The sequence below is a fragment of the Syngnathus typhle genome, linkage group LG3 (genome assembly GCF_033458585.1).
Source record: "Syngnathus typhle isolate RoL2023-S1 ecotype Sweden linkage group LG3, RoL_Styp_1.0, whole genome shotgun sequence".
Lineage (NCBI taxonomy): Eukaryota > Metazoa > Chordata > Actinopteri > Syngnathiformes > Syngnathidae > Syngnathus > Syngnathus typhle.
Window position 1 is genome coordinate 15,715,217 of NC_083740.1, and position 72,089 is coordinate 15,787,305.

Here is a 72,089-nt window from a genome sequence, read left to right on the forward strand (position 1 = left end):
TGCACGGGGGCGTATTTTACATGGAAAATCACGGTATGTAATGATGTCAAAATGGGTTGTGGCTCCGGGTGCTTTCTTTTCATTGGGGGGCGGTCCCAAATGGCTCTTTGAATAAAAAAGGTTGCCGACCCCTGAGCTTGAAGAATCGATGAAAGAATACATCTAAACAAAGTAATAAAGAAATCAAAACGGCAACACGCTGACGGATATCTGAAAATCAGAGCAGAGCTTTAACTCACCTGATAACAGAGGTGAGGAAACGGGAAACAATTAAAGTCGGCCTTAAAACCTTTAAAAGTTAAGATTAGTCGCAAACAGGTGGTGCATCAATGTCCTTGAGCATCCAGCATTGTTTGAAAAAAAGAACGGTCGCTAGTTTCAATCCCTGCTATTTGTACAAATTATTTTCAAAATTTTTTTACAACAAACTAGAGAAACTCCCCTTCATTTTCAGTGGGATCAGTGTTGTTGGTTTCCCTTTTTTTGCTAGTCCATCATAGTCTAGAGTAAAATTTTTTGTGGCAATTTTTAAGATAGAGCTGAGGTGTTAACATACGTAGATTTATGATGGGGCTTTGTTTATGTTCACGTGGCTGAACGTCTGCTCACGTCGGTCGAGCCAAATTGTCCACTCTTTTTTAAACACCTGGCACTCAGTGTCCGCCTTTCTTTTCCTTGGGCCACTCATTTTAATGGAAGGATTCCAGGGGAAGGTTTGTGGGTGACTTTAGCGTAAAACTGTATCTGAAAGCTCAGCGCGTGAATTACGAGAATGCTGACGTCACAGCCCACACTCGGAATTCTGCGCTGATAGGAATAGAGCGCCGGGTCTGTACTACTGAGTACTTGTGAGTGTGCACTGAGCTTTCTGACACGGCTTCCGTGAGTAAATGCGCGGGCGGGCGTTTCCCCATCTACTGGGGAAATGCAGTCATTCCAGGGAAAATCACAAAAAAAAAGTTTAATAATACAATACAATACAATACTAATGCGCCCAGAATTATCTGACCAAAGTGACACGAAAGCTATCATCATTCTTGAAACAGGCCCACAACGAGTCAGGGCTCCCTCCCCTCTTACCCCTAAACCCTAAGCATTGACTGTTAAAGCTTATGGCCATGAGCAGATAATATTTCAATGCCCACAGTTGATCATAAGTACCAGAACGGTCCAGGCATAAGAGTGAGTGACACTGCGCGAGTGACACTGCAACATGACCACCCCCAACTAATGCACCCAGAATCATCTGACCAAAGCGACACCGAAGCTGTCATCATTCATGAAACAGGGCCACAACGAGTCAGGGCTCCCTCCCTTCTTACCCCTGAACCCCAAGCATTGACTGTTAATGCGCATGGCCCTGAACAGATAAGTATTTCACTGCCCACAGTCAATCATAACCACCAGAACAGTCCAGGCATAAGCGCGAGTGAGACTGCCGCCACTGATCTGTGTGTGACTCAAAGGTGGTCCCAAAGAACCGCCGCTGGACAGCATATGTATCGTCTCCTGAGGTCAGTAAACCAGTTAATGTTGTCCTGTGGGTGGTCAAGAAGCAAACACCCATGTGGGTGTTTAGGTCTGGTGACCATTCAAAACAGAGGCTAGTGTAATGGGAAGGGGATTAGGACCCAGTGGAACATTTGTAGGTAGGCACATCAGCTACAATCGACACAATATAATGTGCGGTGTAATGACGTACTTCCGCTCACTGCTTTGAATCACGGCTGCAGGGCGTGGAAACCCAGACAGAACCCCAGACGCTGAGCATAAAGAGAGTGTCAAAGTTTTACACCACTTATGACCTCCATGACACCAGGGTAAAAGTTACACAATATGATAAATTTATGGATATATGCCATTGATGATGGAAGAGTCACTGGTGTAAAATAATTAATTGTCAAAGGATTGGTTACTGTTTTTACAGATAACACTTAGGCAAACCTCACACAAGCAAATATAATTTTGAAAGAAAGCAACTCACAGGAAATCTGTTGGGTAGAGAAGAAAGAGGGCAGCAGTTAATCAGTGTTTGGATTTCAGAAGTGGTGATATTATATAATCTTTCTACTTACTTTGGTGCTTGTATTCCTCCCACCATTCCTCCGGCTATGACTTCTCCATTTGCTCCAGCTTCTGAGGAGGCCTTTCGAATTAGCTTGTACTGCATTTCAGCAGCAGCGGCACTTGAGTAGGACAGTGATTTTCCAAGAGGTGGGGGGTGTGGGGAGTGGGAAGGGTGTTTTTTAGAAGATGATGTCAAACCCAAAGGGATATCACTGGAGTATGCTCGGTGTGGGTAGGAATGTTGGGGCAGGTGAGGAGCAATGAAACGAGAAGGGTGGGCGCTTGATGAATGGTGGTGATGATGGTGAGAATGATGATGATTGTGACGATGATGATGGGAACGACGTTGGTGGTGATGGTGTGGTGGATGTTGAGCAGCGGAAGGAGGTGGCACAAAAGATTGGCAGAAAGGCAATGGGTGATTGCTTTGCTGTGGTTCCACCAACAGATGCTCTCTCTCTGGAGGAGAGGAGCATGTGGAAGTGGCTGACCGATGCGGTAGGGGGTTATGATGCTTGGGAGACTGGCAATGCATTTCAGCATCTCTCAGTTTTGAAGAATGAAAGGAGGAGATGTAGCCACCTTCCGCTGGAGAGCAGGGTCTTCTGGATGAAACCTCAGAAATGTTCAATCTTGATGGCGCCCCTTTGTCAAAACCATCTTTTGCAGCCATTAAGCTGTCCCATGACAGATTTCCGTTATGAGCTCGGTGGGGAGGTGGAGGACTCTGATTAGCTAAGCTTTTGAAGCTGCTTGAGGTAGTGGTTGTTTCAGAGACCTGGGCACTACATGCTAAGGTTTGCATGGAACCAGAGGATTGTGAAGCAACTCCTGACAGGACGACAGAGTCGGAAAATAAGGGGTAGGAGCGTCGAGAATAGTCAGAGATTCGGCTTTCTCCACTCTCTTTTCTCTCCTCTCCAGGTACTCCCCCCCCTCTGTCAGAGGTGTCACTCTGGTCCAAGCTAGGTTGTGAGCAAAAACCAGGTTGATGGATGGATTGAATGAGGGATGAGGTTGAGGAGGAATCCCTACTGATAACATCCCTCTTTCCTCGACTTAACTGAAAGACAAAAGAAGAGAAAGAACAGGATGGTGAAGAAGAAGTCATTTGTATGTCAGTTTTATATAATGTAATGACATTTGGTTGTTCATTTAAAAACGTTGGACGTCTGTCCGTCCGTCCGTCCATCCATCCATCCATCCATCCATCCATCCATCCATCCATCCATCCATCCATCCATCCATCCATCCATCCATCCATCTATCCCCACTCATTATCCCACCCACCCCACTTATCGTCCCACTCAATCAACCCCAAAACACCCACCAACATTAGATACGTATGGCCAATGGCTACAGCCAAGTAGAAATGGCAGAAAAAGACTGAGCAAAGCGGTACCTTTTGGTCTATTTCCATTTATATTTCTACTGTATGACTTTTGGGTTATGTAATGCGCGAGGCACATTTGAGCGGTTCATGGAGAATCTGTTTGGAGACTGTCGCTATCACTCTATATCAGGGGTGGCCAACCAGTAAGAGACTAAAAGCCACATTTTTCATTCATTTTTCATCATACACATGAGCACACATGAACCCCCCCCCCCCCCCCCCCACACACACACACACAAACACACACACACACACCTCTGCTCAGCCAAATTTATTGTGTGACATTATTATGTCACGCACCAACATGATAATGACAAATTGACTCCTACAGTACTAAAACGACAGACCAAAGACCACATTTTCAACAATGAACGTTTGACCAAAATACCATATTGAACTCAAGCGAAGCAAATACACACGAAAAATAAACACAAATGTTGATATGAACGTAAAAGAGCCGCATGCGGGTTGGCCACCGCTGCTCTATATGTATCTCAATAATTTGTTATGTCTTGCTTGCTGCAGCACTATTTGGACAGATTGGAGGCGATTCTATACTGCCTGGGAACCTAGGGATTAAAGATAAAGCTCTCCAAATGTAACTTTTCAGAGACGTGTAAAGTACTTGGTTCACGTTTTGGCAGACGGCGTTTTTACGGATCCAGGTGGCAGTGGTACAGGATTGTAAACAACCTGATAAGATGGTAGATCTTAGATCATTCTGGGGCTTTCTTTCCAACTATCAACGGTTTATCACTGGGTTTTCTAATATGGCTTGCCCTTTGGATTGTTTGGTAGCAAAACGTTTTCCCTCAGGTAGTAAGGGAAAACTCCAAGGAAGCTTTTAGCAGACTCCTGTGATGCAGAGTGTGAAGTTTTCTAAGGCTTAAATAAACTCTGATAACAACCACTATCCTTGCCTATGCAGATTTCCAGAGGCAATTTGTTTTGGAAATAGACGCAAGCTACTATATTACAAGAGCACGGGTTTAAATTGAGACCCATTGCTCTTTTAAGTAGGAGTTTGAAACCAGTATGGCTAACTACAACTCCATGAAGTTGGAGCTGGTTGCACTTAAATGGGCAGTTATTGGAAAATTTTGAGTATTTACTTGGTAATATATGTACAGTATTGACAGCTAAGAATCTGTTAAGCCATTTCGAAACCACAAAACTCGGTGCCGCACAACATAGATGGGCCTCTGAACTAGCCTTGTTTGACCTAACCCTTAAGAACCATCCAGGTTCTGAAAATGTAAATGAAGATGCATTATCCCACCTTCAATTACCTGCTGGGGACCTTTCAATGGAGGCAGAGGAGGTGGTTAGTGTACAAACTGATAATAAGCGGACTACCTGGACTGGCTGGACCTGACCTCTCAGAGTTGCAATCTCAGGACCCTCTTATTTTTTTCATATAGGGAGGATAGGAGAATGCTGTTGGAATTATTGTGCAAATGTTATCAGAAAAGATAGATAGACAGATACCTTCCCAAGGGGAAAATTCCTAGTTTCCAGCAGTATCCATACCCCAGAGCGGGTATATGAAAGAATGAATAAAAGAGAGGATAACAGTACTATATTGAAGATATAAGTGTAATGAATGTGTTGTGCACCAGAACACACAGTACACTGTACAGTGCAACCAGTTAAAAGTGCATCACATAAAATGAATAATAATAATACCCAGTGCAGTATCAATTTATCCTTAGTCCCAAGACACACTTTGTGTAACTTCTTAAAGAAAGATAACATTGTTGCCCATCAGTATTGCCACACGCACGCACCCCCAAACACATACATAGTCAAGACATGCACACACGAACATCTCCATTTCCGGTATTGTGAGACTCTTAAATTAAGCTAAAGTTAAAGTCCCAATGATCATCACACACACATCTGGGTGTGGTGAAATTTGTCCTCTGCATTTAACCCATCCCCGTGTGATTTTGATCCATCCCCTGGGGGAGAGGGGAGCAGTGAGCTGCAGCGGTGCTGCACTCGGGAATCATTTGGTGATCTAACGCCCCAATTCCAACCTTTAATGCTGAGTGCCAAGCAGGGAGGCAATGGGTCCCATTTTTATAGTCTTTGGTATGACCCGGCCGGGGCTTGAACCCACAACCTTCCAGTCTCAGGGCGGACACTCTACCACTAGCGCACTGAGCTAGCTTAAAGGTTGAATCCAATAAAAGGCAGCACAGGGGAAGTGGAACTTTGAAAGACCTTGGAACAGCTTCATTTTCCATTCTTGCACAAGAAGAAAATCTGGCTCTGGTTGTGTTCTTGGTTTCCTGTCTCTTTCTGATGCTTGTCTTATTATAACTTAAAGGGACGGTAAAGCAAGTCAACATCGGTAATTGTGATAGGACTGTATTAAAAATGATGTCAGTAATGCAATTCCCCTTCGGATAGGTGGCAGAGGTGGTACCCCATACATAGATTTCAGGGAAAATGTAAGTCTAATGAACTAAATTGAATTGAATTTCAATTGAATATACAATGACATGAACAATTCATCTTACTTAGTTTAATCTAAATCTAAGATATAAGTGGGGTGGGGGGATACAGATTCTTAACAGCAGCCCCGTTACAATAAGTCCCCCCCTCTCATTTTAAAACGATGAGCCCTGGACATCAACTGACCTTTTATGTATATGTCTGTGTCAGCTATGAACAGGTTTCACCCTTCCCAAGCAAAATAACGGGGGTAAAAATTCTACCCGGACCCTTTTTATAATTAGTCCACCCCTGCCATCTCAAAACGGTAAGCCCTATGCATCAACTGACCTTCTGTTTCTTCCTGGGAGTGTTTTCAGCTAGTGTGGCAAATATGAACAGGTTACCCACCTACTGAGCAAAGTTAGAGGCGGGTATGGGTTCTAACAGAGCCCTGTTAGAATGTCAACCCGTTAGAATAAGTCCCCTCCCTCCCATTGTAAAATGATGAGCCCTAGCCATCGAACGACTTTTTGTGTGTCTTCTTGGGGGCGTTGTCAGCTCTTGTGGCAAATATGAACAGGTTTCCCTACTTCCCAAGCAGAGTAACAGGGGGGTACAAATTCCAACAGGAGTGTATGTGTCCATTACCTGGCTTGCATAAGCATTGGTAAGTGGAATGTGGTTCTTTCCAGGACTGCAAGAAGGTCTGTATTTATACATGGTTGGAGTAGGAGGTGTTTTGTTAAGTAGATCGTAATCTGCAGAGACATTGAAGAAAAACACTGGTTGTTAAAAATTACAATGGAGTCAAGAAAAATCAAAATGTTTTAGATAAAAATTGCATTTTTTTAGTATTAGGACAACAGGTCAGATTTGCTTTAACGAGGGAGATGGTATTCATATCATCCTCAGGGGCATAGCCAAAAATATTTTAGTGGATTGTCCAGTGTGACACAACACCTCATTAGGGGTGGCCAAGGATAGCTGTGCTTGTTTCTTCATCATAGTAACTATCTACAGGCAGTGTTTAATCAAATACAATTCACACATATCCAGAGTAATACCTAACATACTCATAACCAAGGAAGAATAAATCTAAGAAAAAAAAGCAACATTTTGGTGAACTTGTGATGTGATTTAGGGAGTTTCGAGTTTTTAATATTTTTTTCGAGTCTTGATTGTTCTTGAAGGATTTGCGGTTGTCATTTTGGGCTTTTCTTTTTGGGTAGATATGGAGCCGCAGCCTGCGAGCACACCGGGGCACTAGTCAACACAAAACGGTTACAGCCCTGATTGATCACAGCCATTATCTTCCATGCTGGCCTCATGTTGTTGTTGTTTTCTTGTTGTTTCTTGTTCTTGTTGTTTTCTTTTTAAATTCAGACATCTCTCGAAGAAGCATGATTTTCATTTCTTTGGTCTCTATTGTCAGCCTTTAGCTTTTTCATCAAGGCTGGAAGTCCTTCGTCACCAAGGAAGCCAGACCCTATTTTTTTCAGCTTTCGGAACACTTGTAGCACTGTGAGGTTAAAAGAGAGCCATCCAAGAAAGATGAAAGCCATATCTTCTGACGCCAAGACACAAGACACGCCATTTGCGGCACCTGTCTATTGTGTAGCCCGCGAGGGAGGTACCATGGGAGCATGGCAGCTCGCCAGTTCCTGTGTGTCATATGGAGATAGTCTGATCCATTGTGTTGCAGGTCCAGCCTAGGAGATCCATTGTTGTTTTTTAAGCTGGGCTAGTGTCTATTCTGCGCTCACAGACCAGATTTTAGTGCGCTCACAGGCCTGTGACTCTATATCCCATATGTGTTCTTCTATCAATAGCACGGCGCCTGCCAGTGAGTGTAGACATAATACAAACAGATTACAGTAACAATTAGGGGTGTAACGATACATCGATACATATCGATTAATCGATATAATGCTCTACGATTTATTGGCATCGATGCTAAAGGTAAACATCGATTTATATCGCCGTGTTTGACCTCGGACATTAGACGCGACTTTATTTTGAAATCCAGTTCATTGTTGCTTGCTTCCTCTTTCCGGGAGCAGTGCGCCCGGCGTTGTTGTGTTGTGAGCAGAGCACGCACGTGAAAGGGGAGGCGACAACTAGTACGCGGCTCCTGGGCTGGTGCTATGGCTAGTGTCCAAAAAGACGAGGAAATTTGCTCCCCTTTAGGCTTCAAGTCATTCGTTTGGAAGCACTTTGGATTCCAAAGAAAAGATGGCTCAACGGACAAGACAGTTTGTAAATCCTGCCATGCGGTGATCAAATATTCAGGGAGCACAAATCTCGCCGCACATTTAAAGAAAAAACACGACATCAAAGTTCAGTGTTAAAGTAAGCAATTTGTATACTACAATACTCATGTAATTTCCTAAATAAAGAGTTTGCAGTACCTTGTTGATTTTGCGTATGAATTGTTATAAATCAGGATATTGTTCTATATTTTTTATTAAAAAAAAAAAAATCGATCGTAGAGCACTATATCGCGATATATCGTGAATGAATCGCAGCAGGCTTTAAGATATCGGCAAATATCGTATCGTAGTTCTTTATATCGATATTATATCGTATCGTGACAAAACCCGCGATTTACACCCCTAGTAACAATAACTCACAGTACATTTCATCTTAATGACGTTTCATGTTGACACTTGTATTGTTGTAGCAATGAACTCTGTTTTTTGAGGGGCTTCAGATTTGCTTGATTACTTGATTCTTGATTACTTCGTTTGTTATTCCAGTATTCAACACCTGCCACTGAATGCCACTGTGGCTTTGTAGTGTGCTGTTTATCAGTATATGCTCAAACATCAACATCCCTCTGTTAATTTTTTATTCATTTGTTTTGAATGTTGAAGTTCAAGGTCTCCCTCCACGGTCTGTTATCATGTGAATTATTACCGTTTTTTTCCGTGTATAGTGCGCAAAATTTAACTAATTTATTGTCCTAAAATCTGGGGTGCGCATTATACATGGGTACAAAAAAAATTTTTTTTTTTTTTTTTTTTTTTTTTTTTTTTTTAATGAAAGTCATGGTACAACAAAACCAACAACAGGACTGACCGACAAAGTCGTGGAACAAAAAGACAGGGTGACATTAACAAAGACAGGAACAGAAACCAGACATCATGACAGTAACACATGCAATGATTCGACGGTGAGCGAGGGGCAGACAGGACTTAAATACAAAACACGTTACATCGATTGAGGTGACACAGGAAGAGAGGGGCGACGCGAACAGAAACTATGGCAACCTAGACACATAGCAAAACTGGGGACGAGACATGACAAATCTCCCTCGAAATAAAACTTGAAATCACCTTTCTTCTTGTTTGTTGTCTATCGCGCATCGCATTCAGCCATCCTGCCCAACACACTTATAGTAAAATTCATAATTGACGACACATCGTTTGATGCGATGGTGCAATCCTTGATGGTGTGTTATTGTCAAATATTGTGTTTTTTAATCTCCATCGCGGACCGGACGTCATACGGAGGCCGCCATTACAGATGCGCAGAACGGATGCGCAAGACACGTCAGCTATATAAAGAGCGAGAGTTGTTTTCTTCCTATTAGTTTCAATTCACAGTTTAATTAGCAGTTTCAAACAGCAAATAACAAAATGCGTACTACAGGTAATATTTTATTTCACAACACTTTGCCTTGTTCCTTTCGTCTCGGCTCTGTCACAATAATGCGACCAGCGCGGTGCAGTTGGGCGGTCGGCGGCGCGCTACGGTTGAGCGTTCTCTCTCGCGCTCTCTCTCTGGCTCTCTCTCGCTCTCGCACACACGCGCACACGGGCACACGCGCGCACACGCGCACACACGCAAACCGGATATCATACGGAGGCCGCCATTACAGATGCGCAGAACGGATGCGCAAGACACGTCAGCTATATAAAGAGCGAGAGTTCAGTTCTCTACCTAAATCCGTATTACAGGTAATATTTTATTTCACAACACTTTGCCTTGTTCCTTTCTTCTCTGCTGTTCACTTCAAACACGCTCCATACGACCGCAATGCTCTCGTATCAGACGCTTGCTCGATCACCTGCTCGTTTGATGTCTGTCACAATGTACCCTACACAAATCCGAAACATTTGTTGCGGCTCCGAGTCACGACGGACGAGGGGCAAGTTTTGGTTTCCAAGGGTGTTTTTATTCCTCTTCAACGTCTCTCCCATACAGAGCCGCCTTTTTCACGTCCGCACGCCTTTTTCACATGCGCGCACGGAGCGCGGTGGTGCGTTTACGGGCAGTCGGAGAAATCAACGCCAACAAAAAAAATTACATCCAGCCTAGTTAAGACCATACCAAAGACTATAAAAATGGGACCCATTGACTCCCTGCGTGTGTGACGATCATTGGGACTTAAATAAATAAATAAATAAATAAATTAAAAAAAATCATAAAAATTGGGTGCGTATTATACATGGGTACAAGCTTTTTTCCAGCATCAGCATGCCATTTTTAGGGTGCGTATTATACATGGGGGCGCACTATACACGGAAAAAAATGGTATGATAATATAATAATAATTATATATATAATTATGAATTAGTGTACTGCTTGTTTTTTTTCTCTTTCCGCTCTTAAAAGACCATTGACTATTATCGGGTCTTAGCTTCTAGGTCAGGGGTGTCAAACTCATTTCACATTGTGGGCCACATACGGCGTCGGTAGATGTCAATTTGGCCAGACCATTAAAATTATACCATACTCTGCTATAAATAATCAAAATATCATGTCTTTCCTTTTTCTTTGGGTGTAAAGAAGCACAAGAACATTAGGAAAATGTTGAAATTTAATGAACATTCCTTTTACAAAACATTAAAAGCATTACATTAACATAACATAAAACATTAACACTAATGCACTCTAAGATTAAACGGGATTTATAAAGAAAGGAATTTTTAAATCATATACACATGTGCATATAACATTCAAATGTAATACCTGCCGACACCTTACAAACTAAGGAGAGTGCTATTAAATGTGTAAAGAAGAAAGTATTCACATGTCCTGTAAATGTGGTAAACTTCATACTTGAACCACACAAGCACATACAATATATACTGAACATTCATGGAGTTGCATGAACAGTAGAATTCCACCATACATTTTTGTAGTAAAGTTGCTGACTAACATTGAATTGCACATTTTTTTAATCACCACAGTAAGGATTCATCTTCACAGAGCTGTATTTTTTCAATGCAAATGGTATCTAAGGCAGCATTTTAAAGGCGTTAGTCTGGACTTGTTTTTGTTCCTGATACTTGACATCTTTTGGCCTACAAGTGCATCAATACCAAGTGCCATGTCCTGACTAGGTTAAACTTTCAGAATGTCATTTACCGTTTTTTTCCGTGTATAATGCGTGAAATTTAACTAATTTATTGTCCTAAAATCTGGGGTGCGCATTATACATGGGTACAATTTTTTTTTAATTATTTATTTATTTATTTATTTATTCTTAAGAAAATCATGGTACAACAAAACCAACAACAGGACTGACCGACAAAGACGTGGAACAAAAAGACAGGGTGACATTACCAAAGACAGGAACAGAAACCAAACAGACATCATGACAGTAACACATGCAATGATCCGACGGTGAGCGAGGGGCAGACAGGACTTAAATACAAAACACGTTACATTGATTGAGGTGACACAGGAAGGGAGGGGCGACGCGAACAGAAACTATGGCAACCTAGACACATAGCAAAACTGGGGACGAGACATGACAAATCTCCCTCGAAATAAAACTTGAAATCACCTTTCTTCTTGTTTGTTGTCAATCGCGCATCGCATTCAGCCATCCTGCCCAACACACTTAGTCAGTAAAATTCATAATTGACGACACATCGTTTGATGCGATGGTGCAATCCTTGATGGTGTGTTATTGTCAAATATTGTTTGTTTTTTAATCTCCATCGCGGACCGGACGTCATACGGCGGCAGTATGACTGCGCATGCGCACTGTTACTGCTATATTTCGTTTCTTTTCATTTTCTGTGTATTTTCATTATTATTACCGTTGAGTGCCACCAGGGGGCGCTATAGTGTAAGTGAGCTTTGTAAGAAGAAGTAGAGGTTAATTTCCTCAGAAGAAGCGATCTCTCGAGAGATCGAAAGATGCGTGACTGAAGCGTGGTCACAAAGCTAACTTGTAAAGAAAGATAAGAAACAATAAGAAGAAGAAGAAGACGACTGAAACTAATTCCTCTCTCGGTACTCAGCCAACGAGGTATTGTTTGTATGTTGTATTTGTCAGAATCGTTTTATGTGTTAAATGTCTTTCTTTAAGCTAATTGTTGTTTGTTTTGTGCTTTTAGTTTTCACGGTGTGTTTATGAGTCTGAACAAGCTGGATTCAATAAATCCATCAGTTGAGAAAGCCACTTGTGTCTGTTGGTACCTGGAGGAGTTACAGTGAAAACTCGACTGATCTGCGCGAGTGGAGGCGAGGCGGCATGATCAGATGAGCAGCAGTCTTGCCACAGCGTGATCGGCACGTGCACGGAGCGGGCGCGCGCACGAGACCAAAGCGGGATTTGAAGACCAACACTTTAAGATAAGGCCATAAGAAATGCGGACATTCATAAGTTAAGAGTTTGTCTGAAAAAAGGAAAACAAAACGCAAGTTTAAGGTTGATTAATCAAACTGTGATTTAAAGTAACGTTTTGCTATTCCTAATTTTTGTTTATTAAGCCACATTGTAAGGTCTAAAGCACTTAAGTTTAAGCATCAGTAGGCTACATTTGTTTTACACTGGCCTATTTGTGCCAAGAATGAGAAATGTGTTTCATGTGAACAGTCTAAATGTGAATAACTCTTATTTGAATACGTTTTTGGTATATTTAAGTTGAAAGAGTTAAGTTACTTTCACATTACTGTATAAAGATTCAGTATTACATTTTTATTTTATTCTGCCTTTATATTTCAAATGCCGACTGTCTAGGGGTGACTTTTAGTTTACATAAACATTTTTCCTGTTTAGTGACAAGTGACAGACGTTAAAATGACTGATCCAAATACACCATTAATTAGTACAGAACCCCAAAGTCAGTCTGAAGAAACCCAAGGTCAGGGGTCACCAAACTACGGCCCGCGGGCCGGATACGGCCCGCGGGACCGTTTAATCCGGCCCGCCAACCCTGAACAAATTGTATTATTAAACTTTTTTTTTTTGCTCATTTTGCCTGCAATGACTGCGTTTCCCCAGTAGATGGGGAAGCGCTCGCCTGCGCATTTACTACCGGAAGCCGTGTCAGAAAGCTCGGTGCACACTCACAAGTGCGTGTACGGACATGGCGCACTCGCGCTCTATTTGTATCAGTCCCGAATTTAGAGCGTGGGCTGTGACGACAGCATTCTTGTAATTTGCGCGCTGAGCTTTCAGATGCAGTTTTGCGCTAAAGCCACCCACAAACCTTCCCCTGGAATCCTTCCGTTAAAATGTCGCCCAAGTAAAGCAGGGTGAACACAGTGCCGAGCGTTTAAAAGAGAGTGGCCAATTTGGCTCGACGTACGCGACGTGACGTTCAGCCACATGAACGTCAACATCTACCCGTCAAAGATCGAGGTAAACGGACCAACACCTCGGATCTCGCCTAAGAATTGCCACAACAAATTTTACTCCAGACTATGACGCACTATCAAACTTTAACAAACAAGACAGCGGTGTCTACAAGCCTACTGGAACCTACAAAAGGATTATAAGGAAGGAACACAAGAACTTTAAGAGACTGCTCATATGTGTCAGAGAGGTTCTGCTCTGACAACTGAGCTGAACTTTTATCTGTTAAGATTGTGCATGGCACAACATAAAGTTAATGTTCCATGGTTTTTTTTTCTATGAAGAACCCAGAGAGAGTTATTTAGTTATTATTTATTTCCTGTTTTTTCTGTGAAGAACTCAGAGAGGGTTATTTAGTTATTATTTATTTCATTAATAGTGTTATTATTTGTTTCCTGACTTTTTTTTCTGTAAAGAACCTGGAAAGGGTTATTAAATAGCCGTTATTTGGTTATGTGTGGCTTTCTGGAAAACAATAAATTTTTTAAGCTCCCCTACGATCGTCACACTTTTTCTGTTACAAACTGACACCGGCCCGCCATCAGAGAAGGGAAAGGTTATGTGGCCCTCACAGGAAAAAGTTTGGGGACCCCTGCCCAAGGTACTGATCCTAGTGAGCAGCAAGAATCAGTACAACTTAGAAGAAGTCAGAGAGTGAAAACACTCACAGAAAAGGGAAGAGAAATGCAGGATGAGAAGATTAAAGGACTCCAGCAAAGATTTAACTACAACTACGAAAAGTGGAGAACACATGCAAAGGCATCCAAAGTACCCCTCTCTCAACCAGGACCCTCAAATAAAGACATTCTTGAAGATATAACTGGTGATGTTAGAGGTCTTTGTGCAGATGTCACAAAAGTTTATGATGAGTTACGCAAGCTCACCCCACCGGATCAAGAGACACGTCGCAGAGCAGATCTGTGTGTGGAGATCTCAGGTTTCCTTGTGAATAAAGCAACTTGCCGATTGGAAGGAAGAGAGGAACAAGATTGGCCGGAAGCAGGCTCCCTCTTTCAGTAGGGAGCAGTAAGTCAAGCTCCTTCAACATAACTAAGAACTCATCTGAGCATTCACATAGATCCTCTGTAAAACATCAAGAAGCTGCAGCAGAAGCAGCAGCGAGTCAAGCTGTTCTAAAAATATTAGAAGAACAACAAATGGAACAGCAAGAGATAGAAAGACTAGAAGTTGAAGTCAGGAAAAGAGCAGTGGAACAAGAAACACTAATTAGACAAAAGCGCTTAGAAAGAGAGGCTGAAGAAATTAGACTAAGAATGCAGAGAGAAGCAGATGAAGCAAAGTTTAAGGCTCAACAAGAAGAAGAGTATGCAGCTCTGCAGAGAACACTTGATGAAAAGAAAAGAAAGGTACAGCACCTGGAAAAGGTCAAAGATCTCAAGGCAGCACAAGCAAGGATGCAGGTTTATGACCAAATGAGTGTAGCAGAAGTGCAAAGGGTCGATGTAACAAAGATTAATACAGAAATTAGAGACGTTGAACATGTAGGCTTTCCATCTCTGCTTGAACAAGTCTCACCCCAAGCTGCAGGCACTCCTAAAGGTGATGGTACATCAGATTTAGTTAAAGTGCTAGCAAGTGCACTAAGTGCTAGTCGTATCCCTGTTCCGGAACCTACTGTGTTTTCTGGGGATCCCTTAAGTTACAGTGACTGGAAACTGTCATTTCAAACACTGATAGACCAAAAGAATATCCCTAACAAGGAGAAAATATTCTACCTTCGAAGATATGTGAGTGGACCGGCTAAGAGAGCGGTTGAAGGATACTTCCTGCTTGGAACTGAATCCGCACATGCTGCTGCATGGAAGATTCTGGATGAAAGATATGGAAATCCATTCACAATAGCAAAAGCTTTTAGAGACAAACTGCATGCATGGCCCAAAATGACCTCAAGGGACAGTTTCGAACTAAGGGACTTTGCAGATTTCTTGCGCAGTTGTGAAGCTGCAACAGCTCACATTAAGTCATTAGAGATCTTGAATGACTGCAATGAGAACCGAAAGATTCTTTCCAAACTTCCAGACTGGCTTGCTGCTAGTTGGAACCGCAAGGTTGTTGAAATTGAAGAACAAACAAATCAGTTTCCCACTTTCAGCCAGTTTGTTGAGTTTTTAACGAGAGAAGCCAAGATTGCTTGTAATCCTGTTACATCTTTACAGTCACTAAAACAATGTGAGTTTAACAAATCAGACAAACTGAAATTTACCAAACAGAAAGAAATTGGAGTTAAAACACTGATGACGACTTCACAAGAAAAAACACAACTGGTATGTGTGTTCTGCAAGAAACCCAAGCACAGTTTACACAAATGCAGAAGTTTTCTTGAAAAGGCTGTGTCAGACAGAATCAGCTTCATTAAGTCGGAAAGGCTATGTTTTGGTTGTCTCAAACCAGGCCATCTTTCAAAGAGCTGTACCAACCGCAATATTTGTGAAAGGTGCAGTAAAGAGCATCCTACCTGTCTTCATGAAGATAGAGTTAAGGACAAAGAAGAACAAAAGCAACCACTAGCTAAGCCAAATCCAAGTAACGAAAGATCAAGTCAAAGCGACCGAGCTCAAGAACAAGTTACAGCCATGGCTACAACTAACCGAGTAGCGAGTCAAGAAAATAACACACTGACTGCTGCAATCATTCCTGTGTGGCTTTCATCTTCTACAAAACACAAAGAAGTTCTTGTATATGCCTTACTGGATTCGCAAAGCGATACAACCTTTGTTCTCAGTGAAGTTGCAAAGTTGCTAGATACAAACCAAGAACCGGTTAAAGTAGAACTGTCTACCATGTCTTCCCAGACTACAGTTGTTCAGTCTAACAGACTGCAAGATCTTAAAGTTCGTGGTCTTAACTCAAGCAAAGGAATCACTTTACCTCCTACATACACACGAGAATTCATTCCAGCCAACAAAGCTCACATTCCAACTAATGAGACAGCTAAAGCTTGGCCACATTTAGAACACCTTCAACCAGAAATCGCACCTTTGCAAGATTGCGAGGTAGGATTGTTGATCGGATACAACTGCTCACAAGCTCTTCTTCCAAGAGAGATTGTGTCAGGCAAGGAAGGTGAGCCATACGCTCAGCGCACTGATCTTGGTTGGAGTATAGTGGGACAAACCAATCCCTGCCTGAACTATGGAGATGCGATTGGTATTAGTCATCGTATTATTGTCAAGAAGGTCATCCCAGAGCTTAAGCCCTCTCTAAAGCTTCAGAACAAGGTCCACTATGTCAATAGGACAACAGTAAAGGACGTCACCCCTTCGGACGTTATCAAAGCACTTGAAGGAGACTTCTCTGAAAGAGCCCTTGATGGCAACCCTGTGCCACATGAAGAACTTGAAGAGGAGAAAGACATCAAAAGATCTCTCAGGAAAAAGACAGCGCACCTGAAACCAACCAGACTCCAAAAAGACCTCATGAAACCATCCCAGAAGGTCCATGAGGAGCCGAAACCCTCTGAGGACCAGGAAAAAAGGAAACCTCCCAAGGAAGTGTTGGAGATCCCTCAGAAAAAACAAGTTGACGAATCTTTGGGAGAAGACAAAGTCATCAAGACACCCCTCAGAAAAGAGAGAAAGTTTCTGAAACCAAGAGAGGACAAAGACATCCAGAAACCTTCTCAAGAAGATGAAAGTAAACCTTCTGAGATGAAAGAGGAGAAGAAACCTCCCAAGGAGGAAAAACCTGAAGATGTCATTTCCAGGGAACCTGAGAAGCCCTCCAAGCAAAAACCAAAGGAACCCTCCAAAGACGTTATGAAACCGTCCAAAAAAGAACCGGAGAAGCTCTCAAAAGTTGTCAAGGTGACCACCAGAGAAGATACAATCGACACTTCCAAAGTGGTCAAAGAAGTCAAGAAGACTCCAAAAGAAAACCCTGCACCGAAAGCGGATGTTTCCAAGAAACCTTTCAGGTTCCTGAGAGTCACCAAAAAGCAAACAGCGCCAGTTCTCAAAAAAGAACACGTCAACGTGACAAAAGAAAAAGTTCCCAAGGTGAAAGCCAAACCAGAACCTTTAGGAAAAGAAAATGAAGTGAAAAAACCTCAGAAAGAAGTCAAGAAAGAAGACACAGAGGTTAAAGTAACTTCAAAGGAAGTCACAAAGCCGCAGAAACAAGACAAGGAGGTCAAAGTACCTCCTAAGGAAGCCAAGAAACCTCCAAAGAAACTCAAAGAACTTCCAAGCCACGAGAAGGAAGTCAGGAAACCAAAGAAAGAAGAGAAGTCGGTCAAAGAAGAGACTAAGGATGAGTTGAAAGTAAAAGAGGACAAGGGTGTCCTTAGCAAACCTCCTACAGAACAAAAGCTTGAAGAAGCTGAAAAACCAACCAGCGAGAAGCTTCCCAGAAAAATAAGAACCATCAAAGAAGCGCAAGAGAAACCACCAAAGGAAGGCAAAGAAGACAAGAGGCGTCCTCGGGAAGATGTCGACAAAGCTCTCAAAAGGGAACGTCTCAAAGAAGTTGAGAAACCCATCAAAGAAGCAAACATGTCTTCAGTGGTCCTTCAAGAAACTAAGAAACCACTTGAAGGTGGTTCCGAAGTCAAAGACAAGAGAACGTCTTTAAAAAGATTTTTCAAAATCCATAAAGTCACAGAAGCAAAGAAAGTTACCAAAGATGAGAAAGAAGGCTAAACACCTCCTGAAAAAGTGCTGTTCTTCAGGAGAACTTCCAAAGAAGCTCTCAAAAAGACACACAGAGAACTTAAAAATGAAACTGAAGTCAAAAGGCCTCCTGAAGAGGAAAAGGAAATCAAGAAACATCTTAAAGAGGATCTTCAGAAACAAGAAACACGAGATTCCAAGACAACCATTACAAAGACAGAAGTGAACTGCACACAGAAGGAATCTGAGGGAACCGGCAACAAAGTGAGAACGGTTCGACTTTTGGTTAGTGAAAGGACATATGACAAACACAGTAAACTTGTGACTAAAACAGTCTCATTAGAACGACCTATTCATAAAGTTATTGTTTTGCTAGAAGCTGACTAAGGGCTTGTGTGTATTTTCATGTTCAGTTTGTCAGCCTGAATGTAATTCATAGGAATCCCACAGCAAGAGTTGTGAGATTGGTGGGAGTGTTACTGCTATATTTCGTTTCTTTTCATTTTCTGTGTATTTTCATTATTATTATCGTTGAGTGCCACCAGGGGGCGCTATAGTGTAAGTGAGCTTTGTAAGAAGAAGTAGAGGTTAATTTCCTCAGAAGAAGCGATCTCTCGAGAGATCGAAAGATGCGTGACTGAAGCGTGGTCACAAAGCTAACTTGTAAAGAAAGATAAGAAACAATAAGAAGAAGAAGACGACTGAAACTAATTCCTCTCTCGGTACTCAGCCAACGAGATATTGTTTGTATGTTGTATTTGTCAGAATCGTTTTATGTGTTAAATGTCTTTCTTTAAGCTAATTGTTGTTTGTTTTGTGCTTTTAGTTTTCACGGTGTGTTTATGAGTCTGAACAAGCTGGATTCAATAAATCCATCAGTTGAGAAAGCCACTTGTGTCTGTTGGTACCTGGAGGAGTTACACGCACTATGGATCCGATGCGCAGAACGGATGCGCAAGACACGTCAGCTATATAAAGAGCGAGAGTTGTTTTCTTCCTATTAGTTTCAATTCACAGTTTAATTAGCAGTTTCAATCAGCAAATAACAAAATGCGTATTACAGGTAATACACACAACACTTTGCCTTGTTCCTTTCGTCTCTGCTGTTCACTTCAAACACGCTCCATACGAACGCAATGCTCTCGTATCAGACGCTTGCTCGATCACCTGCTCGTTTGCTGTCACAATGTACCCTACACAAATCCAAAACATTTGTTGCGGCTCCGAGTCACGACGAGGGGCAAGTTTTAGTTTCCAAGGGTGTTTTTATTCCTCTTCAACGTCTCTCCCATACAGACCCGCCTTTTTCACGTCCGCACGCCTTTTTCACATGTGCGCACTGATCGCGGTGGTGCCTTTACGGGCAGTCGGAGAAATCAACGCCAACAAAAAAAATTACATCCAGCCTAGTTAAGACCATACCATCATTGGGACTTAAAAAATAAATAAATAAATAAATAAAAAACATAAAAATTGGGTGCGTATTATACATGGGTACAGGCTTTTTTCCAGCATCAACATGCCATTTTTAGGGTGCGTATTATACATGGGGGCGCATTATACACGGAAAAAAACGGTATTTAGGTAATTTGTGTTGTTCGGTACCTTCTCTAATAATGTGGTTTAGGAGAGTCCATATCCCCTTTATTATTTTTGTTATCCTCTAATTTACCGTTTTTTTCCGTGTATAGTGCGCCCCCATGTATAATGCGCACCCTAAAAATGGCATGCTGATGCTGGAAAAAAGCCTGTACCCATGTATAATACGCACCCAATTTTTATGAATTTTTAAAAAAAATTATTTTATTTTTTTTTAAGTCCCAATGATCGTCACACACGCAGGGAGGCAATGGGTCCCATTTTTATAGTCTTTGGTATGGTCTTAACTACGCTGGATGTAATTTTTTTTGTTGGCGTGGATTTCTCCGACTGCCCGTAAACGCACCACCGCGCTCCGTGCGCGCACGGGAAAGACGCGTGCGGACGTGAAAAAGGCGGCTCTGTATGGGAGAGACGTTGAAGAGGAATAAAAACACCCTTGGAAACCAAAACTTGCCCCTCGTCGTGACTCGGAGCCGCAACAAATGTTTCGGATTTGTGTAGGGTACATTGTGACAGACAGCAAACGAGCAGGTGATCGAGCAAGCGTCTGATACGAGAGCATTGCGGTCGCATGGAGCGTGTTTGAAGTGAACAGCAGAGAAGAAAGGAACAAGGCAAAGTGTTGTGAAATAAAATATTACCTGTAATACGGATTTAGGTAGAGAACTGAACTCTCGCTCTTTATATAGCTGACGTGTCTTGCGCATCCGTTCTGCGCATCTGTAATGGCGGCCTCCGTATAATATCCGGTTTGCGTGTGTGCGCGTGTGCGTGTTAGCGCGTGTGTGCGAGAGCGAGAGAGAGCGAGAGAGAGAGTGCGAGAGAGAACGCTCAACCATAGCGCGCCGCCGACCGCCCAACTGCACCGCGCTGGTCGCATTATTGTGACAGAGCCGTCGCTGAAATTTAGAAGATATTTTTAAAGTCCTGATGTACTTTCTAAAATTTAAGTGGACCTCAGTGCGCACTGCGCAGGGAGCTTAATTTGGTGCGGTCGCGCAACCAACCGCTTCCAAGGGTGTTTTTATTCCTCTTCAACGTCTCTCCCATACAGAGCCACCTTTTTCACGTCCGCACGCGTCTTTCCCGTGCGCGCACGGAGCGCGGTGGTGCGTTTACGGGCAGTCGGAGAAATCAACGCCAACAAAAAAAATTACATCCAGCCTAGTTAAGACCATACCAAAGACTATAAAAATGGGACCCATTGCCTCCCTGCGTGTGTGACGATCATTGGGACTTAAAAAAAAAAAAAAAAAAAAAAAATTAAAAAAAAAATAATAAAATTTTTTTTGTACCCATGTATAATGCGCACCCCAGATTTTAGGACAATGAATTAGTTAAATTTTGCGCACTATACACGGAAAAAAACGGTATTCTTATAATATTCTTTCTTACTTAATCTTATAATATTAGTTAATTTATTCTTATATCTCTTATATTTATCTTCAGCGCCTTCTGTTCTCTGTTTTATGAAGTTCCTATAGAGTACATTTTTCTTTTTACAGGCATTTCTTAAGCCTTTCGTCAACCATGGACTGTTCTTATATTTAGTTTTTTATTATATTCCTTGATTGGACAATGCTTATTATATAATGAAGTGAATATAGTCATCAATTTATGGTATGCATTATTTACATCTTTTTCTTTATATATTGCATCTCAGTTCTGTTCCATGAAGTGAATATAGTCATCAATTTATGGTATGCATTATTTACATCTTTTTCTTTATATATTGCATCTCAGTTCTGTTCCATTAATTCATGTTTTAGAGTAGCAATTGTCTCATCTGTCCTAATTCTTCTTTGTTGTTTATACACGCCAATTTCAGATTTGAAATTATTGTCATATACTGTAAACACTGGAAGGTGGTCAGTAATAAATATCAGTAATTAATAACCCGCTTGTTGTCCTGTTTTCTATTATATTGCTGAATATGTTATCTATCAGAGTAGCATTCTGTGATGTTACTCTCGTGGGTCTAGTGATTGTAGGAAAGAGACTCAGGCTATGCATTAAATTTAAAAAATCATCAGTATTTTGTTGCTTATTTGAATATAATAGATCAATGTTATAAGTTCAAAGTCAAAGTCTGCTTTATTGTCAATCTCTTCACATGCCAAGACACACAAAGAAATCGAAATTCCGTTTCCACTATCCCACGGTGACAAGACATAGTACACGACCTACATACAAGCAAACAACACAAAATAAAAACAAGAAGGCACAAACAATGAATAATAAGAGTGATGAATAAATAATAAATAAACAATAACACAATAAATAAGAGGAGCAAAACGGAGCAAGTGTGCACACAGCAGACAGTCAGAATATAGCGCATAATCCCCGCAAATAAAAATATTTTTGTTGCTTTTTTGTATAATCACACTTTCTATCCATTCTGTGAATGTCTCAATGCTAGAACCAGGAGTTCTATAGACACAGCTTATAATAATGTATTTTTTCTTTTCAACAAAAATCTGTATCGTGAGACATTCAAGAAGATTGTCCACCACCTGTGTCATAGCCTTTACAATCTTGAATTTCATATTCAAATCAACATAGATTGCAACACCACCCCCACCTTTACTCTGTCTGTTGTTATATATGAATTCATAGCCTTCCATCTCAAAGTGCATTCCCTTCTCAGTCGTAATCCAGGTCTCAGAAATAGTTATTATATTAAATGGGTGTTTGAATGTGTTTAAGTAATCCCGAAAGCTACTGAAATTTTTATATAGACTCCGGCTATTGAAATGGATAATAGATAGCTTATCTTTTGTTAAGATGTCCGTGTTGTACTGATCATTGCTGTAATAATGTGTTGTTTGTGGTGGAGAAGAAATTATTGTCTGGGTCGATGTCCTGATCCTGAGTGCTCCTTTCACTGTAATCAAACGTTAGTTGGAGTTGTTCATGTTCTTGTATCCACTGTTACATGTCCATTGTTGCTTGATGTAGGTCGAGTAGTGTCCCTGAGCATTATGTTTGTGTTTTGTGTTGTTACCTCCATTCAGTGCCAAGCCCACTCCAATTGATTTTCTATGGAGGACACGTATTCGAGCTTTTCCAGTTCCTCAATACAACCTCACCATCAGTATCTTGGCCTCTTCTGGTGATCCATTAAGCTTGATGTATATCTTGCAATTTCTGGTCCATGTACTCTGTATTTTTTTCATTTTTCTCAAGTGACATGCTTTCTTTGCAATATCCACATTGGTCTTTGTCAAATGTTCATTTATGTAGATGTCTGTACCTTTTGAGCAACTTACCCTGCTTTAGAAGTGCAAGTTTGTGCTTCCTGTTGACAAATTTCAGAATGACTGCTGGCTTGTCATAACTGTTTCTTCTGGGCAGTGGATGACATCCTTTAGTTTGCAGAAACTCAGCTACCTGCATGTTGCTCACAGCCATCGTTACTTGTTGTCACTGCCCTTGCATAAGATATAGGTTTAATTGCTATTCACGTGATGACAATGTCATTTATTCTTGTATATTGCTCAATGTCCGCTACCCGACTTTCAAGGTAGGCAAGCCGCTTGTCCTTCTCAGCATTGAGCATACGGAGCGTCTTTACCTCTTCCACCAGTGCCAAGATGTCTTTCTGCTGCATCCTTACAGCAGAAACTTCTTCCGAAAGGAAGTCAAGTAACCTTTTTATGTCCTCGACCTCCTCCGTGGACATGGTTAGTTTTTTTTTCGGCCCCATATTGCTCACGTTGGTTGCAGCTATCTCTTTGACAGCTCAATCAGCTGTTCCCCGGTAAATCAGCTGTTAGCAGTCTGCTAACAAACTCGCGGGTTCACCATAGTTCATTATAGAAAATCCGTGTCGAGCACAGAAGTCCAATAATAAAACACCGCTCGGGTTCAGATCGGGGGAACCGTTCCTCCCAATCACGCCCTTCCAGGTCTCACTGTCATTGCCCACGTGAGACCCAGTAGAACGATGGAGTCCCCAGAAGGAGCGCTCTCCAGCACTTCCTCCAGGGACCCCAAGAAGGATGGGTACTCTGAGCTGCCGTTTGGTGCATAGACACAAACAACAGTCAGGACCCGTCCCCCCCACCCGAAGGCGGAGGGAGACTACGCTCTCGTTCACCGGGGTAAACCCCAATTTGCAGGCGCCCAGCCGGGGGGCAATAAGTATACCTGGTCGACGCCTCTCACGGTGGGCAACTCTAGAGTGGAAGAGAGTCCAGCCCCTCTCGAGAGGGCTTGTACCGGAACTGTGTGTGGAGGCAAGTCCGACTATGTCTAGTTGGAACTTTTCTGCTTCGCACACCAGCTCAGGCTCCTTTCCAGCCAGAGAGGTGACATTCCATCTCCCAAGAGCCAGCTTCTGCAGCCAGGGATCGGACCAGGCCCCATGGGTAAAGGCCCGGCCACCAGACGCTCGCCTTCAAGCCCCGCCTCCAGGCCTGGCTCCAGAGGGGGGCCTGGTGACCCGCGTCCGGGCGAAGGAAAAAGAAATCCATTTATGTTTTTCTTCATAAGGGGCTTGTGTGAGCCGCGCTTTGTCTGATAGCGGTAGCAGTTTGCATTATTTCATTGCAATGTTTTTCCTTATTCAGATTTGTTTCAAGACTACAGTTAGACTTCACTTTGATGGTTGCAGTTATTGCAGTTTTGTTGTATTATCACAGTAGATTGGTTTATTTACATTTCAAAAACCATGCTTTCTCTCTCGAATATATTGTTATTAGAGATGCACCGATCCGACTTTTTCAGTTTCGATACCGATACCGATGCCGTGGCTTTGCGTATCGGTCGATACCCGATACCGATCCGATATTATGGTTGACTTAACAAGCTACATAACTCTACATGTGGAACAGAAAAGACCAAAGGCAATGGCATCAGGCAGACTACACAGTTCTTTGCTCTAAATTAGGGGTGTCCAAACTAACGGTCCAGTTTTTATTGGCCCGCAGCAAATTCTGAAAACATAATTGAATTTGGCCCGCACAAGAAGCTTGAGCTCAGCTTCTCAGTTTCCACACTAGATGGAGCCCGCCACACAAAGCGTTTGACGTCCCATTAACACCCCCCCGGAAGAGAAGCGAACACGCAGCGTTTGACATCCGATTAGCCTTCCCCCCCCCCCCCCCCAATTCGGGAGAGAAGCGAACGCGCAGCCTTTGACGTCCCATTAGCAACCCGAAGAGAAGCGAACGCGCAGGGTTTGACGTCCGCTTAGCAACCCGGGGAAGAGAAGCGAACGTTCGCGCCATGTTTGCGTTTGTTTAGAAAACTCTCGTGGCATGCGGCACACGTGCTGCTGACGTATGACGTAGCCCGCGTCCCGATAGATTAAGTAAAGTATCGGCTCACAGATCGGCTGCATTTTCCGATACCCGATCCATCTATTTTGTTGATGTCGGGGCCGATATCCGATCCAGATATCGGATCGGTGCATCTCTAATTGTTATAATCATTTGTTTCAGATGTACTGTAATTATTTTCTGTATAAAAATTATATTTGGTGTTCAAAAAGTATTTTTTCAAACTTGAGTAAAAAAGTATTTTTTCAAACTTGAGTCTTGAAAAAGAGGGGGTCCTCTTATAATCGGGCCGTCTTATATTCGGGCCAATACGGTAATTGTCTCTGGCCCCTTACCTGCGGGAGGCAATGATGAGCAGATCATTCTCGCTTAATCGGTGGATGGCTATTTTTAGCAAGAATGCGGCATTGCAGTTTGTAGATAACTGGTTCTCCTTCTGGAGCCGCCCCGACCTGCTGAGGATGGAAAGCCTTCATCTTAACCGTGAAGGCGCCATCTCTTTAGGGAACATAGATGACTTTTTGAGCCATTCATGACAGTCCACTTTATAGCAGGCCGGGACATGGGTGGCCACCTGTCAGGTTGCGTTGGAGTCTGTTAAGTTGAAGTTAACTAGCGCTAGGCTAAACTTCCATCATGCAAATAGTTCTTTGTGTAGACTAGAGTGTCACAGTTTGAATAAAGCTACAACATATACTCACACACTTTCTACTGAGGTTGTAAACAAATCTAGTTCCTCCTCCCTTACTGGTCTCACTGATAGGATGGTGCTCATTCCTAATAACAGTACGTGTGTACCAAATATTACCTATCAAATCTCTACGGTCGTCTCCTCTTGCCGTGTTAATAATCATTTCAAATGTAATGCCAGGCCCAGAAAATGCAATCTCACTCTTAAATCATCTAAAAATCCTCAGATGGGTACGAACTCTGATCAACCTATTAGACTCAAAAGAAAATTAGATCACTACCCATAAAAGCGCTACTAGTTAATGACCTCATTAGAGACCATAATCTTAACATGATTGGTCTTTGCAAGACCTGGATAAAACCTAAAATATTGCTGCCATTTGATGAGGCCTCGCCTCCAAACTTTGCGAGCTTGCATGTTAGAGACTTAGACTTAGACAGACTTTATTGTCATTTTGTAAACACTTGGTGCACACAAAACGAAATTTCGTTGCATACGGCTCCCAACAATGAAATGATATTTCGGCTGAATAAAAAGTGACATTTCTATCTAAATATCTATATAAATATGAAATAAGACAAGTATAAAGCGCAGCAGTGATAAAGTATGTACCCAGTGCAGGAAACGAAAAAAAAACAGTATTTCCAAAGTGTGCAGAGGAATGCTAAGTTGACTGTTCAACAGTCTGACGACAGTAGGGAAAAAACTGTTGCAGAACCTGGTGGACCTGCAGTGGATGCTGCGAAACCTCTTCCCAGAGGGTAGCAGGGAGAACATTCCTTGGTGGGGGTGTGATGGGTCACTGATAATATTTCGGGCTCGTGACACGCAGCGCTGGGATGACAATTCCTGAATGGAGGGAAGAGGAGCCCCGATGATCCTCTTTGCTGTCCTCACCACTCTCCTTACGTTCTTCCAATCGGAGGCGCTGCAACCCCGACACCACACCGAGAGACAGCTTGTCAGAATGCTCTCTATGGTGCTTCGGTAGAACGTCCTCATGATGGGTGGGGGCAGGTGGGCTCTCCTCATCCTCCGCAGGAAGTACAAGCGCTTCTGTGCCCTCTTGACCAGTGTCGTGGTGTTCCCAGTCCAGGTGAGGTCTGTGATGTGGAACCCCAGGAATTTAGTGCTGCTGACCACCTCCACAGCTGAGCTGTTGATGATCAGTGGAGCGTGGTGAGGCTGGTTCTTCCTGAAGTCGACGATAACCTCCTTCGTCTTCTCCACATTCAGGATCAGGCCATTGTCTCTGCACCAGCCCACCAACTGCTCCACCTCCTCTCTGTAGTCCAGGTCGTCGTTGTCACTGATGAGGTCCACCGCCGTTGTGTCGTCTGCAAACTTCACGATGTGATTGGTGGTGAACCTGGGGACGCAGTCGTGTGTCATCAGGGTGCTCAGGACGCAGCCCTGAGGGGAGCCTGTGCTGAGGGTGATGACATCTGAGGTGTTCTGTCCGACCCGGACTGACTGAGGTCTGTTGGTGAGGAAGTCTAGCAGCCAGTTCCGAAGGGGGGTGCTGAAGCCCAGGCATTCCAGTTTTCCCACCAGATGCTGTGGAATGATGGTGTTAAACGCTGAACTGAAGTCCAGGAACAGCAACCTGGGTGTTCCTCTCCTCCAGGTGAGCCAGGCTCAAGTGAAGAACGGAGGAGATGGCATCCTCAGTGGAGCGGTTCTTCCGGTAGGCAAACTGCAACGGGTCGAGTGTTGGGGGGAGTCTGGAGACGATGTGTTCTTTGAGCAGCCTTTCGAAGCACTTCATCATGATGGGAGTCAGTGCCACAGGTCTGTAGTCATTAAATGAGGTGATTTGAGGTTTCTTCGGCACCGGAATGATGGAGGCAGCCTTGAAGCACTCGTCTCAGAGTCTTCAACACGTCGGCTGAGTCAAGGCAGAGTGCCTCCTCTTCCTGATGGGGAACAGATTTAACTGCCGGAGTGCTGTTCAGTGCCTCAAACCGCCCAAAGAAGTTATTTAGACCATTCAGGAAGACAGCAACAACCTCACCCACCGGGGGGGAGGGCAAGTTGTAGTCAGTAATCGCCCGTATGCCTTGCCACATGCTCCTGGTGTTATTGGCGTTGCGGAAAAAATCCTGAATTTTTCGACTGTGGCTTCGCTTCGCTAACCTGATGGCACGGTTTAAGTTGGCTCTCGCTGTCCTCAGCGCCTCCTTGTCGCCAGACTTGAAGGCTGCGTTTCGTGCTCGCAGCGTATGACGTACCTCCACAGTCATCCAGGGTCGTTGGTTGGCTCGGGTGATGATGTTCTTAGTGGTGCTGACGTCCTCGGTGCATTTGTTGATGTAGGCTGACACAGTCATGGCGTACTCATCAATGTCGATCTGATTGTCATAAGTTGCTGCTGATCTGAACATGTCCCAGTCAGAGCACTCAAAGCAGTCCTGGAGCGCCTCCATGGCCCCCTCAGACGACACCCTCACCTGCTTCACTGTAGGTTTAGCCCTGATCAGCAGGGGCCTGTAAACAGGGATTAGCATTGCAGATAGGTGGTCTGAAGAGCCGAGGTGGGGGCGGGGGGCTGCTCTGAATGCATCTATTATATTGGTGTAAACCAGTGCTTCTCAATTTTTTCTGTTACGCCCCCCCTTAGCAAGAAGAAAACTATTCGCGCCCCCCCCCTCCCCACCGTGACTATCCTAACTTGTCTTGTAAGTCGTAAAATGTTGCACTGTCGCAAACGTCACAGAAGTAACAATGAGAGCGCCACTGTCCCCTGCTGGGAAGATGCGCAATTACACTTTATTCTAGTACTGCAAAAAAAAAAAGCCTGTTCCCCAGGGTCACACGCGCCCCCCCAGGTATAGCACGGCGCCCCCCAAGGGGGGCGCGCCCCACTATTTGAGAAGCACTGGTGTAAACCAAGTCCAGAGTGTTCTCTCCCCGAGTTGGAAAATCCACGTGTTGGTAAAAATGAGGGAGAATAGTCTTCATTTTAGCTTGGTTGAAGTCCCCAGCAATGATGAAAACACCCTGTGTCTTCGTAAAAAGGGTCGGCGGAATGTAGCCCTTATCACTGATTCTGATCTCAGACTTAGCCCTCGCCTCAACGCATTAAAACTTGTGAAGTTCTTGCTATCCGATCCACAGCCTTGCTGTCGTTTTATCTCGCTGTTACCATCCACCCAGCACTTACTCTGGCTTCCTGGATGAATGTTCAGAATTCGTGGCTGACTTGGTGACCCATGCAAATAATATTGTAGTTGTGGTAGATTTTAATATTCATATGAATTTACCATCAGAGCAACTTACTGTGGCATTTCAGACAATAATTGTTATGTTTGGTTTCACGCAGGCAATGCAGGGAGCAACGCATAAAAATGGAAATACTTTAGATTTGGTATCATCCCTACTGTTATGTCCGATCACTACTTTATAAAATTTGAAGTTTTTGGTTCTCTGTCAACAACAGGAACGTAAAAAGTTCCTGTATTTTTAACTTCGCAACTGCGACTGCGCTCACTGAGTTACTGCCTCTGACACCTGCCGCATTTCCCTCTTATATTGGCTCAATTGATAATCTCACAAATTACCGTATTTTTCGCACTAAAGGCGCACTGGATTATAAAGCGCACCGTCATTGAATTTTTTATTTTAGAAATTATTTCATATATAGGGCGCACCGGATTAAAAGGCACATAAAATAGAAGCTATACTGCAACAAACTGAGGTTTACTAGGGTTGCGGTATGCATCCACTAGCCAATAACCAATGAGCCCTCTGAGAACAATCGCGTTTCTCAAACAATCTCCTATAAAATGATCAGAACTGACTAAAGTTTGATCTAACACTGGTACTGCTTACCTATGTTTCCCTTCCATATCGATCCGTAAATTTACTCAAAACATTAACAAAGCAGCCTATTTTGACATGAAATAGCCTTGTGCGTAAAGCAGCTATTATTATAGCATTAGCCACCCGCAAACTCCCATGAGCCTCAGCTCGTAGACCCCCATGAGCCTCAGCAAAGTGTAAACAATCGCGTTTCTCAAACGATCTCCTATAAAATGATCGGAACAGACTAAAGTTCGATCTAACACATTGGTACTGCTTACCTATGTTTCCCTTCCATATAAATCCGTAAATTTACTCAAAACATTAACGGGGCAGCCTATTTTGAAATGAAATAGCCTCGCGGGTACAACAGCCATTCGGTGACGTAATGTTGGGAAGCGATGCGACCTTGTAATTTACTAGTCGTACTAAAACGTACTGAAACATTTTGGCAGAGCACTGTGTACAACCAAAATGGATCAACAAATTCATCAATTGATCCATATAAGGCGCTCTGCATTATAAGGCGCACTGTGTTTTTTTGAGTAAAATGTAAGTTTTTAAGTGCGCCTAATAGTGCGGAAAATACGGTATATAAGAAAAAATGTTATCAAACCATCTGTGTCACTCCAAATCATTAAATCTATCGATCGTCCTTTGTCAACAATGGGTGCGCACAGCTGACGGTGCTTGCACTTCAAACTATTCCACAGGCCCATATCACGATATATAAATTAGATATCAAATAACTATTATATAAGCAATAGTATTATCAAACCATCTGTGCACTCTAAATCATTAAATCCATCGATCAAATTCCTCGTCCTTCGTCAACAACGCCGCGCGCGTGCCCTGACGTCAACGTCGTCATTCCACAGATCTATTGTATAACTATATTGTAGCGTTAACAAAGTTAAAGGAAAGACGTGGGTTTGGTAAACGGCTCTTTATTTAACAAAACAAACTTCCAGGCGTGTGGCGGCGTGGACGTCCAGCCGCGGAAGTGGAAGAGAGCTCCATAGAATAGGACCGGGCGTGCATAAAAGCCATGACCGAGCCCCATCCACCGTCCCCGGACAGCCACCCGGCCGAGCGCCGGCCCTCGACTTCCATCCACGGAGATGAAAGACAGCTCGGTCGAGTAGGACCGGGCGTGCGTAGAAGCATTGTCCGAGCCCCATCCACCGTCCCTGGACAGCCACCCGACCGAGCGTCGGCCCCCGACTTCAATCCACGGAAGTGAAAGAGAGCTCCGTAGAGGAGGACCGGGCGTGGGTAAAAGCCATAATAGTTTTTCAAACCTACTGTGTCACTCCAAATCCTTCAAACTCTTCGTCCGCCGTGTCACTTAGAAACAAAGCCACTAATGATGCCAGTAGTACGTGGGGCCCTTCGTCATCTTCGTCATCCCGTGATCAATCTTTGTCCTTTATGTAAACAAGCGCCACGCCGCGTCGCGCTGCTGACGTCACTTGAAATACAAATTACAGTAGTCGCTTGCTACATCGCGGTTCCACTTTTTTTTTTTTTTAACATTTTTGAAACATTTTGAAAAAAATCACATATAAGTCGCTCCTTATTATAAGTCGCCCCACCCCCCCCCCACCCAAACTATGAAAAAAAAACGCGATTTATAGTCCGGAGATTACGGTACATGATTATTAAAATCCCCAACAATATAAGGACACAATCATATTTGGACATGCTATTGGCCAGAAAATCAGAAAACTGACTTAAGTTCTTGTTGTGTTTGAGGTCAATAGACCACTACACACAGCACAGCCTGAGAGCAATAAAGTCCAAACAAGCTCAGTTAAAAACTGGCGCAAAAAAATGGTAGTTAGCTAATTGCAATTATAGTGACTCTTAAAAACAGGGGCAATTCCTCCACCTCACCCCGACGTCCACGGAGAATCAAAATATATGCAGTTCAGAGGCAAAGGTTCAGTAAAAGCACTGGAATCACCAACATTCAGCTAGGTCTCGGTGATGCAAAGCAAGTCCAGTCCTCAGGATGAGAATAAAATCCCACAGGATAAATGGTTTGTTTGCCAGTGACCTTTGAGTTCGTGGTGAATGAGGCAAAAGCTTGCGCAACCAAGAAAATTGTACAAAAAGAGCACAGACGAGGAGCCCCACTGACTGGAATCTTGGCGAGCATAAGCATACATACAGCTGGCGTGCATGTGCAGCATACTACGCTCCCTTCCTGTCACCACAGGATTTGTGCACAGCACTAATTTATACACGCACGCACACACACACACACACACACACACACACACACACACACACATCTCTAAAAAGACTAATATTGAACTACTTCAAAGTGACGATTTGTTATTACCTTCTGTGCTCCCTGTTGTGATTCCATGGTAGCGGAGTTCCGGTTTTGAAGGAGGCAGTTCAGCATCACATAATTGGCTCTCTTGCATATCCAGACTTGATTTGGACTGTAATGATTAAACACAACACAGTTAGAATGACGACGTTTACATTTAATTAATGTTTGGGTTAAGGTCAAAATTCAGGTTTCAGAAACAATCACAATAACCCGTTTTCATACTTCAATGGACAGAGCTACATTTAAATATCCCGACTGAAACTGCAACGCAGATCGGCCGCAAGGAGGAACAGGTTTAGAGCACTGCCTGAGCCCTACAGAATGACCTCCAGCAGGCTACTGGTGTGAATGTCTCTGCCCAAACAGTCAGAAAGAGACTTCACGGGGGTGGCCTCAGGGCACGAGGTCCTGTAGTGTGGCCTGTGTTCACTGCTCAGCACCGTGGAGCTCGATTGGCATTTGCCATAGAACACCAGAATTGGCAAGTCCGCCACTGGCGCCCTGTGCTTTTCACAGAGGAGAGCAGGTTTACCTTGAGCACCTGTGATAGACGTGAAAGGGTCTGGAGAAGCCAAGGAAAGTGCTATGCTGCCTGCAACATCATTCAGCATGACCGGTTCGGTGGTGGGTCAGTGACGGTCTGGGGAGGCATTTCCATGGAGGGACAAACAGACCTCTACAGGCTAGAGAGCGGCAGTCTGACTGCCATTAGGTATCGGGAGGAAATCCTTGCACCCATGGTCAGACCCTACGCTGGTGCAGTAGGTCCTGGGTTTCTCCTGATCCACGACAATGCCTGGCCTCATGTGGCAAGAGTATGCAGACAGTGGCCACACAAGATATTGAAAAGAATTTTGAGTTGCAGAAATTGAATTTAGGCAAAATGGACGAGCCTGCCACATCATTTTTTCACTTTGTTTTTTTGGGGTGTCTATATACTGAGCCCTCTGGAGGCTGAAAACCATACAGCATCACTGAAACCTGGCTTCACCCGGACATACCCGACGCTAGCGTGCAGCTGGCAGGCCGCACACTGCTCCGCGGAGACAGAACGGAGAACTCTGGGAAGAGCAAAGGTGGGGGGCTCTATATTTATGTAGATGATGATTGGTGCAACAAAGAGACAATCATAGACAGTCACTGTTCCCCGGATGTCGAGTACAGTAAAGTGCCGGCTTTTTTCCTCCTGAGATACCTAACCGTTGTTATATGCACGGCTGTGTGTATCCCACCCGACGCCTGTGTAAACACAGCACTCTCTCCTATTGAACATTGTCAACGAACATCAGCGAGCTCACCCCGACAATGTTCACATCATTGCAGGGGATTTTAACAAGGCCAACCTAAAGACTGTACTGCCGAGTTTCCATCAGCATGTAAAATGTGCCACAAGGGGAGAGAACACTCTGGATCATGTCTATACCAACATCAAGGACGCTTACAGAGCCTTACCCCTCCCCCACCTCGGACAGTCAGACCATCTTTCCCTCCTGCTCTCCCCAGCCTACACCCCCCTCAGACACAAGGCGAGGTCCATCATAAAGATTGTTACGACCTGGACTGACGATGCACTCACCAAACTCTGAGACTGTTTTGTACATACAGAATTGGACTTATTTAGACACCAGAAGCTGAATATACACACAGAAACGGTTCTGGACTATATTCAGTTCTGCATTAAAGGAGCTCGGACTGCTACGTCCTGAAGCATCTCCGGGCTCGTCTGCTGTTCCTCCCCCGGTTGGGAAGCGTCGAAAGCCGCCCCCCTCCCCCATCTTGGACTTTCTGACCATATCACTGTTATGCTTTTGCCCGCATACAGACAAATGGTGAGAGCGTCCAGGCCAGTTCGCAAGCAGGTACGGGTGTGGCCTGAGGGTGCCTCTGATGCACTGCGTGACTGCTTTGGCTCTACTGACTGGGACATGTTTAGGAGGGCTGCCACTTGCGACGATCGGACAGACATTGAGGAGTATACTGACTCTGTTTCCTCTTGCATCAGGAAGTGCATTGATGATGTGACTCTCTCGAAATCCATTGTCACTCGGGCTAACCGCAAGCCATGGCTGACAGGTGCTGTCTTCAGGCTGCTGAGGGCCAGGGACAAAGCCTTTAGAGCGGGGGATGAGGCTGGCTTGAGGACTGCGAGGGCTGACCTGTCCCGGGGCATCAAAGATGCAAAGAGGGCGTTCTCGTGCAAAATTACCGCCCACTTCAAGGACAGCAGGGACGCACGGAGCCTTTGGCAGGGCATTCAGACCATCACGGATTACAAGCCCGCGCCGCAGAGCTGTGAAGGCGACGTCCGTCTGCTCAATGACCTCAACCGCTTCTTTGCTTGCTTCGACGCTCAGAACAGCACTTGCCCGCTGAAGGCCACTCCTCCTTCACACGAGCTGCCCCTGTGCCTCTCCGCCGACAGCGTGAGGAGGGCGCTTGCCGCTATCAACATCCGTAAGGCGGCGGGCCCTGACAACATCCCGGGTCGAGCGCTGAAGGACTGCGCTGGTGAGCTGACGGATGTCTTCACAGACATCTTTAACACTTCCCTGCAGCAGGCCATCGTCCCGTCGTGTTTCAAAGCTGCCACCATCGTACTTGTGCCCAAGAAACCCGCTCCGTCCTGCTTCAATGACTACCGCCCCGTGGCACTTACGCCCATCATCATGAAGTGCTTTGAGCGGCTTGTCATGGAGCACATCCGATCCGTTCTCCCCCCCACCATTGACCCCTTCCAGTTTGCGTACCGAGGCAAACGGTCCTCTGAGGATGCCATCTGCTCTGCCCTCCACTCGGCCCTCACCCACCTGGAGAGAAGGGACTCGTATGTGAGGTTGCTGTTTGTGGACTTCAGTTCTGCCTTCAACACCATTGTGCCACAACGCCTCATCAGCAAACTTGACACGCTGGGCCTCAGTACCTACCTCTGCAACTGGCTACTGGACTTCCTCTGTCAGAGGCCACAGGTAGTACGTGTTGGCGACAAAATCTCCGCCAGCATCACGCTGAGCACGGGGGCCCCCCAAGGCTGCGTGCTCAGTCCGCTGCTCTTCACCCTCCTGACGCATGACTGCACTGCAACCTACAGCGACAACCGTATAGTGAAGTTTGCTGACGACACGACTCTGGTGGGTCTCATCACCAAGGGAGACGAGACTCAATACAGGCTGGAGGTTGACCTTCTGACCACGTGGTGCAGGGACAACAACCTCCTGCTGAACGTCGACAAGACCAAGGAGATTGTTGTGGACTTCCGGAAGGGTAACACCCAACACCTGCCGCTGACCATCGACGGTGCTGTGGTGGAGAGAGTGAGCAGCGCCAAGTTCCTGGGGGTGCACATCAGTGAGGATCTCTCCTGGTCCACCAACACCGCATCACTGGCAAAGAAAGCCCAGCGCCGCCTGTACTTCCTGCGGAAACTCAGGCGAGCGAGCGCTCCTCCGGCCATCATGACTACATTTTACCGCGGCACCATTGAGAGCGTCCTCTCCAGCTGTATTGCTGTTTGGGGTGGGGGCTGCACTGACTACAACTTGAAGGCCCTGCAGCGCATAGTGAACACGGCTGGTAAGATTATTGGTGCTTCGCTCCCCTCCTTGAAGGACATTTACACCTCCCATCTCACCCGCAAGGCGACCACGATTGTGAGTGATGTGAGTCACCCCGCTCACTCTTTGTTCGAGCTTCTGCCCTCTGGAAAGAGGTACAGAAGCCTGCGCTCCCGCACCACCAGACTCTCAAACAGCTTCATACTCCAGGCTGTTAGGATCCTGAACTCGCTTCCCCGTTCTGCGTAGCGTCCTGTACTTTTACTGTCTGTATGCACACTGGCTCTTATTTGTTGTGTTATCTGTTTATTTATTATTTATTATTACTCTTATTATTTATTGTTTGTGCCTTCTTGTTTTTTGTATTGCGTCGTTTACTTGTATGTCTATCGTGTACTATGTCTTGTCACCGTGGGATAGAGAAAACGTAATTTCGATCTCTTTGTGTGTCTCGGCATGTGAAGAAGTTGACAATAAAGCGGACTTTGACTTTGACTTTGAAATGTGACTGTGGAAAAAACCATCCGAGTTTTTCCAAATCAGAAACCCTGGATGACCAGTCAGGTCCACACACTTCTCAGGGCCCGCGACGCCGCCTTCAGTTCAGGAGACAAAGCTCGGTACAGTGCAGCCAGAGCTGGCCTGTGAAGAGGAATGAAAAGAGCAAAAACAGACCACAGGATGCAGAAGTCCCATCTGTCCAGTAACAATAAACGGAAGGTGTGGCAGGGGATTTATGACATCACCAACTACAGAGGTAGTGATACGTCATTAGCAGACCTGAGTGCGCCACTGCCAGAGGAGCCAAACTGCTTCTTTGCTCGGTTTGACTCATCCCAGCAGCGCTCATCTGTCCTTGCCCTGCCCCCACCCCATCCTGGTTCCTGCACCACTCCAGTCACTGTCCAGGTGCACAACATTGAAAAAGTGCTGCTTGCTTTGAACCCCAGGAAATCCCCCGGCCCAGACGGGGAGCCTGGTAAAGTGTGTGCCAACCACCTGGCCCCCACCTTCACCAGGAACTTCAACCTCTCCCTGGCTCAGGCTGTCATCCCTTCCTGCCTGAAAGCCTCAACAATAATCTCGGTGCCGAGGAAGTCTCCCATCACCAGCCTGAACGACTACCGTCCAGTGGCTCTCACTCCGGTAATCATGATGTGCTTTGAGAGATTGGTTCTTCGGCACATCAAAGACTCTCTTCCCCCAGACCTCAACCCCCACCAGTTCGCGTACCGGGCGAATAGATCCAAAGACGACGCCGTCACTATAGCTCTCCACTCTGTACTGAACCACCTGGACCAGCAGCGGCGCTACGCCCGCATGCTCTTTTTGGATTACATTTCCGCATTTAACATGATAATTTCTGACAGACTCACAACAAAACTGGTTACTCCTGTTCTCCCCCCTCATATGTGCCTGGATTAAGGAGTTTCTTTCCAACCAACCCCAGACTGGCACTTGGCCCCCACCTCTCCTCCACTCGCACGCTGAGCATCGGCTCCCCTCAGAGCTGTTGTGCTGAGCCCCCTCTTCTCCTGCCACTACACACATGACTGCAGACCGGCCCACAAAGACAACCTTATTGTCAAATTCACTGACGATACCGAAGTAGTCGGTCTCATCGCCAAGGATGATGAGGCTGCCTACAGAGAGGAGGTCCTGAGGTTGGCGGCCTGGTGCTCAGAGAACAACCTTCCCCTGAACACCAAAAAAACTAGAGAAATGATCATCGACTTCAGGAAGCCCAACACTGACTTAGACCCCCTACACATCAACGCGTTCAAATATCTCGACGTCCTCATCTCAGACAACACCTTCTGGTCAGAGAACATCACCTCCATCACCAAGAAGGCTCAGCAGCGGCTACACTTCCTGAGAGTTCTTAGGGAGCACAACCTCAACTCCAACCTGCTGCTGACCTTCTACCGCTTATCCATCGAGAGCTTGCTGACATACTGCATCACAGTATGGTTTGGCAGCTCCATCGCTGCTGACAGCAAGAGAGTTGTCAGGGAAGCACAGAAGATCGTTGGCTGCCCTCTCCCCTCCCTGACGGACATTTACACCTCCCACTGTCTCAGCAGAGCCAAGGCAATGTCAGGAGACAGCTTCCACCCTTGCTCTGTCCTGTTTGACCTTTTGCCCTCAGGAAGGCGCTACAGGAATATCAGGTCAAAGACAACCATACTTAAAAATTGCTTTTTTCCGAGAGCCATAACTGGTGTCAACGGAAACATGTAATAAGCCTGATTATTTTGGACAACATATTCTTCGTGCAATATATTTATACTTAACCACCATAACTGTGCATTTGTCACTTTGCAAACTTGTTTACATTGTATATATATATATATATATATAGGTTAACATCTATCATATTTTTTGTATACTTTATTTTTTCTATATACTTTATAGCACATATGTCAGAGTCAAGGCCCGCGGGCCACATCCGGCCCGCGGGAAGGTTTTTTACGGCCCCTGGGATGATCTTGATTTATTATTAGAACCGGCCCGCAGACCGCAGCAAGCCGGCAGCCCGCAGATCTTTTACACGCACCAATACTACATTTCCCACAATGCAATGGTGACGCACCGAGCAGTAGGCTGCTTCATTTCAATATTTATTGGCACAGCAGTCGTCAGCATCACAGTAAAATTAACTTTCAGATACCCATCAAAAATGGCAAAACGGAAGGTGGACACTGAGAACCGGGGGTTTCAAACAAGGTGGGAGTCGGAGTATATGTTCACGGAGGTAGCTGGAAAACCTGTGTGTCTTCTGTGTGGAGAAAGTGTGGCGGTACTGAAAGAGTATAATCTGAGACGACATTATGAAACGAAACACGCGGACAAAAACAAGAATATGGACATGGAACAAAGGCTACAAAAGGCAGAGGAATTAAAACGAGGCCTCAAATCTCGACAGGCTCTGTTCAAAAAAGCCAAATCACAAGGCCAGGCTGCTGTCAAATCAGCCCGGCCATTTACGGAGGGGGATTTCATCAAAAACTGCATGATTAAAGTTTGTGACGAAGTTTGCCAGAAAAAAGGCAACTCTTTTTAAATGTGAGTCTGAGCAGAAACACCATTGCCGAGTAGAGTAGACCAGTTGTCCATCAATCTAAAAGAGCAGCTTGTGAAAAAGGGAAAAGATTTCATTGCATATTCCTTGGCCGTGGATGAGAGCACCGACATTTCTGACATTGCCCAGTTGTCAATTTTCATCCGCGGAGTGGACTCGAGCCTAAGCGTGACAGAGGAGTTTTTGGGTTTACGTCCTATGCATGGCACAACTACGGGGCATGATTTGTATGAAGAGGTGTCAAGATGTGTAAATGAGATGGAGCTGCCTTGGGAAAAACTCGTGGGTTTGACAACCGACGGAGCACCTGCGATGTGTGGACACAGGAGCGGACTGGTGGCGAAGATACGGGAAAAGATGCAAGAGGAAAACGCGACAGGTGAGCTGACAGCTTATCATTGTATCATACACCAGGAAGCGTTGTGCGGTAAAGCCTTGAAAATGGAGCATGTAATGAGCATCATCACGCGCACAGTTAACTTTATCAGAGCCAAAGGTTTGAATCACCGCCAGTTCAAGGCATTTCTGACGGAGTTAGAAACGGAGCATGGTGATTTGCCTTATCACACAGAGGTGCGATGGCTAAGCCAGGGAAAGGTGCTTCAAAGATGTTTCGAGCTTCGTGAGGAGATTTGTCTGTTCTTGGACAGCAAAGGGAAAGACACAACACAACTCCGAGACGAAATGTTTCTGTGTGAAATGGCTTTTCTGTGTGACATTACGAGTCATCTGAATGCAATGAATTTGCAGCTGCAGGGTCGGGATCGTGTCATCTCTGATATGTACAGTACAGTGAAGGCATTTAAAACCAAACTGACTCTGTGGGAGACGCAGATGCGGAAAGAAAATTTGAGCCACTTTCCCAGCTGACAGACCATGAAAGAGAAGCTCTCTACCAGTGCGTTCCCGAGCGTACAGTTGGCTGATAAAATAGGTATGCTTGCCGCTGACTTTCGACGCCGATTTGCTGACTTTGAAGCACAAAAAAGCAGGTTGGAACTGCTCGGTAACCCATTTGCTGTTGACGTGGAAAGCTCACCACCAAACCTCCAAATGGAGTTGATTGACCTCCAATGCAATGATGCACTGAGGGCAAAATATGCGGCAGTGGGTGCTGCGGAGTTCGCCCGTTTCCTCCCCGACACAATGCCCCAGCTGCGCATCCAGGCTGCTCAAACGTTGTCTATGTTTGGCAGCACATACCTGTGTGAACAACTGTTTTCTTTGATGAACCTGAACAAAACATCACACAGAAGTCGACTTACTGCTGAACACCTCCACTCAATTCTGAGGATTTCCTCAGCTCAGAGCCTTACCCCGAACATTGATGAACTTGTGGAAAAGATGGGACACCACCAAGTATCACTCTCAACCTCAAACAAGTGAACATTACTGTGCAATCACATATTTAGAGTTTTTACTCAGTTCAAGTTTAAAAGTTAAAGTTTAATATTTGTTTTCACTGCATGTTACTTCTCCTTAAACAAAGTGTTGTTTTTGATTAATAGATTTTTGCACTTTATTTTATTGTATTTCAATCCAATTATATTTTAAAAATATTTCAGTTGAGTGGATGATAGAAAATTGCTATTATTGTTTTTTTCTTTGAAGTAAATTTAGCCCACTTTTGCTAAAATAGAAAATATAGGCTACTGATGGTGCCTTGAATACCGGTTTCTTTCATTTAATGTTCATGTTATGGGGATTTTTATATAAAGGAAATTTGTCTTTTGTGTCTGTTGAAAATTAAAGATTACTGACAGAGCCATAAGAAAATATTGCTTTATTTATCTGATCATATTGGAAAATATTTGTTAGGTTTTCAGTAGGTTCAATTAGGTTCACTAGACTATATGCGTCATTTAAAAAATTTTCAATGAACATTCGAACAGTCCGGCCCTCGGCTTGTAGCTAATTTTTTTATTTGGCCCTCCGTCCATTTGACTTTGACACCCCTGCTTTATAGTTTTAGTTTGCACTGTTGGGAAGCTCTAATCTAGTTATACAATGTATAATGACAATAAAAGGCATTCTGAATCTGAGAGCAGAGCTCGCATCGTACGTCATCAAAGCTTTTTAAAGCTATTTAGAAAGTATTTAAAGATACAACAAAGTGTTTAAAAGTACAATGTGTTTAAAAGTAATATTATAAAAGTCTTGTGCGGATGCCCTCGCGCTGGGCTGCAGGGGCACGTCAGCCCTTCAGCACGACAAGAGCAGAGCGGAGCCATGACACGTTTACATTTTAAAATATTTAAATGTTTAAAAATAAAATTATAAATGTCTTGTGTGGATGTTCTCGCGCTGGGCTGCTGGGGTGCGTCAGCCGGTCAGCATGGCAAGAGCAGAGCGTAGCCGTGACACGTTTACACTTTAAAATGTTTAAATGTTTAAAAATACAAGTACCGTTTTTTTCCGTGTATAATGCGCGAAATTTAACTAATTTATTGTCCTAAAATCTGGGGTGCGCATTATACAGGGGTACAATTTTTTTTAATATTTTTTTTTTTTTTTTTTTAAGAAAATCATGGTACAACAAAACCAACAACAGGACTGACCGACAAAGACGTGGAACAAAAAGACAGGGTGACATTACCAAAGAAAGGAACAGAAACCAAACAGACATCATGACAGTAACACATGCAATGATCCGACGGTGAGCGAGGGGCAGACAGGACTTAAATACAAAACACGTTACATTGATTGAGGTGACACAGGAAGGGAGGGGCGACGCAAACAGAAACTATGGCAACCTAGACACATAGCAAAACTGGTAACGAGACATGACAAATCTCCCTCGAAATAAAACTTGAAATCACCTTTCTTCTTGTTTGTTGTCAATCGCGCATCACATTCAGCCATCCTGCCCAACACACTTAGTCAGTAAAATTCATAATTGACGACACATCGTTTGATGCGATGGTGCAATCCTTGATGGTGTGTTATTGTCAAATATTGTTTGTTTTTTAATCTCCATCGCGGACCGGACGTCATACGGAGGCCGCCATTACAGATGCGCAGAACGGATGCGCAAGACACGTCAGCTATATTAAGAGCGAGAGTTGTTTTCTTCCTATTAGCTTTAATTCACAGTTTAATTAGCAGTTTCAATCAGCAAATAACAAAATGCGTATTACAGGTCATATTTTATTTCACAACACTTTGCCTTGTTCCTTTCGTCTCTGCTGTTCACTTCAAACACGCTCCATACGACCGCAATGCTCTCGTATCAGACGCTTGCTCGATCACCTGCTCGCTTGCTGTCTGTCACAATGTACCCTACACAAATCCGAAACATTTGTTGCGGCTCTGAGTCACGACGAGGGGCAAGTTTTGGTTTCCAAGGGTGTTTTTATTCCTCTTCAACGTCTCTCACATACAGAGCCGCCTTTTTCACGTCCGCACGCCTTTTTCACATGTCCGCACTGATCGCGGTGGTGCCTTTATGGGCAGTCGGAGAAATCAAAAATTTAAAAACATTTTTTGAAAAACTGGGTGCGTATTATAAATGGGTACAGGCTTTTTTCCACCATCAACATGCCATTTTTAGGGTGCGTATTATACATGGGGGCGCATTATACACGGAAAAAAACGGTATTTAAAAATGAAATTATAAAAGTCGTGTGTGGATGCCCTCGCACTGGGCCTTATCAGCCACAACGAGAGCAGAGCAGAGGCGTGACACCTTTATACTTTAAAATGTTTAAAAAAGTGTATAAAATACAATAACGTTAAGTGCCCAACAAGAGGGGAAAGGACTTTGGACCACGTGTACTCCAACATCAAGCATGGGTACAGAGGCGTGCCCCTCCCCCACCTCGGACAGTCAGACCATCTCTCCATGCTACTCATCCCCGCATACAGTCCTCTCAGACGCGGATCCAGGCCCACCATAAGGACTGTAACAACTTGGCCTTGAAATGCACTCGGTCAACTCCAGGACTGCCTTCAAAACACGGACTGGGACCTATTTCACCACCAAGACCTGACCATGTTCACGGAGTCAGTCCTGGACTACATCAAATTCTGCATGGGAACCGTATGTGTGGACAAAACCATTCGGGTCTTTCCCAACCAGGAACCCTGGATCCCCAGCCAGGTCCGCTCACTCCTCAGGGCCCGTGACTCTGCCTTCAGGTCAGGCGACAGAGCCCTTTACAGCTTAACTCGGGCTGACCTGAAGAAAGGCATTTAAAAAAGCCAACGCAGAGTACATGAGGTAGAAGCAACAGATCACTAGAGGTGTGGCAGGTTATCCAAACCATCACCAACTTCAGGGGCTGTGAGGTGACGTCAGACCCAAGTGAGTCGCTGGCAGAGGAGCTCAACTGCTTCTTTGCCCGCTTTGAATCACCACAGCCTCACTCACCTGATGTAGCCCTCCCCCCACCCTCATCCACACCAGATCCTAGCACCCCTCCACTCACTGTAAAGGAGCCGGAGGTGAGGCATGTGCTCCAGGCAGTAAACCACAGGAAGGCTCCTGGTCCAGATGGAGTACCTGGCTGGTCAAGCCAGGTGACCATACAGCAGTCACAAACATACTTGTTTCCAGCAAATTGCAGTTCCAAGTCGTCCGTCTTGTGCACCAGGGATCTGGTGTTGGAAAGATTGAGACTCGGGAGAGGTGGCTTGTGCGGTTTCATGCGTAGCCTTAGCATAATACCGGACCTGCGGCCCCGCTTCTGCTTCCTCTCCTTCCTCCTTCTGCGCCACCTCCAAGATCCGAGAACAATCCACGGAGAGCCCGGCGGTCTCGCTATGTCGTCTGGAATACTGTGATTGTGGTGAAAGTCAGTCAAAACAGATATCCGGCACAGCAACCCAAAAGCGTCTGGCGGATGTACTGTAGGTTTGCAGTAACAAAAGTGTACGATAGTACGATAGATAGACAGATAACAAAACAAGAAGAAAAAAAGCACTGAAATGGATAGCCCGAAGTCGCTGCAACTGTGTGCGCCGCCATCTCGTGAAAATCCTCTGCAGTCATTCCAGCCCTCCTTGTCTCCTTTAAACTTTGGGAGCCCGTGTTGCATTTGGTTGTCCTGCCTCGTTCATGGCAAAATAAGTGCAAATCAGAGATGCTGACAATTCTGCAGACATTAACAAAGTGGAAGATTGGAAACGAAAAGCGACTGCGGGAGGCTGAGATAAAGCGTGGCTAGAACTGAGGAGTTCTAAGCTATTCAGCAGCAAGGATAGTGAATGTGTTCCCATTGTCTCGTCTACCGGCCAATAGTGTGCTGTAAAGTCATATGACAGACAAAGCCCCTCCTGTCAAGTGGCATGGTGGTACGAGATGGTGTAAAATTAGGTATTGAATTTGGCCCAGGCACATCGGCTATCCCAAAACATGTAGTAGTTCAAAATTTCACCAGGGGATGGTGTTAAAGCTTGAGATAGGGGTGACCTGATGGAAATGAACAAATCTGCATCCATCCGTCCATCTTCTTCCGCTTATCCGGGGTCGGGTCGCGGGGGCAGCAACTTCAGGAGGGACTCCCAGACTTCCCTCTCCCCAGCCAATTCATCTAACTCATCCCGGGGATCCCAAGGCGTTCCCAGGCCAGCTGAGAGACATAGTCTCTCCAGCGCGTCCTGGGTCGTCCTCGGGGTCTCCTACCGGTGGGACATGCCCGGAACACCTCCCCAGGGAGGCGTCCAGGAGGCATCCTGATGAGATGCCCGAGCCATCTGGCTCCTCTCAACGTGGAGGAGTCTCTCCCGGATGACCGAACTTCTCACCCTATCTCTAAGGGAGAGCCCGGACATCCTGCGGAGAAAACTCATTTCGGCCGCTTGTATCCGGGATCTCGTTCTTTCGGTCACGACCCATAGCTAGTGACCATAGGTGAGGGTAGGAGCGTAAATCGACCGGTAAATTGAGAGCTTTGCCTTTTGGCTTAGCTCTCTCTTTACCACGACGAACCGGTACAGAGTCCGCATTACTGCCGACGCTGCACCGATCCGCCTATCGATCTTGCGTTCCATCCTCCCCTCACTCGTGAACAAGACCCCAAGATACTTAAAGTCCTCCACTTGGGGCAGGATCTCATCCCGGATCCGGAGAGGGCATTCCACCCTTTTCCGATCGAGGACCATGGACTCGGATTTGGAGGTGCTGACCCTCATCCCGACCGCTTCACACTCGGCTGCGAACCGCTCCAGTGAGCGCTGGAGATCACGGCCTGAAGAAGCCAACAGCACCACGTCATCTGCAAAAAGCAGAGACGCGATGCTGAGGTCCCCAAACCGGACACCCTCAATGCCTCGGCTGCACCTAGAAATTCTGTCCATAAAAATTATGAACAGAATCGGTGACAAAGGGCAGCCTTGGCGGAGTCCAACCCTCACTGGGAACGAATCCGACTTACTGCCGGAAATGCGGACCAAACTCTGGCATCGGTGATACAGGGACCGAACCGCCCTTATCAGTTGGCTCGGTACCCCGTACTCCCGAAGCACCCCCCACAGAACCTCCCGAGGGACACGGTCGAACGCCTTCTCCAATTCCACCAAACACATGTGGACTGGTTGGGCGAACTCCCATCCACCCTCGAGGATCCTGCTGAGGGTGAAGAGCTGGTCCACTGTTCCATGGCCAGGACGAAAGCCACACTGTTCCTCCTGAATCCGAGGTTCGACCTCCCGACGGACCCTCCTCTCCAGCACCCCTGAATAGACCTTACCAGGGAGGCTGAGGAGTGTAATTCCCCTGTAATTGGAAGACACCCTCCGGTCCCCCTTCTTAAAGAGGGGAACCACCAACCCAGTCTGCCAATCCAGAGGCACTATCCCCGATGTCCACGCGATGTTGTAGAGACGTGTCAGCCATGACAGCCCCACAACATCCAGAGCCCTTAAGAAATCCGGGCGGATCTCATCCACCCCCGGGGCTTTGCCACCGAGGAGTTTTTTAACTACCCCAGTGACTTCGACCCCAGAGATTGGAGAGTCCGCCTCAGAGTCCCCAGGCCCTGCTTCCACAATGGAAGGCGTGTAGGTGGAATTGAGGAGGTCTTCGAAGTATTCTCCCCACCGACACACGACGTCCCGAGTCAAGGTCAGCAGCACGCCATCGCCACTGTAAACAGTGTTGACGTTGCACTGCTTCCCCCTCCTGAGACGCCGGATGGCGGACCAGAATTTCCTCGAAGCCGTCCGGAACTCATTCTCCATGGCCTCACCAAACTCCTCCCACGCCCGGGTTTTTGCCTCAGCAACCGCCGAAGCCGCGTTCCGCTTGGTCATCCGGTACCTGTCAGCTGCCTCCGGAGTCCCGCAGGCCAAAACGGCCCGATAGGACTCCTTCTTCAGCTTGACGGCATCCCTTACCACCGGTGTCCACCAGCGGGTTCGGGGATTGCCGCCACAACAGGCACCAATGACCTTACGGCCACAGCTCCGGTCAGCCGCCTCAACAATGGAGGCGCGGAACAAGGTCCACTCGGACTCAATGTCCCCCGCCTCTCCCGGGACGTGGGAAAAGCTCTGCCGGAGGTGGGAGTTGAAGCTCTTCCTGACAGGGGATTCCGCCAGATGTTCCCAGCAGACCAGGTCGGACCGGCATCTTCCCCCACCATCGGCTCCAACCCACCACCAGGTGGTGATCAGTTGACAGCTCCGCCCCTCTCTTCGCCCGAGTGTCCAAAACATGCGGCCGCAAATCCGATGACACGACTACAAAGTCAATCATCGAACTGCGGCCTAGGGTGTCCTGGTGCCAAGTGCACACATGGACACCCTTATGTTTGAACATGGTGTTCATTTTAGAAAATCCGTGTCAAGCACAGAAGTCCAATAATAGAACACCACTCGGGTTCAGATCGGGGGGCCGTTCCTCCCAATCACGCCCTTCCAGGTCTCACTGTCATTGCCCACGTGAGCATTGAAGTCACCCAGTAGAACGATGGAGTCCCCAGAAGGAGCGCTCTCCAGCACTTCCTCCAGGGACTCCAAGAAGGGTGGGTACTCTGAGCTGCCGTTTGGTGCGTAGACACAAACAACAGTCAGGACCCGTCCCCCCAGCGGAGGGAGGCTACCCTTTCGTTCACCGGGGTGAACCCCAATGTGCAGGCGCCCAGCCGGGGGGCAATAAGTATACCCACACCTGCTCGACACCTCTCACCGTGGGCAACTCCAGAGTGGAAGAGAGTCCAGCCCCTCTCGAGAGGGCTTGTACCGGAACCCAAACTGTGCATGGAGGCAAGTCCGACTATATCTAGTCGGAACTGTTCTGCCTCGCACACCAGCTCGGGCTCCTTCCCAGCCAGAGAGGTGACATTCCATGTCCCAAGCTCCAGCTTCTGCAGCCGGGGATCAGTCCCTGCCTTTGGCCGCCGCCCATCTTGGAAATTAACAAATCTAATAAATTAAATTGTAAGCAATTTGGAGGACACGACTTGTTCAAGCACGTAGCAACGCACAATTTTGGAATATGAGTTTGCTATGCCATAATTTTAAAATGTCACAGCTTGAGCAATATCAATATATGTGTTTAAGTTGGAGGAACCCATTATTGTGTTAAGTACTATTATGTGTTGAGATTGATCTTTATTAGACAAGATATATGTGATTCATGTTGCAATGTTTTGTCCAACCTGTATTTAACATTGGTGTTCCATCCATACCTGAATGTATTAAGTTGAGAGGAGACATTAAGGGCTAATAGTGAAAGAAAGAATGAGCAAAACAGGAAATATCTGCATCCGGTGACGGACTGCGGTCAGGCGCAGTGGTTGCTGCTTGAAGCAAGGTTGCCAAGACAACCAGTGGTGCACCTACATATTACGATGAGGTAATGCCAGAAGCCTATAAATATGTTGCCCGGACACAGAGCGGGCGCGCTTCTTCTTAGTCAGGGCGATGGCCGTGACGCTGCCCGGAGTAAAAGAACGAAGATGGATTTTTCATTTTTTTTTAGATTGAACCAAAATCTACTAAGATGAATTTCCAGAATCTTCGAATTGGACTTTGTCAAATCTTAAGCTTCGAGGAAGGCAGAGGAGACAGCCGCCCCGAGCAGAAAGGGGAAGACGCCAATTTTACTTTTTTGGCTATGCTCCTCACGGCCAGACCTTTCCTCTTTTTTAAACAGAATTCGGATTTTGGAACAAAGGAGAACGGATCACTCGACTTGTTCAACCAAATAGGATTTTGGACCTTTAGTCTTGTTTTTTTGTTGTTTTTGTTGTTGTTTTGTTGGGGGCGGTCAAGAGGCAGTGGTTGAGACGGATGGTGGTTGGCCTCGCAGCGGCCCATCAGCTTGTGTCGTAAGATACAATGATGAGCTTTTCAACTGCAGAAACTTTAAGATACGCTATTGGAATTACCAAAGCTACTGGCACATGAATTGCCCTCCAATAAGTCCTCAACAAAGGGTTTAACGCGAACCTCAGCTTCTGACCCTCACATAAGCCCTAATTGGTGATCTCTGAACACATGTGATGTCATTTTCAGTAGACAGCAAGTGGGAAAATCAGTTTTTAATAGAGATGGGCACTTCACCCTATGACAATCTTACTATTGATTGTTTGAATTTTTGCCTTCTTGTTTTTATATTGTGTCGCGTACATGTATGTCTATCGTGTTATGTGTCTCGTCACCGTGGGATAGAGAAAAACGTAATTTCGGTCTCTTTGTGTGTTGTGACATGTGGAGAGATTGACAATAAAGCTGACTTTGACTTTGACCTTGTCCTGGGCACCCTTCTGTCATCGTCCCTTCGTCATTCATAAAATAATCATGCCCTATCCCCATTGAAACGTGCCGTCCCTACATCCATTGTCAATCCGAAAAAAGTAATAGTCCAAACAATGAGAAACCATCCATTTTCCAAACGGCTTTGTCTGCATGAGTGTCGCGGGCGTGCTGGAGCCTATCCCAGGTGACTTCGGGCAGGAGGCGAGGTACACCCTGAACTGGTTGTCAGCCAATCGCAAGGCACATTAAGACGAACAATCATTCACACTCACCTACGGGCAATTTGGAGTGCTCAATCGGTCTAACATGCATGTCTTTGGAATGTGGGAGGAAACCGGAGTACCTGGAGGAAACCTACGCAGGCACGGGGAGAATATGCAAACTCCACACAGGCTGCAGCTCAAATCGAACCCACAACCTCTGCACTGTGAGTTGGACGCGAGTCAAGCACCGTGCCACCTTATGAGAAACCCAATTTGATTCACATGGTGAGCTGTATATTTTCACCAAATGGCAAATGCCAAAGAGCTCTATAAGACTTAACATTCATTTATTTTTATTTGGAGCCTTATCACACCAAAAGGTTTTGAGTCTAAAATGGGCTACTTGGGCCAGGATCCTGCTGTTAGAAAAATGTATATATATGTTATCATGCGTTCTCTAATCAATGCTTTACCGCAATATTACTGCAATATATGCTTGCTGTTTGGCCTTGCTGTTTTTATGATGTACCACAGAAGGACAGTTCCTTTCTAACAAAGACCACTTTGTTAGACAACATGCCTCATTGCTGTCTTGCACCACAGATGAACCTCCAAGTGACCATTAAAGTCAGGGTTTCCTAACTATCTTGATCGTAGGATTAGGTTGGAATGTATATAACCAGTAATAAATAACTTAATTGTTGCATCCTACACAATGTCGTAAAACTTCCCTTGCTATGTTTTTACTTGAGGTCAAAGGTTTTCTCTTCTGTATCCAGTCCACTCGAACTCCCTCTTCCCAGATGTCTTTATTAGTATGTAAACACCTAGTGATTTTTCCTTACGAGGCAAAGCCCACATGCTTTCCCCCTCCTTTCTTTAGGGGCTTGTCTCACACTGTGGGTAGGGCAAATCCAAATAAAAAGAGCGGGAGTGCCTACAGATATTTTAGTGTGTGTCGAGATTGTATTAAGCTATCTGTACTGCACTCCTCGCGAGAAAAGACTTAATATTCTGTCTCACTTGTGGTTTGTTTGCTGTTGCTCTTCTCTTAATAGTTATTCAGTCATTGAAATAAACCTGACAGAAATTGGGGGCTCGTTCCGGGATCTTGACACGCCTTGAACGGTTCCAGCGGGCTCTTCGACGCAGGTGACAATCCTCGGCCGAGGTAAAACAAAAGCCCTTTGACGGGACTGTCTCGATCAGTCCGGCTGGACACCGGGAGGGTTGACGAGATCTTCCGAGGAAGAGAATCAGCAGACCGTGAGTAGGAATATTAATTCTACTAAATAGAAACAGTTAAATTCCGCAGGGGCGGATGTGGAGCCCCCTAGCTTTCAAGCTAGTTAAATTCCGCAGCAGGAGGGGCGGACTCCTCTGTTATTAAAAAAAACAAAACAAAAAAACCTTGAGAATTCTAGACCCTATCAATACAACTAGAAACAGTTCAATTCTGCAGGGGCGGATGTGGAGCCCCCTAACGTTTTATGTTAGTTAAATTCCGCAGCAGGAGGGGCAGACTCCTCTGTTCTTAAAAAAAAAAAAACGCGCGTGGTATGCTTGTGTACGGTTTGACTGAGAGTGATCTCATTTGAGCGCTCCTCTATATAAACACACAGGATTGTAAACGGTGGCTTTGTGTAGGTGCAGAGGCATCAACTCTTTCGGGGGAGGTGAAAGGAGACTTACCACACATTGAATTTTTAACCACTGTCCTGTGAATAAAGTTGGTTTTAGGACACTGTAGGTGCCATTCAAACTACCAACTCCAAATTTTAGAAAAATAAACCATGGGAAACTTAAATAATAAGCGAAAGTCCCTACCCCGACATGAACTAAAATGCAAAGATTGGAAAATAATTGAAAGGCAGGATCCCAACCGATTTAAAAAAGGTTTCGATAAATGGGTTACAGTTATGACTAGGCCAAAATCAAATCAAATTTCCATGTAATGAAGTGGGAACCTGGCTGCCAAAATTAAAGAGAGATTAGTTTAAATATACAGGAGATATTTGTGTTAAAAGGATAAAGTAATATAAAGTAATACTTAAGTTAAAATTTGCAAAATAAATGGAAAGGTATTACAAATAGCTTCTAAAAGTAAAATAGAGAATAAATCTGACAAGTAATACGAACAAAAAGGTGTTCTTAGTGCGTTCTATGTGTGTTCTTATATGTTGTGCGTCATCCTTTTGTGCTGGTGTGTGTGTGCGTGTGCGTGCAGAGGATCCTCATGAATGGGTGTGTGTATGAGTGCGAGTGAGATGTGTGTCCTATGAAAAAGTCAGTAATGGAGAATGTTCTGGAGGCTGTTGAGCAATAATAGGGAAATTGAGAAGTGGACGATGATGTGTTTAAGTTGGTTGGAGAAACTAAGATGAGCAGTGTGTGGCAGTAGAGAAAATAAGACGTGTGTGGCAGACAGTGACTACAATGGTGGCTTGATAGGACGAGAATGAGACAGCAAATGTTGTGTAGAAGACTAAAAGATGTTGAAGGTGAACATGATGAAGGGGGCAACGGCAAAGTTGGCCTGCCCTTTGAGAAGGTGAAACTGATAAGCGTGCCTGCGCTCGCGCGTTGTCGCGGGGCGGGGCTGTCCGCGTGGGCCTTTGCTATGCTCGTGTGGGCGGTGGGCCGGCATCATGGTTGTTGCAGGAAATGGCCAGCCTGTGACCAATCAACATTGATGCTGCGCCCCCACCCCTCGCACGAGGGGTGCTATGGCTGCAGGCGAAGCAGGGACAGTGTGATTCTCTCAGAGAGTGATGCTTAAGGAAGATGTGACAATATTTGCATGACGGATAAAAGGCACTGATGAGAAAACAAAAGTATAACCAAAACGTCAAAACAGAGGATGACGTTTGCGCAGCGTTGTTTGTTTGTATTGTTTGTGAGCTGTGTCTCTGCTGTAAGTTTTTGTGTTGTCTGTGTGCTGTCAGTGTTATGTGTTAAAATTGGCTTATGTAGGTGCACAAAAGAATTTGCTAGATTGTAGTCTATATGATTTGCACTGCAAAACAAAAGCAATTTTGTGAAAATAAGAAGAAAAGAAAGGCAAGCAATTTTTTGTGGGCAGGAACTGGTCCACACTGCATTAATGCCTATCCCTGATGAAACCAAATTTGAGAGATGGAAAGAACTTTCTTTCTGGAATTGGATGAAGCAAAATTATTAAATGACAACATTTCAAAGCTAAATTTAGAAGAAATAGTGGATTGGTTGTGTCAAGACTACACAAGTTTTTGCATTTGGGAATGAGAGAGTGATTGAGTTAGTTAAAGTTAAGAAACAACAACAAATGACTATTATATTAATTTACTGGTGGTTATTTTGTTGTTTTATCTTTATCTTGATTGGTTTGACACCTTGAGGGAGGAAAGATTAGGATGTGGAACACGGGTTGAGACAACCAGTTACACACGCAAAACGTGTGCACTGGGACACTGTGAAGCATTTTGAAAAGTGTGTCAAATTAAATGAAGATGAAATCATATGTAGTAATACAACACTTTACTACATATGGATTCTCTAAATCGTACAATTGAGTAAAATGAAACATACTTTTTGATTTTTGTTCAAATTACTAAGATTCTTGTGATAAACGATGAGAAACCAATTGAAAAAAAAAAAAAAACTACAAGAAACTACAACTAAGTTAGTTGTGGAAGCAGTCCAATTGCCACGACAAATAGCTATATGCACGTGTGCAGGGCACGCACGAGACTGATAAGGTGTCAAGAGGTAACAAGCTTGCAGACGGAACCGCATAGCTGCAGTGCAAAAGACGCTTCAAATTTTATACACACAAGAAGCGGATTGAATTACTGAAACTTTTTTTAAAGATGTGCAGCGACAAAGTCCGTAGACTGAAATGCAATTATGGACGTAAAGAGGGGTCGGAGTGGAGAATGGTATCTATAAATGACCAGAAGACTGACCTATCCTACAAAAAACCTATACAAATGGGCGGCAATATTGAGCCATGTTTGTATGTCACATGGCTCAAGAGGAGGGATAGTGGGGCAGTTCAGTCAGCTTTATACAACATACGGATTTGATTCATATTCAAAACATTTTCAAAAAAAAAATAAAAAATTCTAGAGCTTGTTTAACATGTGCTAAACACAATCCACAGGGTTATAATGCCTGGTCATAATAGATGCATTCTCAAAATGGTTTGATTTGGTTTAAACAAAAACACTGAATGCCTTAACAGTGGCAAAAACGTTATGTAAAAAAAAAAAAAATAATAATAATAATACCGAGATATGGAATTTTTTTGGGGGGGAAAAAATGGAAGATCATGGACAAAATGTTTAGACCTGGTCAAACTGTACATAAATATTACAAGTACTGTGGGTTTAACCCCGTATGAAAAATTGTTTGGCCGACAATATAGATTACCATGTTTTAAAACCAAGTGGGAAACTAAGGATGATTTAAATTTGGCATTTACATTTTATATTTATAATTAATATTTTAAAGGCAAAAAGAACAAAGCACGTTCTCATTAAGAGCATTGAAAACAAAACACTGGTGTTCTTCCAAGGGGGAAGGGCCACATTGAATAGTGATAATTACGTCAACTGCCATTAAAATAGCAGAAAGGTCAGTTGAGGTGGTCCTAGCAAATTAAAAAAGGGTAATTTCTTTTGAGGTAACGTTCAATCGGAAAAAGTGACCCAAAGGGAGCCTTACCTCTTAGAGAAATGCCGGGAACAAGAAAATGGAACAATGACGTTATTGCATGTAAGGTGGCTATCTTTGTTGCCACTTTGTTAACTTCAGCAATATGGTATTTGTGGGAACTAAGTCATAATGAGGAGGGGAGAGATGAGTGAACAACTTATATTGATCACTCCAAAAAAAAATTATGCTGCATTGTAGCGATTTAAAAGATCAATTTGACCTTTGCAGGATGATCTGCTGTGTCAGATCTGGACTGCCATGAAAGTATGATGTTTATATGTGTACTTTGTCAACAACCGCTGTAGATGTTAAAGAATGGGATGAATATATCTAAAGTGAATGTGGATAATTTGTTTCAGGTAACTAGTATTAGAGTAAACTGCTAAACGAAACAATTGATTGCTAATGGCAATACAAGCTGTAAAGACAAACAAAATTTAATATGTCATATGTATGGGTTTGTGACCATTGCCTTATGTTGTACCGTCACCATTGATCAAAGATTGTGTGAAATCTATCACGTCTATTGGATTATGAAATGTGTGACAGAGCATTCTTTATAGTAATATCCATTGAAGAAAGAAAAAGAAGCCATTGCTTTCAGAGAATGTAGTCAAGCTAAATTGTATATGTATCAACATCCCAAGATCTGAAAAAAGAAAAAGCTGGTAAAAACCAAAATATCTTTGAATTTGACAGCCGACGATGATCTGACCAAAATTGATGCAATTGGTGTTCCCAGAGGAGTACCGGATAAGTGTAAGCTGGTGAATCAGATAGCAGCTGGTTTTGAATCCACCCTGTGTTGGTGGTGTACTCTTAACAAAAATGTCGACAGGATCAACTACAACCATTACAACGTGCAGAGGCTTGGAAATTGGACCGAGGCGGGTTTCAGGGCGGTCCACTCCCAACTGGCCGCGACTTCCCTCATGGCTTTCCAGAACTGAATGGCCCTTGACATGCTACTCTCAAAAGAGGGTGGTGTCTGCGCCATGTTTGGTGAGCAATGCTGCACATTTATTCCAAATGGTACTGCCGCTGATGGAAGCCTGTCCCAGGCCCTTGAGGGCCTGAGGACCTTGAATGGGAAAATGAAGGAACACAGTGGAGTGAACACGGAGGTTTGGAACGACTGGCTAAACGTGTTCGGACAGTACCGTACCCTGTGTTAGGGTTTGCAGAATATCTTCATCGTATGATTATGTTGGAATGTAACCTGTAATAATTTAATTAGTTTGTCCTGTCTAGACAAAATTAGTTTACCACTGATTGACTAAACTCAGAGGAAGCAATCAAAGGTGCTTTGTTTACAGAAAGTCGTAAAAGGCCCCCTGCTATGCCTTGATCAGCAGGGTGGCGTCTCCAGCCCAACCTGTGTATTCCCAAACCCCCACTTGCAACCCCACTTTGTTTCTCTCAATAAATAAACGCCTGACGAGGCCTGAGTCAGACTTCATTCGACCATCGCTGTGAGCACAGCGACGAGTGAACTCTCCGCCTGCAGGTGCCTAGAATGACTAACTTGTCTCCAGTGTGGTCCTTGCAAAATAAGTTAGAGTGAGCACCACCCTAACACCCTGGTTTCCTCGGTCCTAGTCTCCCTTGCCGTTTTTTCTGCTGTTTTGACCTTGTGTGGATGTTGTTGTATTCCGTGTCTCCGGTCTCTAATTAACAGATTAATTACAACTGCTATCTCTCCAGCAGCTGAGACTTTTCCGTAGCTCCAAGGGGAAGACTTTGCGACTGACGAGGGTTGTTGCTCTGGTGATGGCCCCATCTGTGAAGCTCCTGTGGTAAACCTGTCCGATTTGTTTCCCGACTCTGACATTGATTATTAAGGTTCGATCTCCTCCCGGGTTTAAATTTGTTCTTATGAATTGTGATCCTACGGCTGAAAATCTTTTTGAAATGGCCGCTTTTAGGTGATAAGATGGTCTCTGAGAACTTATGATAAACAGGAGGGAATTGTTAGAAAAATGTATATAAATGTTATCATGCGTTCTCTAATCAATGCTTTACCGCAATATTACTGCAATATATGCTTGCTGTTTGGCCTTGCTGTTTTTATGATGTACCACAGAAGGACAGTTCCTTTCTAACAAAGACCACTTTGTTAGACAACATGCCTCATTGCTGTCTTGCACCCCAGATGAACCTCCAAGTGACCATTAAAGTCAGGGTTTCCTAACTATCTTGATCGTAGGATTAGGTTGGAATGTATATAACCAGTAATAAATAACTTAGTTTGTTGCATACTACACAATGTCGTAAAACTTCCCTTGCTATGTTTTTACTTGAGGTCAAAGGTTTTCTCTTCTGTATCCAGTCCACTCGAACTCCCTCTTCCCAGATGTCTTTATTAGTATGTAAACACCTAGTGATTTTTCCTTACGAGGCAAAGCCCACATGCTTTCCCCCTCCTTTCTTTAGGGGCTTGTCTCACACTGTGGGTAGGGCAAATCCAAATAAAAAGAGCGGGAGTGCCTACAGATATTTTAGTGTAGTGAGATTGTTGTGAAGGATCTGTACTGCACTCCTCGCGAGAAAAGACTTAATATTCTGTCTCACTTGTGGTCTGTTTGCTGTTGCTCTTCTCTTAATAGTTATTCAGTCATCAAAATAAACCTGACACCTGCTCTGAATTGAGAATAACTGTAGAATGAAATTGAAGGATTTATAATTCATAATACAGTAGAGCAGGTGTCATATCTCGTCCCCAGTTTTGCTATGTGTCTAGGTTGCCATAGTTTCTGTTCGCGTCACCCCTCCCTTCCTGTGTCACCTCAATCAATGTAACCGCGGTCCCCTGCCTCGTGTTTCGTGTTTTGTATTTAAGTCCTGTCTGCCCCTCGCTCACCGTCGGATCATTGCATGTGTTACTGTCATGATGTCTGTTTGGTTCCTGTTCCTGTCTTTGGTAATGTCACCCTGTCTTTTTGTTCCACATCTTTTACGGTCAGTCCTGTTGATTTTGTTAGTAAGTCATGTCAGTTTGCCGAGTCTTTTGAGTTTGTGTTAATAAACCCTGGTCCAAGCCTCACTTGGTCGCCCTGCTCCATTTCCACCATCCGCACCGTGACAGAAGGACTACGAGGCAAGCTGACGAGCCAGTCAGCTAGTTTGCGTCGTGCGTCATTAAAGCAGAAGGGCATAGCAAGTATTTAAAGCGTATGTAAAGGCACCTTTAACATGTTTTAAAAATCACTCAGAATGTTTGATTATTTTCACCTGTATCCAAATAATTTTATAGAATTTGAAATAAAATTGCATTCGTGAGCCAAACGCAGTCAATTTGTGTGTATTTCTCGATCTTTCCTGTCCCTGTCATGAACCGCGCCATTCACATGGTACCGTGACGTAGATGATAGGACTCCCCCCATTGTTTACCGATTGATAGCGCGAAGGTCCATACAATTTCCTGGTGTTTTGTCTCCAATACTTCACACATAAGCATAATAGAGACAACGGAGCCCCCCCCCCAAGTTCACCCACCCCCCCTCAAAAGTGCCAAGACAGAGCTGTGCAATTGTCAAAAGGGAGATTCTTCAGGTATGAAAATGTTATTTGAAAAATAAAAAAGTTTAGGATTATAACTATAGGTGTAACTTCAGTAGTAACATACTGTGTGCAAAGGGAAAATAAGTATTAGCGAACCAAAGTAATAATCGTTCATGGGTTTTCCCAGTCCTAAAAAAATATTTTCCTACTGTTTTCTACCCTATGACAAAATATGTTGCCGAATATGTTATTATAAGAAATTTTCTTTGCAACTTTCTTAGAATTTATTAAATTGGACACCCAAAACAATATCGGTATATAGCCACTGATTTTCTCCCCATCTGGCTGTACCATCCGCGCCTTCGTTTTGCGATGCTTCAGTCGCTGGGGTACTTCTCACTGGTTCAAATTGGTAGCCTTGTACCCCAAGAAAGAAATCATACTCTTCTTCATTTTCGTCAGAAGATGAAGAATCACGTGAGGGAGATTAGTCAGACGACATCACTTCTGTATCCGCCATTATGCTTACATGGGCTAAATAACTCGGCAACGCTCGGCCTCCTAAAATCTATGTCACAGTCACTTCGGCAATTTCCGGGATAAACTTCAACAATCACATACAAACCATTGATTTTTCATCAATTACTCTTCAATTCGCAGTTTCCAAAAATACAAGTCCATCTTTATCAAATACATTTTGGGACCCCATAGTGTCTTTACATTCCCGTAGGGTGCGAGAATACTTCCTAGGGGGTGCGAAGATACCCTGGGGGAAATTTACAATTTTTCGGGGATAATGATCGGGTAACCGAAAAAAGTGAAAAATTCTGGAAATCAAGAAGTCATTGTGTTAATTGGGATTAGGGATAATGCTAATTTATCCTTATAACTGTAAAGTAAACCAATTATTATTATAATAATTATTTAGGGTTAGGGTTAGGGGTGCGAGAACTGGTTGGTGAATTGAATGGGGTGCGAACAAGGAAAAAGGTTAAGAACCACTGCTTTAAAGATGCAATAGTGTTTCAAAGTATAATAAAGTGTTTAAAAATAAAATTATGAAAGTCTTGTGCGGGGCAGCTCAGTGGTGCACTGGTTAGCACGTCCGGCTCACAGTTAGGAGGGTGCTAGTTCCATTCCACCTCCGGCTCTCCCTGTGTGGAGTTTGCATGTTCTCCCCGTGCCTGCGTGGGTTTTCTCTGGGCACTCCGGTTTCCTCCCACATTCCAAAAACATATTTGGTAGGCCAATTTGAGCACTCCAAATTTCCCCTAGGTTTGAGTGCAAGTGCGGATGGTTGTTTGTCTCTGTGTGCCCTGTGATTGGCTGGCAACCAGTTCAGGGTGTCCCCAGCGTACTGCCCGATGACTGCTGGGATAGGCTCCAGCACACCCGCGACCCACGTGGGGACAAGCAATATAGAAAATGGATGGATGGATGGAAGTCTTGTCCGGATAACCTCACACTGGGCTGCAGGGACACGTCAGCCAGTCAGCATAGCAAGAGAAAAGCTGAGTCATGACATGTTTACACTTTCAAATGACAAGCCGGCCAGCGAACCCGCGTCGTGTGGGCATCTCGTTACACAGCGGGTCAGGCAAACAGGAATCAGGTGGCAAGCGTGCGTGTCAAAGCAGACAAAACGGTGAGGACTGATGTTTAGCAGTTCCTTATTGGTGACACGCGCCTCAGAGGTCTAGCGTGGAGGGTGCGTGAGCCGGCCCGCAGGGCGAGAGCGGAGACGAGACAGCCGCGCACTAAGGAAAAACGCACCACCGTGCAGAAACAGTCATTGGCAACAGCAATGACTGGTGATAGTGCGGGCCGTGCACTGAGGACAAGCGCCGGGTGCCTGGCTGGCTGCCGCGCACGTCGGAAAAAAGCACTGTCGTTCAGGATTTGGGACGGCCTCTGAGCAGTGTGCAGATGCCCTTGCGCTGGGCTGCAGGGGCGCGTCAGCCGGTCAGCACGGCAAGAGCAGAGCTGAGCCGTGACACGTTTACAGTTTGAAATGTTAAAAAAAGTGTTTAAAATATAATAACCTTTTTAAAAGTACAATAGAGTGTATAAAAAGTCTTGTGCAGATGCCCTTGCGTGTCAGCCAGCTAGCACGCAAGAGCAGAGAGGAGACAGACACGATTACACTTCAAAAAAGATTAATGAAAGTCTTGTGTGGATCTTGTAACAATATATTTACTCTTATTTGTTTTCTTTTTTATTTAAATAAATAAGAATGTTTCTGAACATCAGTTTGACTTTCACATTTTTACAAAAATGTTTAAAAATACAAAAAAGTGTTTAAAAAAAAACTAAGTGAATCAAACTTCAACATAGGTCTTTTGCGGATATTGTAACATTATATTTACTCTTATTTTCTTTATTTTCTTCTGTTTTAAATAAAGAATGTTTATGAAAATCAGTTTGACTTTAAAATGTTAATAAAAGTGTTTAAAAATACAAAGAAGCATTTAAAAGCACAATACAGTGTTTAAAACTACAATGTAGGTAAAAGTACAATACAGTTTAAAAATACAATAAAGGTTCATCAAAGTCATTTATTAATATATTTAAATATATATTATATTTATATATATCAATTTTCTCTACATCGCGGATTTTCAGCTATCGCGGGTGGTCTTGGAACCAATTATCCGCGATAAACGAGGGATTACGGCAATAAAGTTTTAACCTTATTAGCTGGCTAATTTAGTATTCACATTCATTTAACGTACGGGCACCAAGTTCTGGGTTGACATTCACATGATGATAACATAGTAAGACACTCCAGTGACACACAATAACAAACAGCAGATGGTAATATTATACAAGATATAATTACTCTTATTTGTTTTCTTTTTTATTTAAATAAATAAGAATGTTTCTGAACGTCAGTTTGACTTTAAAATTTTTACAAAAGTATTTGAAAATACAAAAAAGTGTTTAAAAAACAATAAAGTGACTAAAACTTCAACAAAGGTTCATATAAGTCTTGTGCGGATATTGTAACATTATATTTACTCTTATTTATTTTCTTTATTTTTTAAATAAAGAATGTTTATGAAAATCAGTTTGACTTTAAAATGTTTACATAAGTGTTAAAAAATACAAAGAAGCATTCAAAAGCACAGTACAGTGTCTAAAAATACAATGTACCATATTTTCTGGACTATAAGGAGCACCTACAAACCTAAAATTTTCTCAAAAGCCGACAGTGCGCCTTATATATGGATCAATTGATGAATTTGTTGATCCATACTGGTTATACACATTTACGGCTCAATATGGAAGGGAAACATAGGTAAACAGTTCCAATGTGTTAGATCGAACTTTAGTCAGTTCTGATCATTTTAAAGTAGCTAGTTTGAGAAACGCGTCATTGTTAATCTCTCATATATGAAAAATCACTTTACTTCACTTTAGTCCCCGTATGCCACCTCCAGCATGAAGACTGTACTTTGGGTAGCTACTCTCTTGAAGAAGCAGCTGATTTGACTTTGAACACATCCACGGGATCTACTGCTGGTGTCAGGCCAAAATATCATAAGTAACAATGTTGAAATTTTCATTGGTTTCATGTTTTCCGGGACGATTCTTACAAATTAATCAGCAATCAAGTATTTAAAACTGGCTCTCTTTGATGATGCAATGTAATGGTGGCACAAACCTAACGTTATGGGGGTTTGATATCAGCCTGATTAAAAATATTTGCAATAAACAAATATGGAGAACAAGGTAAAAGTGCTGTCTAAAGAGGTCTGAAGACTTCAGTGGTAGCCACTTGTGTTGGCACCAGAAGGGACAAGATTGATGAAAACCTGCGACTATAACCCAATTGAATTTAGCTTTGATCTTAGCTCACCCTATGCAGATCTCCTCGTAAACCATTGCCCAGGATCTTTGTGGTTAGCTGAGTCTCAGTCAGTTGTGGCCGTGGAAATGGAGGCTGCACACACACACTGTGGACAGACCTCTTCCTTGCCAAATATCTGCAGAGGACACATAAGGAAGGAAGTATTCAAAGGACATTGACCAAAAGCCAGATATACTAAATAGAGACTAAATGAATGACAAGAGGGTACACTCCGCTTATTCAAATTTAAATGGACCCAGGTGCATAAAGTGAACAACAAGCACAAATACTTTATATGGCAATATATCAAGGCCAAGAAAATTAGTGTGGCAGGCTGCGTTAAATGTTTTTAGGCCGTGGGAAAAATAAAAAAAAAATAAGTAAAAAAAAAAAAAAAAAAGAGGACAGCAGGCCACAAATGGATAGCAAAAGGTGCTAGTTGGATGATGTTAAATTTAAGGTTTTTTTTGTGTGCATTGTTACCAACTTGTGCCTTTTATAATTTAAAACCAATTTCTGACCGAATTGACACTCCTGTCACCCCCACCTACCACCTTATCTCCTTTGCTCTGCCACACCTGTTCGTTAGCAAAGTTAAAAAACAAGTACTGTATTTTCCGCATTATTAGGCGCACTTAAAATCTTAAAATTTACTAAGTGCGACGACACTTTGCTGAGGCTCATGGGAGTCTGCGAGATGAGGCTCATGGGAGTTTGCACGTGGCTAATGCTATACTGATAGCTGCTATACTCACGAGGCTATTTCATCTCAAAATATGCTGCTCCATTAATGTTTCGAGTAAATTTACGGATCGATATAGAAGGGAAACATAAGTATGCAGTACCAATGTGTTAGATCACACTTTTCCAGCTCAGTGGCCTAGTGGTAGAGTGTCCACCCTGAGACTGGAAGGTTGTGGGTTCAAACCCCGGCCGGGTCATACCAAAGACTATAAAAATGGGACCCATTGCCTCCCTGCTTGGCACTCAGCATTAAGGGTTGGAATTGGGGGGTTAGATCACCAAATGATTCCCGAGCGCAGCACCGCTGCTGCTCACTGCTCCCCTCTCCCCCAGGGGATGGAATAAAATCACACGGAGATAGGTTAAATGCAGAGGACAAATTTCACCACATCCAGATGTGTGTGTGACGATCATTGGGAATTTAAATTTAATTTTAAATGTTTTAATTTTTAGTCAGTTCCGATCATTTTATAGGAGATAGTTTGAGAAACGCGATTGTTTACAGGGGTCTGCCATGACACTTTGCTGAGGCTCATGGGAGTCTGCGAGCTGAGGCTCATGGGAGTTTGCGGGTGGCTAATGCTATAATCGGAGGCTTCACCAGCATGTTAATTTTCCTACGCGTGGCGACAGCTTCCTGGACCTGGTCCACTCTTCGCATAAAGGAGCTTTCAAAGCCGCCCCCCTCCCCCATCTTGGACTTTCGGACCATATCACTGTTATGCTTTTGCCCGCATACAGACAAATGGTGAGAACATCCAGACCGGTTCGCAAGCGGGTACGGGTGTGGCCTGAGGGTGCCTCTGATGCGCTTCGTGACTGCTTTGGCTCTACTGACTGGGACATGTTTAGGAGGGCTGCCACTTGCGACGATCGGACAGACATTGAGGAGTATACTGACTCTGTTTCCTCCTACATCAGGAAGTGCATTGATGATGTGACTCTCTCAAAATCCATCGTCACTCGGGCTAACCGGAAGCCATGGCTGACAGGGGCTGTCTTCAGGCTGCTGAGGGCCAGGGACAAAGCCTTTAGAGCGGGGGATGAGGCTGGATTGAGGACTGCGAGGGCTGACCTGTCCCGGGGCATCAAAGATGCAAAGAGGGCGTTCTCGTGCAAAATTACCGCCCACTTCAAGGACAGCAGGGACGCACGGAGCCTTTGGCAGGGCATTCAGACCATCACGGATTACAAGCCCGCGCCGCAGAGCTGTGAAGGCGACGTCCGTCTGCTCAATGACCTCAACCGCTTCTTTGCTCGCTTCGACGCTCAGAACAGCACTTGCCCGCTGAAGGCCACTCCTCCTTCACACGAGCTGCCCCTGTGCCTCTCCGCCGACAGCGTGAGGAGGGCGCTTGCCGCTATCAACATCCGTAAGGCGGCGGGCCCTGACAACATCCCGGGTCGAGCGCTGAAGGACTGCGCTGGTGAGCTGACGGATGTCTTCACAGACATCTTTAACACTTCCCTGCAGCAGGCCATCGTCCCGTCGTGTTTCAAAGCTGCCACCATCGTACCTGTGCCCAAGAAACCCGCTCCGTCCTGCTTCAATGACTACCGCCCCGTGGCACTTTGAGCGGCTTGTCATGGAGCACATCCGATCCGTTCTCCCCACCACCATTGACCCCTTCCAGTTTGCGTACCGAGCCAAACGGTCCTCTGAGGATGCCATCTGCTCTTCCCTCCACTCGGCCCTCACCCACCTGGAGAGAAGGGACTCGTATGTGAGATTGCTGTTTGTGGACTTCAGTTCTGCCTTCAACACCATTGTGCCACAACGGCTCATCAGCAAACTTGACAAGCTGGGCCTCGGTGCCAACCTCTGCAACTGGCTACTGGACTTCCTCTGTCAGAGGTCACAGGTGGTACGTGTTGGCGACAAAATCTCTGCCAGCATCACGCTGAGCACAGGGGCCCCCCAAGGCTGCGTGCTCAGTCCGCTGCTCTTCACCCTCCTGACGCATGACTGCACTGCAACCTACAGCGACAACCGCATAGCGAAGTTTGCTGACGACACGACTCTGGTGGGTCTCATCACCAAGCACCACCAGACTCTCCAACAGCTTCATACGCCAGGCTGTTAGGATCCTGAACTCGCCCCCCCTTTCTGCGTAGCGTCCTGTACTTTGCGCTATGCTTACTGTCTGCTGTATGCACACTGGCACAGTTTTGCTCCTCTTATTTATTGGGTTATTTGTTTATTATCTATTCATCACTCATTTTATTTATTTGTTATTTATTATTTATTGTTTGTGCCTTCTTGTTTTTATTTTGTGTCGTCTACTTTTATGTCTATCGTGTACTGTGTCTCGTCACCGTGGGATAGAGGAAACGGAATTTCGGTTTCTTTGTGTGGTTTGACATATGAAGGGATTGATAAATAATAATAAAATAGAGAATAAAGCTGACTTTGACTTTGACTTTGATAATGATAGCTGCTATACGCACGAGGCTATTTTGTCTCAAAATAGGCTGCTCCGTTAATGTTTCGAGTACATTTACGGATCGATATGGAAGGGAAACATAAGTAAGCAGTACCAATGTGTTAGATCGAACTTTATTTAGTTCCGATCATTTTATAGGAGATAGTTTGAGAAACGCGATTATTTACAGGGGGCACTTTGCTGAGGCTCATGGGAGTCTGTGAGCTGAGGCTCATGGGAGTCTGTGGGTGGCTAATGCTATAATGATAGCTGCTATACGCACGAGGCTATTTCATGTCAAATTAGGCTGCTTTGTTAATGTTTCGAGTACCGTATTTTCCGGACTATAAGGCGCACCTTCATTGAATGGCCCATTTTAAAACGTCCTTATATAAGGCGCACCGGACTATAAGGCGCACCATGAATGCGTCGTGTCAGATTTTTAATCCTAATCAAATCATTCTCCATTTTATCTTTTTTATTTCAACTTCAGACGCAACAAATTACTTTATAATGACAAAATAATGATCCATTGTCTTTTTGATTCATGATTCATAGTCTTCAGCGGGCCACTTATGATTGATTTCATGACACAATTGTTCGGGCCAGTTTAAATTTAGGAATTTGGTCCATATATAAGGCGCACCGGACTATAAGGCGCACCGTCGGCTTTTGAGAGAATTTTAGGTTTTTAGGTGCGCCTTATAGTCCGGAAAATACAGTAAATTTACAGATCGATATGGAAGGGAAACATAAGTAAGCAGTACCAGTGTTAGATTGAACTTTAGTCAGTTCGATCATTTAATAGGAGATAGTTTGAGAAACACGATAGTTTACAGAGGGCTCATTGGTTATTGGCTAGTAGAGGCATACCGCAACCCTAGTCAACCTCAGTTTGTTGCAGTATAGCTTCTATTTTATGCGCCTTTTACTCCGGTGCGCACTATATATGAAATAATTTCTAAAATAAAAAATTCAATGAGGATGCACCTTATAATCCAGTGCGCCTTTTGGTGCGAAAAATACGGTAGTGTAGTCGAGAATGTCTCCAAAGAAACTCAAAGTCATAAAGGAACATGGCAAATGCATGCGTATCGTCGAGCTCGCAACACGGTATGGCCGTTGTGCCAAAGTAGGTGAAACTCGCTATCCCCTGCTGTTGGAACACGCACGCAGTTAGTGAAAGGCGGCTGCTGTTGCAGTACGCCAGATAGTACCAGTTTGTTTTCAATAAAATGTTGTGCACATCCTTTTATTTTCTTTTTTTACGTTCTCACTCACGTTCTGCGCGAGGTGCGTTCAATGACCACTCACACAGTCGGAAAACTCACTAGTTTCACCAAAAAGTAATGACGCGTATGTGAACACATTGCAAGGAGTACGTGCAAATATACACTAAATTACTAACTTGACTTTTTCTGTGTTTTCTCTGTGGTATTTTTAGCAAGTGTAGAAAATTAGAACAGATTCCCTCATCCACAAGCAAAGTTAGGAGGTCAAGAATAAAATGACATTTATTTTTTGGTATAAAGGTTTAAAAAAGAAAAAGTTAAACTGTTGTTTTGGTTTTCTGCATGTTCTTTTACACAGAGTAATAGGGTAAAAAGTGTGACTTTTGGGATAGTCCAGCAGACATTATTTGCTTTTACATGATTCCTATGGAAAACGTTGCTCCTACTTACAAACATCTCGCCCACGCATTCGCGCGCACACACACACACACACACACACGCACACACATACACGCACACACACAAATAAATAACAGCGCTTATCCTTCAGAGTCGCGGGAGGTGCTGGAGCCTATCCCTGCAGACAACAGGCGAAAGGCAGACTACTCCTTTAACTGGTCAAAGAACAACCAAGCACACCACCACTGAGAAATATAATACATATGTTTGTGCTTGACTACACCATAGGCATCCCATCAGTTTCATGTCAGCCAAAAAAGTATTTAAAAATAAAATAAACTAGAACTACGAGCAGCTATGTGCAGCTTTGCCTTTGCAGCCCTGACAACGTTGTGGTAAAGGCACATTGGGATACTGGCACATTGGAATTAGAAATGTTTGAAAATAAAGTAAATCAGATTAAAAGCTACTTAGATAAAATACGACTGCAGTAAAAGCCCGAAAGTGAGGTAATATTTCGAAGGAAAAAGGCTAATTTCCAGTTGAATTTTGAGAATTCCAGAGATTTTTTTTTAGGTCTTGGGTTACGTCTCCAATTTCTGGTAAATTATGGTAAAATATTAAACAGGGGCTGTTTCGTTCAAAACTCGGAAGGGGCACAAGTAATCAATTTATTTTAAAAGCGTAATAAAGTTGAAAAGTGATTCTGTAATGATTAATTAAAATAAACCTTTTATAGGAGGATAATATAAAAAATGGAAATCCAGCTCAGATTCAATTAGTTCTCATTTTGTTTTGCTTATTTTGAGCCAAACACATTGGTGTGCTGAGAGGGTGAGAGAATTGCGCAATTGCTTAGGCACGCAGCTTAGAGGGAACATTGATTTTGACTGTTCTGATTTAGAGAAATGATTATCCAGGTTTTTACTCAATGTCTACCAGACCTGTCATCCGTTTTGACCTTGACTCAACTTTCTTTGTAATCTCACCCTTAAAAATACCTTAAAAGAACCCTTAAAAAAAACTTAAAAATGGGGTTCACTTCTCACTGCTAAAGAAAAACGTCAAACACTAACAAACCACGTGTTACTATATATTTCTACAACAGGATTCTCACACAGCTTTCAGCAGGTTCATACCATACCTTTTGATGTAATAGCTATATTTGCAACCAAGTAAGATAGCGACTAGTATTTTGTCCCTTTTGGAACTACCGTTTTTTTCCATGTACCGTTTTTTTCCATGTATAATGCGCCCCCATGTATAATACGCACCCTAAAAATGGCATGTTGACGCTGGAAAAAAGCCTGTACCCATGTATAATACGCACCCAATTTTTAAAAAAAAAAAAAAATTAATTTTTTTTTTTTTAATTTTTTTTTTTAATTTTTTTTTTTTTTGAGTCCCAATGATCGTCACACACGCAGGGAGGCAATGGGTCCCATTTTTATAGTCTTTGGTATGGTCTTAACTAGGCTGGATGTATTTTTTTTTGCTGGCGTTGATTTCTCCGACTCCCCGTAAAGGCACCACCGCGCTCAGTGCGCACATTTGAAAAAGGCGTGCGGACGTGAAAAAGGCGGCTCTGTATGGGAGAGACGTTGAAGAGGAATAAAAACACCCTTGGAAACCAAAACTTGACCCTCGTCGTGACTCGGAGCCGCAACAAATGTTTCGGATTTGTGTAGGGTACATTGTGGCAGACAGCAAACGAGCAGGTGATCGAGCAAGCGTCTGATGCGAGAGCATTGCGGTCGCATGGAGCGTGTTTGAAGTGAACAGCAGAGACGAAAGGAACAAGGCAAAGTGTTGTGAAATAAAATATGACCGACCTGTAATACGCATTTTGTTATTTGCTGATTGAAACTGCTAATTAAACTGTGAATTGAAACTAATAGGAAGAAAACAACTCTCGCTCTTAATATAGCTGACGTGTCTTGCGCATCCGTTCTGCGCATCTGTAATGGCGGCCTGTGTATGACGTCCGGTCCGCGATGGAGATTAAAAAACAAACAATATTTGACAATAACACACCATCAAGGATTGCACCATCGCATCAAACGATGTGTCGTCAATTATGAATTTTACTGACTAAGTGTGTTGGGCAGGATGGCTGAATGCGATGCGCGATTGACAACAAACAAGAAGAAAGGTGATTTCAAGTTTTATTTCGAGGGAGATTTGTCATGTCTCGTCCCCAGTTTTGCTATGTGTCTAGGTTGCCATAGTTTCTGTTCGCGTCGCCCCTCTCTTCCTGTGTCACCTCAATCAATGTAATGTATGTATTTAAGTCCTGTCTGCCCCTCGCTCACCGTCGGATGATGTCATGATGTCTGTTTGGTTTCTGTTCCTGTCTTTGGTAATGTCACCCTGTCTTTTTGTTCCACGTCTTTGTCGGTCAGTCCTGTTGTTGGTTTTGTTGTACCATGACTTTCTTAAAAAAAAAAAAAGAAAAAAATTAAAAAAAAAAAATTAAAATTTTTTTGTACCCATGTATAATGCGCACCCCAGATTTTAGGACAATAAATTAGTTAAATTTTGCGCATTATACAAGGAAAAAAAACGGTATAATGCGCAAAATTTAACTAATTTATTGTCCCAAAATCTGGGGTGCGCATTATACATGGGTACAAAAAAATTATTATTATTTATTTTTTTTTTTTTAAATCCGGATATGGTACGGAGGCCGCCATTACATTTGCGCTTTCTTCTCTGCTGTTCACTTCAAACACGCTCCATACGAACACAATGCTCTCGTATCAGACGCTTGCTCGATCACCTGCTCGTTTGCTGTCACAAATGTACCCTACACAAATCCGAAACATTTCTTCGCTATCGAGTTTGCTAGCGCATGCGCAGTGATACTGACCGGCAGAATAACATCCGGTTGTTCCCAAAGATGATCTTTTTTCTGAAATAATTTTACGTTTACGGACTTAAGTAGGAGTCAAAATTTGGGTGCGTATTATACATGGGTACAGGCGTTTTTCCAGCATCAACATGCCATTTTTAGGATGCGTATTATACATGGGGGCGCATTATACATGGAAAAAAACGGTACTGTTGGTCATGAGATTTTTGTCATTTTCATTTTTAAAGTCCACGGACATCATGACACACTTGTATGAAGTTGAATGGATGGTGTGGTAATAAATTGTAAATGTGAACCTGGGTGCCTGGGAACTGCAGAGGACATGAGTGACATTCTTCCAACACCCATTGGTAAAAGGGTTAACGCCTCCTCTGAACTTTCCAGTCACCTAAAGACAATAAGAAAGTAGACAACAACAACAGAGTAATGGACATCTTGAATATGACAATTACTGTGGGCCTTAATGTGGCATTCACAATGTCTGCTGTGCTGTGGTGCCTGCACACAACGATGAAACACCACTTATACACCTCCAATGAGTGCATAAGACAGCGCTTCCGCAATATGATTAATGATTCAAAAATAGCAAAAAGCTTTGCATGCGGCAAGGACATGACTGGCTACGTAATCAAGTTTGGTTTAACGCCATACTTCAAGAAGAAGCTCGTTACATGTCAATTAAAAGTGAGTGAAGCGTCAACAAAGCCAGACCGTTCGTCCTCTAGTTCAATGAAAGTCTCAATATGTATTCAAAGCAAAAACAGATGGACATACACATACGGTGCTAGAGAATGATTGCGTGACTTCAAGATATTTTGGTTCTGAAATCCTGGGAAATGCAAGTGCAGATGATCTGTCACAGCACATCAAAGAAAGTATATTTTCATGTGTAAGACAATGAACCAAAAATTAATAATAAATATAATAAAATACAATACATGCTAAAAACATGTATGTTTCTAACTCATCTCAAAGCCAATTGCCTATCACATGTATTATTTTTTTATTTATTTAGACAGGACAGTACCAGTTTGATGAACACTAAAGATATACATACAAACATCCCAGTGTAAAACCAGTCGGAATTAGCCGGAGCTAAATTTCATCCGTTGTCCTCGTGACATAGAACGACAGACAGGACAGACAGACAGACATTAGACATTACATTAACTCAGCGTGACAGAGCAGACATACAGATAGACAGACTAGTACATTATAGGGAGATAAAAAAACATACTATAAAAGGTTATATCCACACTGTGGAAAAACTATTCTAACCGTCCCAGCAGACCATTTACTAAAAGTGATTACAAGTTTGTGAGCTTTTTAGCCACTGTTTCAGTTGCCTTTTAAAAGCATCAAAAGAGGGGATCTCTCTAATTGAGGCAGGGAGTAGATTCCAGTATTGACAGCCATATATGGAGAGTACCTCTTACCAAAAGTAATTCTTCTATATTCAATTTCACAATCACCCCTGGATGTTGACCTGGTACTGCGTACGCAGTCTTTTATATGGATGAATTCCATAAGAGGAGGAGGAGCCAGGCCATTTAAACACTTATATATTAAGCATGCATTTTTTAAGTTCCTAAAGTGTCATGTCTCGTCCCCGTTTTGTTCGTTTGCCATGGTTTCTGTTTGCGTCGCCCCTCCCTTCCTGTGTCACCTCAGTCAATGTAACCGTGTTCACCTGCCTCGTGTTTCGTGTTTTGTATTTAAGTCCTGTCTGCCCCTCGCTCACGGTCGGATCATTGCTTGTCGGTTGTTGCATGTGTTGGAAGGGAGGGGCGACGCGAACAGAAACCATGGCAACCTAGCAAAACTGGGGACGAGACATGACACTTTTCAAAACTGAGGAGATGATACTTTTCCAGAATATTACAGTGGTGATAAGAGTTGGTTTTTTTGTCTAGTATTTTGATAGCCCTTTTAAAAACCTGTTCAATCGATCTTATGATTGTCGCATTTGCAAAAGACCAGTTTGTAAAACAATATTCCATGTGCGAGAAGATCATACAATGCAGATATGTTTTTGCTGCTTCTCGATGGTCGTTGGTCTTTTGCTGAACAACATGAACACTGTTTTCTTTACATTGAGCATGAGGCAGGCACTGTCTAGCCAGTCATGTACACTTTCAAGTGCACTAGTTAGAGCAGGGGTGGGCAAACTACGGCCCGCGGGCCACATCCGGCCCACGGGACCGTTTAATCCGGCCCGCCAACCCTGAATAAATTGTATTATTAAACATTTTTTTGGGTCATTTTGCCTGCAATGACTGTGTTTCCCCAGTAGATGGGGAACCGCTCGCCTGCGCATTTACTACCGGAAGCCGTGTCAGAAAGCTCGGTGCACACTCACAAGTGCGTGTACGTACTCAGTAGTACGGACATGGCGCACTCGCGCTCGATTTGTATCAGTCCCGAATTTAGAGCGTGGGCTGTGACGACAGCAATCTTGTAATTCGCGCGCTTAGCTTTCAGATACAGTTTTACGCTAAAGCCACCCACAAACCTTCGCCTAGAATCCTTCTATTAAAATGAGTCGCCCAAGGAAAAGCAAGGTGGACAGAGTGCCGAGTGTTTAAAAGAGTGGCCAATTTGGCTCGACGTACGCGACGTGACGTTCAGCCACATGAACATCAACATCAACCCGTCACAGATCGAGGTAAACGGACCAACACCTCGGATCTCTCCTAAGAATTGCCACAACAAAGTTCTTAAGGCTTACTTGAAGTGTTTCCCGTTTCCTCACCTCTGTTACCAGGTGTTTGTGAGTTAAAACTCTGCTCTGATTTTCAGATACCCCTCACTGTGTTGCCGTTTTGATTACTTTATTTGGATGTATGCTTTCACCGATTCTTCAAGATGATATATTTGGTCAGAATGTTTGCCGTTTGATGTGATCTCATAAGATAAACATCTTTCATTAATCTGACCTCCAGGCACTGAAGTGATGGAGACTGTTATTCATAATAACGGTGTCGTATTTTATGAGAATCACTGATAGCAGTTTTTTAGTGATTTTTTTTAATTTTTATTAATGCTGTTAATAAATGCATTTGTTTTCAAAAAACTTCTTTGAAACGCTTTACTACCTACTAAAGGCCAAAATCTTTTATGCAATGACCTTTACAGGTCGCTTATATTACTTCACACAAACACTCCCTCCATCTGCTCCTGGTTCGGCCCTCCGGTCCAAATTTAGAACCCAGTTCGGCCCGCGAGTCAAAAGGTTTGCCCACCCCTGAGTTAGACTGTCAGAGACTTGTTTAGTAGTCTTGCCGTGGACAGTGATGACCGCATCGTCAGCATACATTTGAACATTGCTATTAGGGCACAGATCATGTAGATCATTAATATACAAAGAAAGTGTTGTACCTAAGTGAAATGTAATGCCATATTTGTAGGCTACGATTGTCTGTGCTTGTGTGTGAGAGAACCATCAGTAAATGATACATATTTTTACGGGTTGTTGAAGGTGTTACTTATTTAGCTAACTGTTGATCATCTAGGCTAAGGTTGTCTGAATCCTCAATAAGATAAAATGACTATGAAAGAGTAGCAAAAGTGGCGTGTGCATCAATCAATCGATCGATTGATCAATCAATCAATCAAAGGCGTTACTGATTTAGCTAACTGTTGATCATCTTGTAATAGTAGCTATTATATTGGCATATTTATTTAACTAAAAAAACATCTCTAATTGACATTGTACTTGAGGAAAATGTAATGCCATAGGTGTAGGCTAAGGTTGTCTGAATCCTCAATAAGATAGAATGACTGTGAAGGAGTAGCAAAAGTGGCGTGTGCATCAATCAATCAATCAATCAATCAATCAATCAATCAATCAATCAATCAATTCTACACAACAATGAAAAAACATTTTGTCCTTTCATGCACTCATAAATTCATGTGAGAAAATGACAGTAATATGTTATTAGTAACGCCTAACACTGAAGGTTGTCGTAGTTGCAGCTAGAAGTCGTGT

General features: G+C 44.0%; 1 protein-coding gene across 1 annotated transcript; it reads right to left on the reverse strand.

Annotated features, from left to right (window-relative positions):
- Nucleotides 1-1,721: 1,721 nt before the first annotated feature.
- LOC133151131 (palmitoyltransferase ZDHHC5-A-like) lies at nt 1,722-60,106 on the reverse strand. Its single transcript, XM_061273897.1, has 5 exons — nt 59,992-60,106; nt 31,851-31,956; nt 6,551-6,660; nt 2,462-3,130; nt 1,722-1,763 (listed from the first exon to the last, which is right to left on the reverse strand). The coding sequence occupies exons 2-5, from the start codon at nt 31,936-31,938 to the stop codon at nt 1,722-1,724; spliced, it is 909 nt and encodes a 302-aa protein (XP_061129881.1). The 5' UTR covers nt 31,939-31,956; nt 59,992-60,106.
- Nucleotides 60,107-72,089: the final 11,983 nt, after the last annotated feature.

What these genes read in the sequence shown, in the direction of transcription:
- LOC133151131 (XM_061273897.1), bottom strand. Translation starts at nt 31,938, where the DNA reads ATGCAAGAGAGCCAATTATGTGATGCTGAACTGCCTCCTTCAAAACCG. An exon ending in CACAACAGGGAGCACAGAAG is followed by an intron (nt 6,661 to 31,850) that starts GTAATAACAAAT and finishes ATGTCTCTGCAG; the next exon opens with ATTACGATCTACTTAACAAA. An exon ending in TGCCTTTCTGCCAATCTTTT is followed by an intron (nt 1,764 to 2,461) that starts GTGCCACCTCCT and finishes CTTTATGCTCAG; the next exon opens with CGTCTGGGGTTCTGTCTGGG.